This window comes from Plecotus auritus, assembly GCF_963455305.1.
Source record: "Plecotus auritus genome assembly, chromosome: 3".
Classification (NCBI taxonomy): Eukaryota; Metazoa; Chordata; class Mammalia; order Chiroptera; family Vespertilionidae; genus Plecotus; species Plecotus auritus.
Genome location: NC_137772.1, coordinates 58,972,998 through 59,045,086, shown reverse-complemented (window position 1 = coordinate 59,045,086; position 72,089 = coordinate 58,972,998). Strand labels below are relative to the sequence as shown.

Genomic DNA, 72,089 nt, shown 5'->3' with positions numbered 1-72,089 from the left:
TCCTCCACCTCTTGTTCCTCTTCTTTTTCAAGAATAGCTTTCAACATTTCATGTAATACTGGTTTGGTGGTGATGAACCCTTTTAGCTTTTGCTGGGTAGAGTAATCTTGGTTGTAAGTCCTTGCTATTCATCACTTTGAATAATTCTTGCCATTCCTTTCTGGCCTGCAAGGTTTCTGTTGAGAAATCAGCTGACAGTTACCTTATAGGTAACTAAGTGCTTTTCTCTTGTTGCTTTTAAGATTTTCTCCTTGTTTTTAACCTTTGGCATTTTAATTATGATGTGCCTTGGTGTGGGCCTCTTGCTTCTCACAGGAGGCCTCCTCAGCCAAGATATCCCCCCTAATTAAAAATATGCCACACATGGGTGTTGGACCAGCCCGTTGTGCACCTCTGACCCTCCTACGAGTCTCAATGTACTTTCTTTTTTACTTCTCTAGTTGTAGGACTTCCATTCAGCCAGATTTCAGGCAGTTCTGAATAATGGTTGTTCTGTATTTTAGTTATAACTTTGATGTGGCTGTGGGAGGCGGCGAATACCAGCATTTACTTACACCACCATCTTGGTTCTCCATACAAATGATCTTTTAAAGTATCTTCACAGATACTGCATTGCAAAGCTATGCAAACAGGGGGTGTCCTAAATCTGGTACCCATACTTAGTAAGAATCCTGAGAGATGTTTCATATGTCTTTGCCATAAATCTGTGAGACATTATGGACACCACCTTCTTTTTTATATCCACATGTCCAGTCCTGTTCATTCCACCTACTTAGCAATCTTTTGAATCTTCTCTTTATCCGGGCGTCTTCACCATAGCTGAACCATCTTTTCTCTCATGGATGTTGTAAAAACCTCCTCTTTGATTTTTCACATTACCACTGATCCCCTCCAATCGTTCATACAATAATCAAGGTAACACCTTATTATATTCTGTTTTTCTAGTTAAAATCTTTCAAATGACTCTTGACTGTTCTTTTATAAAATTTTATTGAATTTTAGAGAGAGGAAGAGAGAGAAACAGCAATGTGGGAGAAAAATATCTGTTGATCACCTCCTGCAGGTTCCTTGACCAGGGATCAAACCCACAACCTAGATATGTGCCCTGACCCAGAATGGAACCTGCCACTTTTAGGTGCACAGGATAATGCTCCAACTAACTGAATTACACCTGCCAGGGAGACTCCTTACTGTTCTTAAGATAAATCTGAAATCTTTATGTGGTCTATAAGGCCCTATCTAGTCTGATACCTACCTGCCTCAGTAGCCTCATCTTTTGTAATGCTCTCGAGGTGTGGTCTCTGTCCATTTTCCAATATTTCTCTTCTGTCTGCCTCATAACTTTCACACATAATCTTCCCTCTTTGGAAAATACTTTTCTATCTCTCCATCAATTTCTTTATCCATCTGGGTTCTAGTAATCCTTAACATTTTAACTTAAATAGCCCCTGTTCCGGAAATCTTTTACTGATACCATTTGAATAAATAAGATGACCAATTATGTACTCAGTCCAATGTACTTCATTACAAATAACCATTGACATGAATTGTTTTATACTTATTTTCTTCTTTAGACTTTGAGGTTTAAATGAGCATGGACTGTATCTTATTCTAGTTTTGCAATACTTACATCATTGTTTTCCCCATACCTAGGTTGAAGCATTGTATCCAGTAGGTGCTCGATAAATATTTATCTATCACTTTTTAAGTGCAAGCATAGCCTTTAGTTCAATTAAGTAAACATGAACAATAACTCTAATAAAATTTTTATTACACTATTATAACTTGGGAGCACATAAAACATTAAATTTTTCTCTTCTGTTTTAGTATGGACAAAACTGTTTATATGAACCATTTGTCCCTGTAAATTTATGTCTCTTTCTTTTAATTTCATATGATGCTTGCACAATACATAGGTGAACAGTTGCAGAATTCTTGATAGTCTTAAGAGGGCTTTCCACTGCCCTAATTCTTTGACTTAGCTATTTCATTTGAGTGTTCTTTTGGTTTAATATTAACCTATTAATTCTAGAAACCTGGTACAAATTTCCCAAGGAACTCATTGGAGGATACATTAAATGAAATATCACCATTTACTACTAAAAATATCCCTCTTTGCCTATGGACCATATTTAAGAATTTTACCTTCTTCCATGGGTTGAGTTCCTTCTCAAGCTGGTATGTTGTCTAGAAAAGTATTGGTGACCATTCTTTTCAATTTAAAACTACTTTTTGGCTCCCAAATACCTAGTCAGTCTCTCTGCAATGGGGACCACTAGGTCCCATGCAATTAAAATTCAGTCCAATATTGTCTTATTAGCATAATATTGATGCTATCCAAGTTAAATACAAATAAAAAAAATATATAGATCCAAAACCATGTTTACAGCTCTTTCTTATCTAGGGCTAAAGTTTTACCTATGTACTAAATGGTGATGTTTTCACAACATCTCTTTGGTTTTGAAATATATATCCTATATAATAAAAGGTAATATGCAAATTGACAGAATGGCGGGTCTGGTCGCTATGACATGCACTGACCACCAGGGGGCTGACGCTCGATGCAGGAGCTGCCCCCTGGTGGTCAGTAGTGCTGCTCAGCCAGAAGCCAGAAGCCAGAAGCCAGAAGCCAGAAGCCAGAAACCAGAAGCCAGAAGCCGGGTGAGCACAGTGGCAGGAGCTTCTCCTGCCTCTGAGGCAGCGCTAAGGAGCAGCAAGCTGAGCAGTAAGGAGCAGCAAGCAAAGTGGTGGTAAGGAGTGAGGGCTCCCGGACTGTGAGAGGGATGTCTGACTTCCGGCTTAGACCTGCTCCCCACGGGGAGCAGTAGGTGGACATCCCCTGAGGGGTCCCGGACTGCAAGAGGGTGCACACCGGGCTGAGGGACCCCCTGAGTGCATGAATATTTGTGCACTGGGCCTCTAGTATATATATATCTATATCTATATCTATATCTATATATCTATATATCTATCTATCTACATATATATATATATATATATATATATATATATATATATATTTAAACCACATTATGCAGTCTGAAAGGAGTCTATGTATGATGAAAGAAAAAAAAAACCCACAGGAATCACATGTGCTCTTGCTGCTTTAATTAAGATTTATTACTTGTATGTGATAATACTGATGGCAAGATACTCATGTTTGGACCTGCATACTAGATTGGATTTTTATAAACAGTTACTGCTAATAGAATTGCTCCTGTGTTTCTTTCTGAATTGTATCATACAAAAGAAACATAGGAATATGTCTTGGTTCTCTTTTCTTCATATGATTTTTCAGTGGTTCAAATTAACAAAGATAATGTCTTTGTATGTACAAATTCAGAATGATATAAAGATGAACACATCTTGTGATTTTTTTAAAATCATTTTCAGACTCTAAATGTATGGATGTTGAAATCTGTGCTTGGGTATAGATTCTGCACCTCTTTCTGAAAGAAAAAAAAAAAAGTGGTCTTAGGGTTAAGTCTGATAATGACTATTTCTCTGGCTTACACCTAAGAAATTTTCCATCAGTTATTTATTTATTTTTAAAATTTAATTCTTCAAGTCTTACCTAAATATGTTTGCATTGCACAAGATGTAAACAACACAGATAAAGCAAAAACCGCTCCTGGTAACTCTATCCCTCTCTCCTAATCTCATTCCCTTTCCTAACAGTGACCATAACTAGATGTTTGATATGTATTTTTGCTAAACTTTAAAATACATTTCATATACATGTTATATTTATATAAATAAATATATAATGACTTAGGTCAAACCACTCTTTTGTTTAAAACTCTCCAATGGCTTTCCATTTCACTGGGTATGCAATGCATGTCTCTCTCACTGGCCTACAAGGCCCTTCAGGTTCTGTTTCTCTAACTTATTTCCCACTTGTTCACTGTGGTTTAGGAATACTGAATCACTCCACCTCTTTAATATGTCCTGCATGTTCCTCTCTCAGAATATCATCAGAATACTATACACCCAACCTTTACATGGCTGCTACCTTCTAATCATTCAGATCTCTGCTTAAATACTATTTTCTCAGAGAGGTCTTTCCTCAGAGGCTGGTCTGATTATTTAGTCTCCCACCAGGTACTCTCTAGCTAATTATTCTGTTTGAGTATTCACAGCACTGATTGCTACTTAGAGCTACATAATCAAAAAGATCTCTCATGATTATTATATGCTTTCTCTACTAGAATGTAAGCCTCATGAGGGCAGGAGCTTTGAAGGGCTTATTCACTTGTTTATATCTCCAGTAACTAGGTAGTACTTGGCACATAATAGCTGAATGTTGAGAAACGAAGACTAGAAAGCAAAGGAAAGGAGAATCCAAGATGGCGGCATAGGTAAACACCTAAACTGCTGCCTCGCACAACAATTTCAAAACTACAACTAAAAGACAGAACATCTATCACCCAGAACCACAGGAAAGCTGGCTGAGTGGAAGTTCTACAACTAGAAGGAAAGAAAAATAGCATTGAGGGGTGCACAAGTGCTGAAAAGCTGAGGTACGGAGACGCGAAACAGGCTGGCGACGGGTGACTGGGAGCGCTGCTGTTTTCAACCTGAAGGGAGATAAGCTCCCGATTACTCTGAACTCCAGTTTCTGGGGAGACGTGGGGACCCAAACTCCTATGGGGAGAAGCTGGACTGTCTGCCGTGGGGTCGGAAAGTGAGAGAGGCTTGCTTGCAGGGCTGAGGGCAGGAATAATTGTTTTCTGTGCTGGGGCGCGGGACACGGGACACGGTCGGAGACGCAGAGCCGGCTTACTGGCAGCCATCGCTGTTTGCCACGCCCTAGCCTAGTCACGCCCTGAGACCCCACCCTGCACAATCTACAAACCCACCCAAGCTCCAAGCAGTGGCTTTAGCATATGAATGACCTGCCTTATCGCAGCTTAACCTAGCAAACTTGCAGCCCAGGTCAAACAGCTCCAAAACCTCCAAACCCCAAGCAAAGAGGAGAAAACTGTAGTTCTTGCTGTAGCGCCTGCTGGGTGGCCTCAGACAGTAGCTGACCTGCACCCCATTGGAGATCCAGAAGCCAGTGTACCTAGTGGTCAGTGTGAGACACCTGATTTCAACTCCTCACATCCATAAGTGACACATTCAAGAGGCAGACTCAGTGAGCACCAAAGCCCCACTGAAACAAGTCCTGCAACATAAGCGTGTCTCCAGCGCAGCAGTTCTTCCATTATAGACACAGCGGGTCCTCACAGCCAATTGGCCTGGAGGTCAATTCCTCCCAGTGTACCAACAGCAATCAAGGCTTAACTACACCAAGACTTTGCACTCAGCCCACAAAGGGATGTACCAAAGGCGTCCACCTCAGGTGATTGGGGAGGCTGAGCTACTGGCCCCTATAGGTCACCTACCACACAAATCCACTCCATCAACACAAGGAAGCAACAAAATGCAGAGACAAAGAAACATGTCACGAATAAGAGAAATGGAGGAAAGCAAACTACTGAACGACATAGAATTCAGAACCACATTTATAAGGTTACTCAAGAATCTTCTAAAAACCGCTGAGGAACTTAGTGAGACCTTTAAGGATCTTAATGAGAATGCCAAAAAAATGGAAAAGGACCAGTCAGAAATTAAGCATACACTGTCTGAAATAAAGAATATACAGAAACTCAACTGTAGATCAACGTACCCCAAGAATCAAGCCAAAGATCTGAAATATGAGGAAACAAAAAACACCCAACCAGAAAAACAAGAAGAAAAAAGAATCCAAAAATATGAAGATAGTGTAAGGAGCCTCTGGGACAACTTTAAGCGTACCAACGTCCGAATTTTTGGGGTGCCAGAAGAAGAGAGAGAGCAAAATATTGAAAACCTATTAGAAGAAATAATGACAGAAAACTTTCCCTACCTGGTGAAAGAAATAGATTTACAAGTTCAGGAAGCACACAGAACCCCATACAAGAGGAATCCAAAGAGGACCACACCAAGACACATCATAATTAAAATGCCAAGGGCAAAAGACAAAGAGAGAATCTTGAAAGCAGCAAGAGAAAAACGGTTAGTTACCTACAAGGGAGCACCCATACGACTGTCAGCTGATTTCTCGGCAGAAACTATGCAGGCCAGAAGGGAGTGGCAAGAAATATTCAAAGTGATGAACAGCAAGAACCTACAACCAAGATTACTCTACCCAGCAAAGCTATCATTCAGAGTTGAAGGTCAGATAAAGAGCTTCACAGACAAGAAAAAGCTAAAGGAGTTCATCACCACCAAACCAGGATTACATGAAATGCTGAAGGGTGTTCTTTAAGAACAGGAAGAAGAAGAAAAAGGTAAAGATAAAAATTATGAACAACAAAATGACATCAAATACATACCTACCAACAAGTGACTCTAAAAATCAAGTGAATAAAAAACCTGAAGAACAGAATGGACTGGTGAATATAATAGAATCAGGGACATAGAAAGGGAGTGGACTGACAATTCTCAGGGGGGAGGGGGTGTGAGGGGTGCGGGAAGAGATTGGACAAAAAGCTTACACCTATGGATGAAGACAGTGTTGGGGGGTAAGGGCATGGGGTGGGGTGGGGAATCAGGTGGAGGGGAGCTATGGGGGAAAAAAAGAGGAACATCTGTAATAATCTAACAATAAAGATTTATTAAAAAAAAAAGATGGGAAAGAGTATAAAAAAAATAAATAAATTCAGATTCTCAAAAAAAAAAAAAAAAAAAAAAAAAAAAAAAGAAAGCAAAGGAAAGCCTGTTTGCACCATGATTTATATGTACACTTTTAAAGTCAAGTGGAATTGGATGCAAGTTCTATTTAAAGGTGTGTGTAATAAGTTAACATTTTAAAGTTTTCTCATTGTTATAATAATAATAATAGAAATTGCTTCAACAAATTGTTGTTGGAATATTAACTGGAATAATGCCAGCAAAGTGATTGGCCTTGTGCCTGGTATATAGGATGTACTTATGACAGCTAAAAGGGGAATGATGATGGGATCATGGCTGATCTTAATAAGATGTTTCTCATTTGTGTCATCCTCACCAAAAAAAACACACAAAAAAAACACCGCACACAATAATTTGACATATACCCATGGAAAAAAGAGTCTTGTGGAAGCTGCGACATCTAACACCATATGCCGTGTGACTTGAGAGGAGTCTCACCCACTCATCTGTCAGGTGATAGGACTATAGACCTTAGTGTCAGCTGTGGATCTTGCTGTGGCTCATAAAGTGGCTCTAGCACCCTTTGGCCATAGTGTGGGAACCCCTGGGTGATTGCCTAAGATAATCAGAGGAGAGAGCCTTTGTGGAAGTCTGGGTTTCCAGCAGAGAAGTTACAGCACACCACGGGAGCAAAACCAACCAGCCAACCAACCAACCCACCAACCAAACACACACCAGTTTGGGTACATTGTTAAGGGTAAAAGAAGCAGTATCACCCCTCCCCCAAGACAGCATAGCTAGGGCCAAGAGAAATCTTCTTAAGTAAAATAAAAAAATAAATAAAATAAAATAAAATAAAATAAAATAAAATAAAATAAAATGAAAGAGGAGACATTACCACCTACACCATAGAAATACAAAGTATCATAAGAAACTACCAAGAACAATTGTACACTAACAAATTGGATAACCTGGAAGAAATGGATAAATCCTGAAACTATACAACCTACCAAGGTTGAATCATAAAGAAATAGAAAATCTGAACAGACAGTTTACTAGTAAGGAGGTAGAATCAGTAATAAAAAATCTCCCAACAAAGAAAAGCACAAGACCAAATGGTTTCTCTAGTGCTCATTTAAAGAAAATTTAATGTCAATTATTCTCTAATTATTCCAAAAATTGAAGAGGAAGGAATATTTCCAAACTTATTATTTGAGGCTAGCATTTCTCTAATATAAGGCCAGATAAGGACACTACAAGAAAAGAAAACTACAGATTAATATCTCTGATGTAGGTACAAAATGTAGATACAAAAATCATCAACGAAATGTTAGTGAACTGATTTCAATAACACATTAAAGGATCATACATTATGATAAAGTGAAATTCATCCCTGGGATGTGAGGATGGTTCAACATATGCAGATCAATAAAGATGATACATCACATTAATAGAATAAAAGACAAAAATCCTATGATTATCTGAATAGTTGTATAAAAAGCATTTGACAAAATAAAACATTCTTTCATGATAATAGAACAATTCTTTACAAGTAGGATATAGAAGGGATATACCTCAACATAATGAAGACCATATATGAGAGACCCATAGCTAACATCATACACAACAGTGAAAGTTTGAAAGTTTTTCCTCTAAGGTCAGGAAAAGATAAGGGTGCCCATCCAATCTCACCACTACTTTTGAATGTGGAAGTCCCAGCCAGAATGATTAGGTAAGATAAAGATATAAAAGGCAGTCTTATTTGAAAGGAAGAAGTAAAGCTGTCTTAGTTTGCAGATGGTATGATAAAATATTTAGAAAATCCTAAAGACTCCACCAAAAAACTGTTAGAACTAATCAACAAATTAAATAAAGTTTCAGGATACAAAATCAACATGCAGAATCAGTTGCATTTCTATATGCAACAACAAAATTTCTGAAAAATAAATTAAAAACCCAACCCCATTCAAAAACTATAAAACACTTAGGAGTAACTTTAACAAAGGAAGTGAAAAGATCTGTGAGCTGAAAATTATAAGACTTTGATGAAAAAAATTGAAGAAACACAAAGAAATGGAAGATATCCTGTGTCATGGGTAGGGATAATTAATATTATTAAAATGCTCATACTGTCCTAACCAGGTTGCTCAGTTAGTTAGAGCATCATCCAGCATACCAAAAGGTTGCAAATTAAATTCCCTGTCAGGGCACATACCTAGGTTGCAGGTTCAATCCCTGGCCAGGGTGTATATTGATGTTTCTCACATTGATGTATCTCTCACTCTCTAAAAAAAAAAATCAATAAAAATATATCCTTGGGTGAGAATTAAAAAATATGCTCATGTTACCCAACCCATCACCAGATTCAATATAATGCTTATCAAAGTTCCAATGACATTTTTCACAGAAATTAGAATAAACAATCTATTCACACAGAATCACAAAAGACCCTAAACAGCCAAAACAATCTTGCCAAGGAAGAACTAAGCTTGAGACATCACACTTCCCAATTTAAATCTATATTACAAAGTCATAGTAATTAAAACAGTATGGTACTAGCATAAAAATGGACACATAGACCAATGGAACAGAATAGAGGACCAAGAAGTAAAACCTTGCATATATAATCAACTAATATTTGGCAAGGGATCCAAAAATACTCAATCAGGAAATAATATACTCTTCAATAAATGGTGTTGGGAAAGTTGGATAATCATATGCAGAACAAGGAAATTGGGTCCCTATATTACACCACTCACAAAACTTAACTCAAAATGGGTTAAGGACTTAAACATAAGAAACCATAAAATCTCTAGAAGAAAGCACAGAGAAAAATCTTGTAATTGGTCTTGGCAATGATTTTTTTTTGGAAATGATACCAAAAACACAAGCAACAAATGTAAAAATAAACAAATGGGACTACATTAAGCTAAAAATTTTCTGCACAGCAGAAGATACAATTAACAAAATGAAAAGGCAACCTATTGAATGGGAGAAAATAATTGCAAGTCATATGTGATAAGGGGTTAATATCCAAAGTGTATAAAGAACTCATATAATCCAATAGCATAAACAAACAAATAAACAAGCAAAATAGGACAATCTTAAAAAATAGACCAAGGAACTAAATAGATATTTATCCAAAGAAGATATCCAACTGGCCAACAGGTACATGAAATATGCTCATCACTAATCATTAGAAAAATGTAAATTGCAACCACAATGAGGTATTACTTCACACCTGTTACAATAGCTCTATCATCTAAAATGCAAGAGGTAACAGTTGTTGGTGAGGATGTGGAACAAAGAAAGTCCTGTGTACTTCTGATGGGAATGTACTGGTAAATTGGTACAGTCACTATGGAAAACAGTATGGAGGTTTCTAAAAAAGTTAAAAATAGAACTAGTATATGATACAGCAAGCCCACTTCTGGGTATATATCCAAATGAAATGAAATCAGGACTTCAAAGAGATATCTACCCTCCCATGCGGTGAGAGGGATGTCTGACTTCTGGCTTAGACCTGCTCTATTATTTACACTGCAGTATTGTTTACAATAGCCAAGATATGGAAACAACCTCAGTATCTGTCTAGAGATGAACTGGATAAAGAAAATGTAATGTATTAATCAATGTTAACCCAATACATTTAATTTAAAAAGAAGAAAATGTGATATATACATATTAATATTATTCAACCATGAGAAAGAAGAAAATTCTGCCATTTGAATATAGATGGATCTTGAAGGCATTATACTAAGTAAAATAAGTCAAACAGAGAAAGAGAAATGCTGTATATGGTCTCACTTACTTGTGGATTCTAAAGAAGCAAACTTACAGAAACAGTAACATGGTGGAAAGTTGTTAGAGATTAAATCTTAATTATTCTCACCACACACACACACACACACACACACACACACACAAAGGTAATTATGTGAGGTGATAGAGATGTTAACCAACACTACTGTGATAATCCTATCTAATAAAAGAGTAATGTGCAAATTGACCATACCTCCCCTACACCCACAAGCCACGCCCACCAGCCAATCAGGAGTGAGTATGCAAATTAACCCAACCAAGATGGCTGTGGCCACAGAGAGAGCAGGAGGCTTGGGTTTCCCCAGTAATGGTGGAAGCCAAGCTTTCTTCCTGCCCTGGCTTGTCTTGGCCTCCACTTAAGGCTATAAAGTTTCAATTATAGAAGATAAATAAATCCCAACAAAAATGGGGGCAGCTACAGAGCTGGAGAGAGCAGGAGGCTAGGATTGCCCACGGCGATGGAGGAAGCCAAGCTTCTGCAGCCCTGGCCTGCCTTGGCCTCCACTTAAGGCTAAAAGTTTCAATTATAGAAGATAAATAAATCCCAACAAAAATGGCTGTGGCCACAGAGCAAACAGGAGGCTTGGCTCCGCTCAAGGCTACAAAGTTTCAGTTATAGAAGATAAATAAACCCCAGATACCAGGGCCTTCGCTTGGGTCGCCAGGGTCATGGCCGGCCTGCAAACCACCACAGGCCTCTTGCCCAGGCCGCCCCATGCCCCAAGGGAACCCCCACCCTGATCCGAGACACCCTTCAGGGCAAACCAGCTGGCCCCCACCCATTCACCAGGCCTCTATCCTATCTAACAAAAGAGTAATATGCAGATTGACCATCACTCCAACACACAAGATGGCTGCCCCCATGTGGTCAAAGATGACCACCCCCATGTGGACACAAGATGGCCGCCACAAGATGGCCAGCAGAGGAGGGCAGTTGGGAGGGACCAGGCCTGCAAGGGAGGGCAGTTGGGGGTGACTAGGCCTGCAGAGGAAGGCAGTTAGGGGCAATCGGGCTGGCAGTGGAGGGCAGTTAGGGGCAATCGGGCCAGCAGGGGAGCAGTTAGGTGTCAATCAGGTTGGCAGGGGAGTGGTTAGGGGGTGATCAGGCTGGCAGGCAGAAGTGGTTAGGGGCAATCAGGTAGGTAGGCAGGTGAGGGTTTGGGATCCAGCAGTCCTGGATTGTGAGAGGGATGTCCGATTGCCAGTTTAGGCCCGATTCCACCAGGATCAGGCCTAAACGGGTAGCTGGACATCCCTTGAGGGGTCCCAGATTAGAGAGGGTGCAGGCTGGGCTGAGGGACGAATTTCATGCACCGGGCTTCTAGTCCTATATAATAAAAGCCTAATATGCAAATTGTCTCCTCAACCGGGAGTTCAACCAGGGGGTGGGGTCGGCTGGCCAACTGCTGGAAGACAGGTCCTGGCCAGCAGGGACCCTACCCATGCATGAATTTCATGCACTGGGCCTCTAATATCTTTATAAATCTGGAAAGAAAATGACAGCTAAAAGGAAAAAAAAGTGAAGAAATAGAATTAGGTTTATAATTTGGTGTCAACTATCAGTAATATTTCTGAGGCCTCTCATCTTTTTTTCTAATGTTTTAGGTAGAATTTCTTATGAGTGAGGAATAAGAAGGTTTTTGTTTTGTTTTGCTATTTTTGTTTTATTTTGATTTAAGAAATATGAGATGGTAGAAAGGTAAAGATAAATTACATTGGAAATCCAACTCCCCTTGCCCTTGTTCTTTTATTTATTTTTGGAAATAATTCAGGTATGAATATAGAAGGAGTATCAGGAAACAGGACACACTAAAGTTCTCTATTTTATTTACCATATAAATGTGTACTGTTAGTGGAATTCTCTAACTCTACACAGTTTAGTCTATACTCAGTGGACAAGTAACCATATTATAAGCAGCAAACCTGAGGTGGAGACAAAAAGATAGTCAGTTTGTTGCTTTAGAAGCAATGTTTGCTTATTTCTAGTAGACAGGATTAAAATTTATCTAAAATTGTAGACAAGCTTTTCCTACCAACCAAATAATCCTCTGTTGTTTACAAACAATTGCAATTTGGAGGCCCATTTAATTTGTTCATGAAGACAAACAGGAAGGGGAAGAAGCGAAATTCTTAAGACTGTAATATAAACAACCAATGCAGGGATGCAGACCATTATAGCTAGGTTCTCCCTGGCCCTCTTACTCCTTCATCCTCTTCTTTTCCTGGAATTAAACCATAATGAAATTAATCTGGTTAGCAGGAATTTCCCTTGTTTAATGGTTTTAAAAGTAGGCTAAAAAATTATACAAAATGTTTTCTTCATGTAATAGCATAAACTGAAAATATCCAAGTCTCAGCCACCAGCTGAACTATTTGTAACAACTCTTAGTGGGGTCAGCAGTGGGGAAAGCTTTTATCTGAGAAGATATAAGGATGAGATTAGCTGGGAAAGCCTGACCTTGTAATTCAGAATAAGAAATCTACTATATAATGAACTTTAGCACTTCCAGATTCAAGAAACCATAAGCAATATGCAGTAGGTTCTCCTGTTAATTCCTATTTTTCTCTTAACTAAAAAGTCTTTAAAATCTTGAGTTTGACATATCGTCAGGAGATCTAGTTTTATCTAAGTTAGATTTCCCCTGTTGCTTTTTCTCAATTCTGCTGATTCCCTTCTCTAGTTCCTTCCCCTTTCTCTAGTACATTTCCTTCCCTTCCCTTTCATAAGAACCTTGAAATGAGTTCTTGGGTTGCGTGTGGAGAGGAGCCAGGTGTGGGGAATCTGATCCCAGCTTGGCTGCTTCCAATGTGGATCTTCACATAAATTACTTAACTTCTTGGTGCCTTGTTTTTCTCTCTCTAATGGACTTAACTGACAACTTCATGGAGTCGAAGTGAAAATTAAATTAGTTAATAAATAAAACGTGTTTAGAAAGATTGCTAGAATATAGGAAGTGTTATGTACATTTTAGCTACTATCTTTATTTCCAGTGGAAGATTTGGTTTAGGTTTACCTGCATTTGTTAAATTTACACTTTTATAAACCAGCTCTTCAAATAGTATTCTTTTTTTAATCCTCACCCAACGATATGTTTTTTACTGATTTTGAGAGAAAGAGAAAGAAAAAAAGAGAGAGAGAGAAACATCCATTGGTTGCCTCCCTTACATGCCCCAACCTGGGCTGAAACCCACAACCCAGGTATGTGCCCTGAGCGAGAATAGAACTTTAAACCGTTTGGTACATGGGATGACGCTCCAACCAACTGAGTCACCCGGCCAGGACGTAGTAGTATTCTTGAAGAGTATTATTACTAGTATTATTCTGTCAACTGCCTCTATTAATGTTTATTGCTCAAGAAACAGTTTCTGTAATAAACATTAGCATTATTATTTTATGTTCAACAACCATTCCCCCTTAATTTTTACCTAGTAAATAGCATCTGGTTTTCTTTTAGGTGAATTGTCTCATCACCTTTAGATACAACCTGTTAGTAAAGGCATTTTCTTCTCCTCAAGCCTAACTGGGCATTCTTAGAATTCTAAAGATTGGAGTAATTGACAATTGACACAAATTAAAAATGGTTGAGAGGGAAGGGTGATTTGGAACTGGGTGAAAAAGGTACAGGGATTGAGAAGTACAGGTTGATAGTTACAAAATAGTCATAAGGATGTAAAGTACAGCATAGGGCTGAAACCAGTTTGGCTCAGTGGATAGAGCATCAGCCTGTGGACTGAAAGGTCCCAGGTTTGATTCCAGTCAAGGGCATGTACCTTGGTTGCGGGCACGTCCCCAGTAGAGGGTGTGCAGGAGGCAGCTGATCGATGTTTCTCTCTCATCAATGTTTCTAACTCTCTATCCCTCTCCCTTCCTCTCTGTAAAAAATCAATAAAATATATTTTAAAGTACAGCATAGGGAATATAGTCGATAGTATTGTAATAACTATGTATGGTGCCACGTGGGCACTGGAAATACAGGAGGGAACACTTTGTAAGGTATATGATTATCTAATCACTATGCTGTATACCTGAAACTAATCTATCCTAATATATAAAGAGCCAGGTTCCGTAATGTCCAAAATGACCGAACGGATGACCAAACGCCAGGCTGCATGTGCAGCAGGCTCAGGTAGGCAGGGACTGGCAAGCAGGCTGACCTGCTGACCTCTTGGTCCCTCCTGGGTCGTGGGTGCTGCGGCAACCCAGCACTGACTGCCACCGCCAAGGCGGGTGTGATGCGATTGGTTGGGGAGCCCTGCCATTGCCCCACGATTGCCCTGCAGAGGGAGGCCCAGGCTACCTGGCCGGTGGCAGTGGGAGGGGCCTCCCTCTGCAGGGCAATCAATCGTTGGGCTCCCAGACTGCGAGAGGGTGCAGGCTGGGCTGAAGGACCCCCCCACCCCGAGTGCACGAATTTCATGCACTGGGCCTCTAGTCTTTCCTAATAATAGAGAAACATGTAAATTGATCTTACCTCTGCTACACCCACAGCCAATCAGAGTGAGTATGCAAATTAACCTAATAAAGATGGAGGTTAATTTGCATACATACCTGGGTCCCAGGAACCTCCTCAGCACCCGGGTCACTCCCAGCCACCATCCCGCGGAGGCTTTAAGCTTGGGGGACGGGGGTACCCGCTTCCCAAGCCTACAGCCTGGGGTGGAGCCTGCCATTGGAGGGGCAGGGGGTGCCCACTTCCCAAGCCTATAGCCTGGGGCGGAAGCTGTAGCTTGGGAAGGGGCCGAGCCTGCCATCAGAGGGGCAGGAGGTGCCCGCTTCCCAAGCCTACAGCCTGGGGCGGAAGCTGTAGCTTGGGAAGGGGCCGAGCCTGGAATCGGAGGGAAGGAGAAAAAAATCAATGGAAACATATCCTCAGGTGAGGATAAAAAGAAAAATAAAGAAAGAAATGGCATATCTTATGAAAGGCACATATTGAAAATGCCTAAAGAAAGTTGTCATTTTTTCATGATGAAGGGACTGGAGTCCATGTTGATGAAAATATCTTGGTGGCTGCGGTGACTGGCAGTGGCTGCAGTAATGGGGTGATGGGGCTAGCGCCTTCCCCTGATCAACCCGGTCACCTCCTGCAAAGGGAGGACAGACTGCTCCAGTGGGAAGCGGGCCTAAGCCATCAGTAGGACATCCCCTGAGGGCTCCCAGTATGTGAGAGGGGGCAGGCTGGGCTAAGAGACCCCTCCCCTGTGCACGGATTTCGTGCACCGGGCCCCTAGTATATATATAAAAGGCTAAGTGACCGGCCATCCATCAGTCCAATCCTCCGACCAACCAACCAGCCAGTACATATACACTGGCACTTTGAAAATAAACTTTGACTCATGTATCCATGATATTTGTCCCTGTCTGACACTGGCTTCCCATTTAAATTAATTCAGAGACAGTTTCCTGTGATGCCAGTATTTGCGATGACTATTAATAAATCACAAGGAGAAACTCTAGACAGAGTAGGAATATTCCTACCTGAACCCATTTTCGGACATGGTCAGCTATATGTTGCTTTCTCTCAAGTTCAAAGAGTGTGTGACGTTAAAGTTAAAGTTGTAAATACTTCATCACAAGGGAAATTAGTCAAGCACTCTGAAAGTGTTTTTACTCTTAATGTGGTATACAGGGAGATATTAGAATAAGTTTAATCAATTTATCAGTCATTGTTTTTATATCATGTCTTTGTTATATCATGTTGTTATTATTTATTTATTAATTAATATATTATTTTCATATACATTTTACTAGTTTTTTTTCATTTCTGACACTTCTATTATAGAGAAAGGGCAAATAGTGATATTAAAATATTTCTTCTAATTAATTTCCTTTCAATGTGCACGAATCTGTGCACCAGGCCACTAGTACAAAATAATATTGAATATAAATTGTAATTTAAATGTAAAAATAGATGTTGCACTTATTTATTTCAGTTGTATAGCCATTGGAGGAATTTCTCAAGTAGGTCTTTCTAATTTAGACTCTAAAAGCTACCTAGTTGCTACCTGAATTTTACTCTTAGTTCTGAGTGCTCCTCTTATATCCATCCACTCAATACCTTGTCTTTTTATATGCCCATTCTGGCCGGAGTAAGTTTCTTTTACCCAAACTGATGAATCCTATCTGGCACTAGTTCATGTGTTAGTGCTGCAACTCTGCTCTCCTCCCACGCATTCTGGGTCTACCTGACCCTGGTGTTTCGCTCTGTGTTCTGTGTATTCCGCCCAGCTTCCTCTGCATTCTTTCCCACTGTCACAATGGCAAGCATATTTCATTATATTCATATAGCATCTGGCTGAAAGAATTGTCAGTATCTGAGATGAAAATGGTTTCTCAATTAAGCAAAATTATCAAACCCGTACTAGACCTCTTACAATAATACAGCAAGCTGGTTTGGTCCTTGCTTGCTAATGCATGGGTGTGGGTGTGTTCTGGTCATGTACCTTGCAATCACACCAGCTGGCTGATGCTTACTGGACCAACGATGTGCATCTAGCTAGCCCAAGGCAGCAAGTCCATGTTTCAGCAAAGCAGAAACTTAGGACTTGCACAGCCTGGCTCAAAAAAATGTGAACAGAGCCAATCTCTGAGGAATTTAGAATTGGGCAATAGACCTGTCTAGAGCAGTTAACCTTAGGGGCATCACAATGACAAATGAAGAGTTGCTATTGTGTAGAGGGGGCTGAAGTCTTCACTTGGAGACCTGTGCAAGCTGAAGCAGAAGGGACCTTGCAAGAGAGGCAGATGAATGAAGTAGTCCAGCAGGAAAAGGCAGAAATGTAATGGATCTCCAGGGGGAGACTAGGAGACTTTGGTTGCTGATGGCTTTCTTGGTGTAGTTCCTAAGAAGCACTGCTGCTCTCAAATTTCTGGGACCTTTATATATTCTTAATATATTATATGCTACACTTTCCCCCCTGTGATCCGTGAAGTGAAATGTTTCCTGCTGAAAGCAGATATTATGACACTTCCTAATTAACACCAATAATCCTACTCTTTGGCAGTAGGTGGTTCTGATTATTTTCTTTAAATAGTATAGAGGTTTTCTTGTTATTTTTGTTGTTTTTAATTAAGTTATTGGCTTTACATATGCCACCTCTTCTTCTTACATAGCTTCTTTATCTTGTTCTCAAGCCAGTAGTGACCTGTACCGAGAACCTCTATACTATTAGGTACACCTATTATCAGTGTGCTCCACCAAGTCTGTGTGACTCATTCAGGATCACGGTGATTCAATCATATGTTTAAAGCTGTTCCTTTAAAGGAAAAGATAAATGCAAATTTTCCACGGAATTAGGACAGTTGCTTTATTTAGATGTAATATAACTACCCGTACCTTCTCTCCTTTTGTAAATGTCAATTCTCTTTGAAAAACTGTAGAAAATCTTTAAGGAGTTTCTTGGAATAACGCTCTTACAATGGTACAAGCTCTGGCTGCTGAGGTAGTACTGGGTGGTCAGCACAATGGAATCTGAAGTCGTATTTGGTTTGACCTCAGCCTTTACAACTTATGAGTTGTTGCTTTGGTTAAGTTCCTTAATTTCTCTGATATACATATTTTAAAATGGTGATAATGATAGTAATTGTGTAATAACTAGGATATAGGATACTCTACTATTATAACAAAACCTCTAACTAGAGAGGATGAAAAAATACAGGAATTTATTTTTCACTTACATAAAAGTCCAAAGGTAAAATGGCTCTATAATCCTCACACACAGTTGCAACATCTGGGGTCCATGGTGGTTACTACAATTTTCACCGTCTCCATTTAGCAAAAAGGAGAAAAAAATGAGGGGGTCTTATGACAGTTGTTTCACAGGAAATACCTGGGGATTGCTCATACATTACAACCTTACTCTTTGCTGAAAGGTCACACCTCACTTCAAGGGATATTGAGAAATATATTCTTTGGGTGAGTAACCATGGGCCTGGCCTCAAGACTAGAGAAGATAAGAAGAATGGCTAATAAGGCCATTTCATTTTCTGCCACAGTGCCTCACAAAGTTGCTGTGATGTTTACATTAGTTAATATAATTAAATTATGTGCAAATGAGTTGAGGCTCAGAAAATAGAGTAATAAATTATAGATGCACTAGAGGTCTGGTGCACAAATTTATGTACCAGTGGGGTTCCTTGGCCTGGCCTGCGGGATCAGGCTGAAACTGGCTCTCTGACATCCCCTGAGGGGTCCTGGATTGCAAGAGGGTGCAGGCCAGGCTGAAGGACCCCACCAGTGCACGATGGGGGCTAGGGAGGGACTGCAGGAGGGCTCCAAGATATGTTCAGACCGTCTAGCTCAGTCCCCATTGGCCAGACCCCAGCAGCAAGCTAACCTACCAGTCAGAGCGCCCCCTGGTGATCAGTGCACATCATAACAACTGGCTGGCTGCTGACTGTCTGCCCCCTGGTGGTCAGTGCATGTCATAGCAAGCGGTTGAGTGGCCTTAGCATATCATTAGCATATTATGCTTTGATTGGTTGAACAGCCAACCAGTCGACCAGACACTTAGCATATTAGGCTTTTATTATATGGGATTCCCAGTGCCATGTCAATTTATTTCCAAAAGCACTTGCATTGCTTCCTTGGGAAGAAAATAGAAGTTTTTCTATTATCATACATTTTCTAATCCAGGGCTACTAAATCTTGATAGTATTGATGTTTGGGGCCAGATAATACTTTGTTGTGGGAGGCTATTTTGTAACTGTAGGATGTTTAACACATTACACCTAATGGATGTCAACACCACCCTTACCCATAGTTTCTATAACCAAAAATGTCTCTAGACATTGTTAAATGTCCCATCCAATGGGATGGAGAAGGGAGAGTGGTCAAAAATGCCTTCCTTTGGTCTAATTTCATTAATTATTATCTCATTATTATTATCAATACATATGTTGATTTTAAATAGCCTTCTGAAAATATTGAGTACCTTTACCATTTATGTCATCAATTAGAAATAATACTCAAAAATGCTAATTAATGAGAATAGTTTAAAATTTTGCCATGTCAAGAGACATATTCTCACCCATGCTGGGTTATTCAGTTGGTTAACATGCCATCCTGATACCCCAATGTTGCTGGTTCTATCCCCAGTCAGGGCACATGCGAGAAGCAAACAATGAATGCATAAATAAGTGGAACAGTAATTTCATGCTTTCTCTTTCTCTCTCTCTTTCCTGTGCTCCCTCTCTCTCAAATCAATAAAAAAAAAGAGAGAGACATTTTCTCTTGGATTTTCTGGAGTTTTCCACTTGTTCATTGAGTTAAAAATAGTCCTGGTTCTCTGTTTTCAGGGGATGTAAATAATTTTGGCCCTTCCTAAATCTCTAACTGCATCTTCAACTTTTCAAGGAGCTTTCTCTATAATATATACCATAAAATGGCCACCAGAGGGTGAATTTGTGTTCTTTAGAGATCCAAATGAAAAGATGAAGGGTAAGTGACTGGAGTTCCCTACAGGGACATTTGAGAAAATATTGTCTGAAAATGCCATTGAAAATCCTTCAAAGTAGCAACATACGCTTTTCAAATTGCCAATATGGCTAAGGTACTGTGAATCCTCTCAGTGGACAGAAAAATTTGTACAGCTTTATTGATGTACTAGAGGCCCAGTGCATGAAATTCGTGCACGGGGGTGGTTCTCCTCAGCCCAGCCTGCACCCTCTCTATTGGGACATCCCTCTCACAATCCGGGACTGCTGGCTCCTAACTGCTCACCTGCCTGCCTTCCTGATCATCCCTAACTGCCCCCTCTGCCAGCCTGATCACACCCAACTGCCCCCTCTGCCAGCCTGGTTGCCCCTTACTGCCCCCCTTGACAGCCTGGTCTCCTCTTGCTGCCCCCCCTGCTGGCCTGGTCACCCCCAACTGCTCCCCTGCTGGCCTGGTCACCCCTAACTACCCCCCTGCAGGCCTGGTCACCCCACACAGCCTGCTGTTCAGTCATTTGGTCATCCCTCAATAACCCCCCTGCTGGCCTGGGTGCCCCACGCAGCCTGCTATTCAGTCGTTTGGTCTTCCCGCACTAAACCCCCTGCCAGCCTGGTCGTCCACACTGCCTGCTGTTTGGTCATCTGTCCAGTTGTTTCAGTTGTAATGGACCCTGGCTTTTTATATATTAGGATAGTTGGTTCTTTAGAAGTGTTAATCCATGCCTCCACAAGACAATGTTCTCAATTATACCATATGGGTAGAGCTGGGTTAAGACTAAGAATCCCAAGCATTTTGTCTACAAAATCCACATGCACTTATGAAAATAATATATAGTTTTGACTAGAATTATTGCAATATCATTACATGAAGCTTGAGAAACTCAGAAAAAGTCAAATATAAAAATTACTAAATGAGAAAATTTGTTTTATTTATTTATTTTTTATAGTTTATGTTTTGATGAATGTTCTAGTGTCATTCTTTCCTTTCTTCTTCCTCCTTAGAGGTGCTTCCAATTTATGTCATCATCAAGTGATGATAATTTTATCATCTTTTTAAAGCTAATTTAAAGCTAATTCTTTTAAAGCTAATTCTTTTTTCTACCTTATTTCATCATCTGGAATTTCCAAAAACTGTTAATATAGTGAATAATGTTAAACCAGTAATAATGGCAATATTTTGCTTTTGACTTTATTGGAAATATGTCATGATCAAATGTGACATTAGCTATTATTTTAAAGATAGATACTATTTTGTATCTGTTCTGTATAGATAATTTTTACTATATTAAATAACTATCTATGTATTGATAATTGATTAAAATTTTATAAGTAGATATTGAATTTAAATACATGTATTTCAATTTCTATTAACATTGTCTTATTTTTATCTTCTTATTTTTTAATTGATACTTTTTTTTTAGAGAAGGAGGAGAGGGAGAGAGAGCACAAGAGAGAGGGGGGAGAGAGAGATAGAGATAGATAGAGAGAGAGAGAGAGAGAGATAGAGAGAGAGAGAGAGGAACATTGATATGAGAGAGATACATTGATCTATTGCTTCTTGTGCACGCCTCCACAAGAGATTGAACTAGAAACCTAGGTATGTTCCCTGACTGAGAATTGAACCTGTGACCTTCTGGTGCATTGGATGATGTTCCAACCAACTGAAACACATCAGCCAGGGCTATTTTTGTCTTATTTTTTTATGTAATCTATATATTTAAAGAGGTAATATGCAAATTAGCTGGGACACCTTAAGGCGTCATGACTGGCTCAGGAGGAGCTGCGTGCACAGATGGGCAGGAGGGGACTGCGTGCCACCCCAGCCCCAGTGGACACACACCAGGGGTGGGGGCGTGCTCCAAGCAGCCATGGTGTGGCTCGGAGGATGCCCCTGGTGGGTGGCGGTGGCGGCCAGAGCGAAGAAGCCTGGGTCCCGGTGGGTGGCGGTGGTGGCTGGAGTGAAGCAGTCCCGGTCCTGGTGGGTGGCAGTGGTGGCCGGAGTGAAGCAGCCCGGGTCCTGGTTACCAGAGGGAAGCCGGGGCTGGCAGCCAGGGGAAGGAAGGCCTATTCTTGCATGAATCTTCGTGCATCAGGCCTCTAGTAGATTATATCAGCAGATTTTCTAATATTGTTCTATTACTGGAATTAACTATATTTGGCTATTGTGTGTTATTATTCCATGACCGTAGTGGATTTCATGGATTCTTTATGATTTAGTCTTTATGTATAATTTAGATAGACTTATGGTCAAGAAAATATTCCATAGTTAAAGTGGTTTAAAAATGGTCACAGATTAGTATTATCCATTATCACTTAAATACTCTAAATCCTGCAGTCAGAAACTTGTTTTGCTTAAAGTTAGCATTTCAAAATTATGTTTAATTAGAAACTCCTAATTTCCCAAGGAATCTATATATATAAAAGCCATGTGACTTCCCATGGCCCCTTCCCCCAGCTGGCCCTGCCCCTGATCATACCCGCCCCCCCCCCCCAATCAGGGGTGGATCCAGTTGGTCAACCTTCTGTGGCCCCTCCCCCAGGCTGGCCAACTTCCCGTGGTCCCTTCCCCCCACCCGCCCGGCCCAATTGGCCCCAATTGGGGCAGACTGGCCAGACCCCACTCATGCATGAATTTGTGCACTGGGCCTCTAGTATTTAGTATAATAGCAGCTAACTAGAATTCTGCAAAACACACTTTGGGGAACATTTGTTTGCAATTTTTCTTGTGGGGGATACTTTAACGATATCTGGTTCTTCAGGAAAAGAAATGTGATGGTTTAGTCTATTTTTATGTGTCTGATCAATTTAAGTAGCACTGAAATTATTGACTCATTTAACTTACTGTGAAATGAATGTGAGAAGAGCAAAGTGTTCTGTTGAAGGATTTTTGGGAAACTTTGCAGGTACTTCACTGGTTATGGCTCCATTTAATTTTTCTAAAATTTCTGAACAAATTCTGATTAATATCTTTCTCCAAAAATAAATTTTCTTTGGAAAATAATCTATTAACAGGGAGCTCTATTAATATTCTTCTATAATTAAGAAAAAACTATTGCAATTATATCCTTTTTTGTCATTTATTTTTTCTTAATCTTAGAAGTTTATATATTAGTTTTTCTTATGAACCAGCTCTTAATTTTAGTTTTCAATTCTACTGTTATTTTGCTCTATAATTTATTAATTTTATCTTTCATTATTTCAAGATATTTAATTCATACTTACCCAATTTTATTTGAATTCTGACTGTATTTTGATTATGTCTTACTTACAAGTGAAGGAATTTAAGATTATTCATTATTAGAGGCCCAGCGCATGAATTTGTGCATGGGTGGGGTCCCTTGGCCTGGCTGGCAATCAGGGCTGATTGGGGCCAATCGGGACTGGCTGGCCAGAAGGAAGGACCATGGGAGGTTGGCCAGCCAGGAGTGGCGGGGGGGAGAGGGACTGCAGGAGGTTGGCTGTGTGAGTGCACTGACCACCAGGGGGCAGCTCCTGCATTAACCATTTGCCCCCTGGTGTTCAGTGTGTCATCATTGCGACCACCCGACTGGTCATAATGGTCACTTAGGCTTTTATATATATAGATAGATAAGTACCATTTAAAAAAATCTCCCAATGAAAAAGTAACAGTTTATTACTTTTAAAGTTGTCCTAATTGCACTATTGTGGAATTTATTTTTCTTTGAATCAGAGTTATTGGGAGTTTGTTTGTTTGTTTATTTGTTTATTTATTTATTTTACTTTATGTGTGTAGCAACATTTGTGAAAAATTAAACTTTGGTCATAAAGTTCTGATTTTAATAAATTCTGTGGCCTTACATTTTATTTTTAGGAATGGTAATACAACAGTGGGGAAAGTTGTCAATGTGCCTCCTCATTTTGGCTGGATGTGATAAACATTTTGGTCATAGCATGCATACATCTACTTATTTCACCTCCAACTTATCTTTTTAGGGACTTTATTACCAGTAGTCCCATATCCTGGTGATTTCAAGTATATAAGAAAATAGATACTAAAGAAAATTGAATAGTTCACCTTAGATCATTCTAATTATTTTAGCAAGCTTCTTAAAACTTTTCTAAGGCATAATTATCTCTATAAATGTGAATCTTTTGTATCTATTCTCATTCGTTTCATAAATGCTTGGCATATTGTTTTCAAAGATAGCTACAATTCCTCCTATCCCATAAGCCCCCTTAGTAATGTGACTTTATCACTCTTTTTATCAAGAGATAAAGTTTATTTTCCCTCCCCTTGATCTGTGCTGGTCCTGTGACCTGCTATGAACAATGAAATGCAATAGATAAGACTTCTGGCCCTAAGTGTTAAGACATCTTGAGACTTCCACTTTTACTCTTGGAAAGATGCTCCAGCCTAGACCAGTGGTCGGCAAACTCATTAGTAAACAGAGCCAAATATCAATAGTACAACGATTGAAATTTCTTTTGAGAGCCAAATTTTTTAAACTTAAACTTCTTCTAACGCCACTTCTTCAAAATAGACTCGCCCAGGCCGTGGTATTTTATGGGAGAGCCACACTCAAGGGGCCAAAGAGCCGCATGTGGCTCGCGAGCCGCAGTTTGCCGACCACTGGCCTAGACTACCAAATGAAAAGAATGTACTAATACTACCAAATGCAGACACATGTTGTGTGGGGGACAACTGCAGGCATCACAGTACCAGATATGTAAGTGTGCCATCTTGAACCCTCCAGCTCCAGTCAAGTCACTCCAACCATGGCTGTATAAACAAGAGCTGAGCTGTCTCTTATGAATCTTACTTGAGTTCCTAACCCACAGAATGGTGAGCAATAAGATGATTCTTTTTAGCTGCTAAGGTTTGAAGTGGATTGTTACATAGCAATAGATGACTAGAACTGTCTTTTCTTTCTTTCTTTTTTTTTTTAGATACAGGGAATTTTATTAAATTGGCATAGTTGGGACCAAAAAAGATAAAATGGTCACTGCCAGCTTATCTGCAGCCCTTCCTTTTAACAGGCTGATGAACACAGCTTGAAACACAAGCAAGTCTTGCAGGTCTGAGAGATAGTGAAGGGATTTCCTCAGAATTTAAATGTATTAATACAACCAGTCATATAAATGTAAATATAAGCCAGTCTCCTACAGGTTCTGAGATGGCACTCGCCACCTCTGTAAAAAGTTGAACACTAGGAATCAAGTCCAACCATATTTTTAGAAAGGAGGACAGTGACAGTGTTTGCTGAACCAAACTTATCATCAAAGCTCAAAAAGCTGATCATATTCATTTAACCACAAGCCAATCTTATTTAAATCAGGACTGCCCAAAAGAAATGCTCTATTAGCCATTCATGATCTGAATTCTGATGTATGAGATCAATTTAAATATGGTACACATAAAAAAAGTCATGAGACATTTGTAATAAATAAGGCAGTGGCCAACTATTACTCATTAGTAGATTTTTTGAGATAAGCTATCAAGTCTGCCCTTTCTGCACTCTTCTTAATGCCGGCGAAGATCACTTTTTTTGTTCCAGGGATGTACTTCTTGGGATTCTCCAAATACTCCATCAGTGGCCTCACCCCAGGTGATACCTTTGTTCTTGTTGGCATCCGTGTAAGAAAATCCAGGGGCCTGACCTGTCTTTCGCCGAAAGAGACCATGAAGATTTGGCCCAATCTTGTGCTTGCCTCCCTTTTCCACAGTATGGCACTGGGCACACTTCTGAACAAAAATCTTCTTGCCCTTCTCAACATCACCCATTTTTTAAATCGCTCGTGCGCGCGACATGGAGGTCCCCACTCGCAAGCTGGACGTCCCGCTCTCTAACTGGAACTGTCTTTTCTTCCTGTTTATTTGTTTTGTTGTCATTAATCCTAATCTGAGGATACTTTTTCCATTGATTTTTAGAGAAAGTGGAAAGGGAGGGAAGAGACAGAGAAAGAGAAACATGGAAGTGAAAGAGATACATCAATTGGTTGCCTCCCACATGCACCCAGACCAGGGCTGGGATCAAGCCTTTGACCAGAATAGAACCTGCAACCCTTCAGTGGCTGATGCTCCAACCACTGAGCCAAATCAGCGAGGGCCTTTTCTTCCTCTGGATGTTACGTTGTCTTTCAGGGCTTGAACCATGTCCAATACATTTTTTTTTTTTTTTTTTGGTGTTTCATCACAGAGCAATAAATTGATTACACAATAACTGTAACTGACTAAATTAATTCAACTTCATATGCCTGGAGAAAAACAAGGTTAGTTTGATAATGTTCAGTGACTGTTTTGGGAAAGAAGTTTTGTTATAATTTGATATTTTAATTCATGACCTTGTGCAAGTCAATCGACTGCAGGAGGTCTTGGTGCTGATAATTAAAGTGCCTGAGTATCTCCACCTCCAACAAATTTTGTGAAACCACAATTCTGTGACCAGTTCCAGCTAGAACCACTAATAAAATAGAGAATAAAAACAGGTAAGTATAAAGCAATGGAGGGGGAGAAAAGAATGTAAATTGAATCATGCTAAATTTCAAGAAGGTTTAATTTATTTGTTCTGAATTGTGTTACTTTGGTCTTCTATTTTAGAGTAATATAAATAATCTCTCTCTATATATAAAACCCTAAGAGACCAGTCAACCGTTCGACTGGTCGCCCGTTTGACTGGTCGCTATGACACGCACTGACAACCAGGGGGCAGACGCTCAACACAGGAGCTTCCCCCAAGTGGTCAGTGCACTCCCATAGAGGGAGCGCTGCTCGGCTGACCTACTGGCACTAGACTCCGGGCTCACGGCTGGTGAGCACAGTTGCGGTGGTGTGAGCCTCTCCTGCCTACACAGCAGTGCTACTGAGTAGTGGCAGGGGACTGGGACAGGGGACTGGGACAGGGGACTGCCCACCAGTCCCCTGCCCCAGCCTGAGCCCCCTCCGGTGCACCCCACCTCAGCAACGCTCTGTGCCTCTTGGGCCGCCCGCCTCCTGGCCGGCAGCTTCGCCGAAGCCGCAACGCTTGCCCGGAAGCCGCCCCTTAGGTGGGCCAAGAAGGACAAAGCCCAAAGGGAGTGAAGGCACAGTGGCAGGCACAGTGGGGGCTGGGATGAGTGGGAGCAATGAGGCGCCCGTCCCAGGCTCAGGCTCCTCCCAGGCTGCCTGCTGCTTTGTGTACTACTACATCCCTTTTATGGATGTCAGATTGCTGTTTTTGGCCTGATCCTGGCCTGGCCTATGGGGATTGGGCCAAAACCGACAGTCCAACATCCCCTAAGGGGTCCCAGATTGTGAGAGGGTGCAGGCCAGGCTGAGAGACTCCACCAGTGTACGAATCTGTGCACTGGGCCTCTAGTCTTATATAATAATAGAGGAATATGCAAATTGTGTGTTACTCCATAATGTAACGACCGTTTAGCAGGTTGTGCATGCAGCAGGCTTAGGTGGGAGGGCCACAACAGCCAGGGGACATAAGCCTGTGGTGCCTCCTCTAAAGTTGAGGAGCTAATGACGAACAGGCTCTGGTCCTCCTCCAACAGCCCTCTCCAGCAGGCATGGGGCTGCTGAGATCCAGGCGGGGCCTCTGGCCACAGATCCACAGGTTCGCAGAGACTGACTCTACCAGGCTGCTTGGAGACCATGTGGCTGGGCCACAGGGTGCCCGAACCCGGTGCCCATTCAAGACATGAAACAGGAAATCCAGAGAGGAGGTATGAGAGGAAATCCAGAGACTAGGATGTGGAGGTTCAAGATTCACTCCCTTTGGGCTTTGTCCTTCTTGGCCCACCTAAGGGGCGGCTTCCGGGCAAGCGTTGCGGCTTCGGCAAAGCTGCTGGCCAGGAGGCGGGTGGCCCAATGGGCACAGAGCGTTGCTGAGGTGGGGTGCACCGGAGGGGGCTCAGGCCGGGGCAGGGGACTGGTGGGCAGGAATCTACCTCACCCACAGAGAGCGAGGTTCTGCAGTGGGTCGGCCTGGTGGGAAACAAGAGGCAATAACTGCCAGCATGGAAGGATGCTTGGGTGGAGGGGTGTGGACCTGCAGCCCTGAGGTGAAGGTTGGAGGGGCGGTACCACCTCAGTGGAGGGGCGCCGCACTGCCAGGTACCCCACTGCAGTGGTTTGATGAAGCTCCCGGTGTTAACGGGGCCTCGTCCTGGTGGCCTGCGCACTTGAGAGGCTGCGACTCCTGCTCCTGCCGCGCAGCCCAAAAGCAAGCCTGTGCCCACCCCGACCCCAGTTCCCGCCCCACCACACCCCATGGCAGCACGCGCCTGCACAGTGAGTGCGAAGCCTTCCACCTGCTCCGGAGAAGGGGGGGGCAGTAAAGAATGGGGGCGGGGGACCAGGGAGAGGAAAGAATGTGAAGCGTCCACAATGAAGAGGTGCTTGAGAATGAGGCTCGGGAGCCTGATGGGGAGGTTTGTTCTGTTTGCCCGGCGGCTGCCCCTTAGGAAGGGCAGCGAGCATGGCTCTGAGGGCTCCCTGTGCGCTGAGTCAAGTTCCACAGCCAACTGGAATTGGCCTCAGTTTCCTGGTCTGTAAAATGGATTAAGCATGTCCTTAGCTGAGCTTTGAGGGCCAATTGAAATACTGTAAAAAGAAAATGAGGGAAGAAGTGAGAAAGAAAAGGAAAGGCGAACAACACAAAAGAAAGACTGGAAGGAACCTGTAAACCCATTGTCACTTAAATAGGGAATATAGTCAATAGTGCTGTAATGATGGTATGATGCCAGGTGGGTACTGGAAATATCGGGGAACACTTTGTAAAGTATATGATTGTCTAACCACTATTCTGTAACTAATATAAAACCTGAAACTAATACAAAACAATATTGAATGTAAAGAAATGAACATAGGAGTGAAATTTTTATAAATTTCAAAGTTTAAATAAAGGCTATAAAGGAAGGAAGGGGGAGAATAAAAATAGTGTTTTTTATTTTACCACTTTATTGTCTTTTCAGTACATGAAAAAAACAGTTGTCTTTATATGGTGCTTTTTTACTTTTCTAAGTCATTATCTCATTTAATGTTTGGGGCAACTTAAAGACAATTATTCCCTCCACTATTCAAAGAAAGGAAATCTTGGTGTCTGGCCCCAATGATTCAATTGTCAAACCCTTATTGTAAAGCAGGGTTAGGGAAATTTTCTGTGAAGGGTCATATCTATACTAATAAAGTCCTTGGGGGTGATCAGGCTGGCAGGGGAGCAGTTAGGCATCAATCAGGCTGGCGGGGGAGCAGTTAGGGGGCAATTAGGCTGTCAGGCAGAAGCGGTTAGGAGTGATCAGGCAGGCAGGCAGGCGAGCGTTTAGGAGCCAGTGGTCCTGGATTGTAAGAGGGATGTCCGACTGCCGGTTTAGGCCCAATCCCTCTGGCCTTAACCGGCAGTTGGACATCCCCTGAGGGGTTCAAGTTTGGAGAGGGTACAGGCTGGGCTGAGGGACAACCCCCCGTGCACAAATTTCATGTACCAGGCCACTAGTCCTATATAATAAAAGGGTAATATGCAAATTGATCCTAACAGCAGAACAACCGGTAATGACTGGTCGCTATGACGCGCACTGACCACCAGGGGGCAGACGCTTAATTCAGGAGCTGCCCCCTGGTGGTCATTGTGCTCCCACAGGGTGAACACTGCTTAGCCAGAAGCAGGGCCCATGGCTGGCTGGTGAGTGCAGCTGCAGTGGCAAGAGCCTCTCCAGTCTCTGTGGCAGTGCTAGGGATGTCCGACTGATGGCTTAGTCCCCATCTCCAGGGGAGCGGGCCTAAGTTGGCAGGTGGACATCCCCAGAGGAGTCCTGGACTGCAAGAGGGCATAGACCAGGCTGAGGGACCCCCTCCCCCCCTGAGTGAATGAATTTTCATGCACTGGGACTCTTGTATCAAATAAAGCACAAGTAGGTAGTATAGAAGTGACATTGTGATTCCTATATAACTCCCTACTTTCTGTAACTAAGAAAAATACCGCAAATTGAGGAAATAAGTATTAAATTATAGCTATAGTAAATGTGACATCAGTATATTAAACAAAATCTGTGGTCTTTTATCATGAGGGATAAAGGCTAACCTCTGAGTAAGGTCTAATATTTCAAAGCGGATATGTGCATTCTTAAAGGTCTTACTATTTTCCTTCCTTCCTTCCTTCCTTCCTTCCTTCCTTCCTTCCTTCCTTCCTTCCTTCCTTCCTCTTTCCTTTTTCCCTCCCTCCTTTCTTCCTTTCTTCTAGTGGATGGGCTAATTATATATAAAATAATAAAAAAAATCCAAAGTGCCAAAATGAGTTTTCAGTTATGTTCCTTTAAGTAAATTCAATGTTTGATTGGTTGGAAATGACCTCTCACAGCTAGCTACACATGGGAAGTTGTGTCTTTATTTATCTATTTTTATTTCTTCCATTAGTGTCTAAATAACAGCCACTTGTACTGAATTACTGCAGGGATTGTCTCTCCTTCTTTCAAAAGAAAGTCATTCATCAGGGTGCCTTACCTTTACTGAGAGACATGTTCTCAGCTTCATGATGGCTAGCAGCCAGAGAAGCAATTTCCTTTTCTTTAAAAGGAGTTGGAAAGCATCTGATTATATCAGGAAGAGGCATTTCAGTTTTCAAGGTGAAAGAACACTTGCTTCTTTTATAGATAATGGAAGAAATAAGATACATTAGTGAAAAGCAGAGGGCATACCAATTAAAAATATCCAGGGGATATAGTCTGGGATGTAGTCTGTCTGCATGTTATCTCAATGTAAATTAACAGAGCAGGGTAACAATGCCAGTTTTCTCTCTGCGACTTAAATAATTTAGCTTTTAAAACAGGTTTTCTTGAACATACAGGGTGTACCCCCAAAAATCACCTGTCCAGAAATTTTGTAGGTATTATTCCATTCCTCACAATGTTTTTCTCTCTAATATTTATTTAATTTATCACAATTTTTAACTTTGACTATATATTTGCGGGGATATACACACTTTGAATAATTATTAATTCCAATGGGTTAAATCTGAAAAGAAAGAAACATCAACTGAGCTATCAGCTTTTAAATGTGTTTACGTTTCTTTGGGACACCTTGTAATTTCTATACTAGAACAACTGATAATACAAATATTCATTACTTAGAAGATCTTAAATTCTGTGTTTCTGTGATAGAATAATATTAAATGCTCAGAACAGAAATTACAATGCTGGGGGGGAAAAAAACCCCAAGTTTATTTCTTACTTACTTTACTTTGGCCTTTAGAATTTTGCTTAAGAGAAAACAAAATAAAACATGGAGGTTCCTGGAGTTACAAGATGTAAGAATATTCGTTATTGAAATTATCTTTAATTGTTGTGACTTTCAGATAAAAGAAAAAATGCCCAGCTCACACAGGGTATTCAAATTAATATTTATGGTCTAATCTTTCCTACATATCCTCTATGCCAAGACTGTCCAATAGAAATGTAATGTGAACCACAAATACAAGCTACCTACGTAATTTTAAATTTTTAGTGGGCACATTAAAAAATGCAAAAGAAATCTGCTATATTAGTTATAATATGTTTTATTTAGCATGATATATTCAAATACTATAATTTTAATATATAATTAATATATGTTATTAATGAGATATTTTATATTATTTTTTATACTGAGTCTTCAAAATCTGTAATGTACAGATTTTAATATAGCATACTTCAATTTAGACTAGTCACCTTTAAAGTGCTCAATAACTATATATGTCTTGTGGCTACCATACCAGATGACACATCTTTATGTTTTCTCTACTCAATTTCTATGTTTATTTTTTACTTATGTTTATTTCTAAGACCAGGTCTTTAACTTCCAGTTTTTCTGGTAAAATTTTTCATGTCTACTTTGAAAGAGATACATGAGGCCCTCTCTTCCTGCCTGTGGAAGTTTTTGTGTGCTATTTTTATAAATCTCCTGAGCTCTTTATTACCATTTTATGAGAAGCTATCCAGCATTAACTTAGGAATTTAGCAAGCTCTATGTGCAGATAATTCAAACTTTTCTCTGTTTATTTCTAATGTCCATCCCAATCTATTTTTCTGAGGAAGCTATTTGACATTTTGCAAATCAAAATCTCCGAGGCTTGGTTTTGAAATATGTAAATGAGTATTAATAGATAATCTCACAGGTCTTCTGTACCTTTACATGTCTAGAACTCTAAGGTTATTCACATTAGTAACTTGGACTCAACATTGTGTAGGTGGCTCCTCACTCAATGTCCAGTTTCTTAATTATAATAGATTATTTATATACTAGGGGCCCAGTACACAAAGATTTGTGCATGGGGGGTGGGTCCCTCAGCCTGACCTTCACCCTCTCCAATCTGGGAGCCCTCAGGGGAGCCCTCTCCAATCCAGGAGTTTCTGTCTGTTTTTGCAATCATATGAGCGAATTGTCTGAGACCCCAACCCAGTTTGGTTTGGTGCTCACAGAATAATAGAGGTCTTTTTTTTTCTTTGCTCCATTGGTGGAGATTTCCTAGAAGTTGCAGGATATCTTCCCTTTAATTTTTCCTTGACACTGTGACTTTACTTATGTCTCTCACCTTTGTTTTCCCTCCATCCTCCACCTGCAACAGTAACTTGCTCCAGGCTCACTTTGCTCTACAGGGGTGGGCAAACTTTTTGACTCAAGGGCCACAATGGGTTCTTAAACTGGACCGGAGGGCCGGAACAAAAGCATGGATGGAGTGTTTGTGTGAACTAATATAAATTCAAAGTAAAGGAGCGGAGGGGAGAGCAAGAGAACCGGATAGAACAGCCGGATCCGGCCCATGGGCCGTAGTTTGCCCACGGCTGGCTAGGAGATCCCGCAATGCATCTGCCACCAGAACTACAATTCCCAGCATTCCTGGTGCTCCCTGCACTCTTGGTTTTTGTTTCTGGTCCAGGGACTGCACAAACCAAATGGACTGTGAACTCCAGCTGCCCCCAGGTCAGGCTGACAGGACCAGACACTCCAGTGGAATCCCCGGGACACTGGCTGCTCAGTGCTGGTGTGCGCTGGCCACAGGCTTGAAGTGGGCTGGGTCCAGGGGACATGGAGGGTGGGTGGGCATCCCACCCCACCCCTGGCCGCTCGGCGCCTGCGTGCATAGGCCCTGAGTGGCTGGGGGGTGGGAACACCTGCCCTGGCCGCTCGTCGCCTGCGGACGTGCACGCTGCCCACAGGCCCACCATCTTTGTCAGGTTAATTTGCATACTCACTCCTGATTGTCTATGGGTGTCACGGAGGTATGGTCAATTTACATATTTGTCTATTATTAGTATAGATGCACTGAATATCCTTAAGCAAAAACTTTCTTTGATAATATAATGTATCCCATCAATTCTTCCTTTATCATGTATTACCTGTATCTAGACTCTAATCATCTCTCCAGAAGTTTTATAGATGCTATTTCATTACTCACGATGTTCCCCTCTCTAGTATTTGCTTAAGTTTGTTTAATTTATAATATTTTAAACTTTGAATATACATTTATGGTGATACACAAACAGGAGGGAGGCCTTAAGTTTGTATATGTAAGGGAATATGAAGTAGACATTGGGAATTAAGGTCCCAAGTTCAAGGCTGAAATTTAATCATCTGATGCTAAGCAGTAAATGTTTGCCTGATCTAGAAGACCTCAAAGAAGCTAGAATGCAGAAATATGTTAGTTAAGAATTTAATGCATCTTATTTTTGCCATTGAATAGATTCTCTACTGTTAAGGTGCAAATTGTGAAACTTTCTGGTAATGAAGTAGTTAAATGCTATGAAGTTTGAATTTTATAATCTATGATTTAAGTCCAGTCTATGAAATTTATATAGTGATTTTGAACCATGATCCAAAGAGAACCCAGAAGGACAAAGAGAATTAGAAATATTCTGTGTATAATTCTTGTCATCTCAAGAGCTCTAATCAGGAGGTATGGTAATTGTTTGGATACCTACTTTAGCTGAAATTATGGAGGAGAATGTCAAAGACTGTCTACAAAGAGGAAGAGAAGACCAATGACTAAGTTGTAAGAATCTTTATACTGTGGAATATATAAACACTCAAAACAAACAAATAAAACAAAACAAAACAAAATATAAACAAATTCATAGAGACAGAGACCAAAGGGATAAGTATTAGAAGGGAGGGGGTGGGTGGATGGGTGAAAAAGGTGAAAGGTAATAGAGTCAATAATTGGCTAAAGGTGAAAGGTAATAGAGTCAATAGAGTCAATATTGTGATAAGTTTGCACAGTGACAGATAATTACTAGAATTATTGGGGAGGTCACATTTTAATGTATGAAAATATCAAATCACTATTGTACACATGAAACAAATATAACCAATACTAGGAGCCCAGTGCACGAATTTGTGCACCTTGAAAGGAACTGTGGGCTGTGAGGCTGTGGTGGGCACAGGGGCAGGTCTCAGCCCATTCTCCATGCTTCCACCTGGCTCCTCCTACTGTGGCCCCCGGTCCCCTGTCTGCCTGTAGCCCCACTCCTGCTGCTGCCGGGCGTGGGCAGTAGGTGCGAGTGGGGCCGGTGCCGGCAGCAGGTGCAAGTGCCCGGTGGGACTGCGGTGTGTGGGAGCAAAGAATTTTCAGTAACCACCAGATGCTTGCCCCGATGACAGCGACCGGCACCCTGCCTTGGTCTGACACCCCTGCTCATCTGCTCCACCATCCTGCTACAGCCGATGCCCTCCATGTTCTGTGCTCTGCTGCCTGCTGTTGACACCCACCATGTACTGCATGTGACCCCTCATAGTCAGTGCACATCATAGCGACCGGTTGTTCGGTTGTTCCACCGTTTGGTCTATTTGCCTATTAGCCTTTTATTGTATAGGACTAGAGGCCTGTTGCACAAAATTCGTGCACAGAGGGGGGGGGTTCCTTAGCCCGGCCTGCACCCTTTCCAATCTGGGACCCCTAGAGGGATGTCCAACTGCCAGTGTAGACCCGATCCCTCTCACAATCCAGGACGACTGGCTCCTAACCCCTCTGCCTGCCTGCCTGATCACCACTACTTTGCCCCCCATGCCAGCCTGATCGCCCCTACCTTGCCCCCCTGCCTGCCTAATCGCCCCTACCTTGCCCCCTGCCTGCCTAATCGCCCCTACCTTGCCCCCCTGCCTGCCTGATCACCCCTAACTGCCTCTGCCTGCCTGCCTGATTGCCCCTAAATGCCCTCCCCTGCAAGCCTGATCTCGCCACCAACTTCCCTCCACTGCAGGCCTGATCTTGCCCCCAACTGCCCTCCCCTGCTGTCCTGATCACCCCTAACTGCCTCTGCCTTGGCCCCCACCACCATGGCTTTGTCTGGAAGGAAGTCGGACTTCTGGAAGACAGCATATCACCCTTTTATTAGTATAGATAGATTATATAGGAAAGGATTGCTTAAACGGGGGGGGGGGGGGCTTTTCAGCAGGAGGAGATGCTCTTGGCAGACAAAAACATATAATCCCTATATCTGGACTGATAGCCACCCATATGCACTATACTGCCAAACTGGTCATTCAAAAATTGAATCACTTTCTTACACCTTACACCAAACAGCTGTTGCCCTTAAAACCCCTCCTCAGTCCCCACCTTAGGTTCTGCCTTTGCAATTCACCCAGAGTAGGTTTTGATTGGTCGGTTTCAATGCCAGTCAGCGTCAAAAGCTCTGCCTCCTAGGCTGCCATTGGCTCCTCACAATTCACCCAGATTTGATTCTAATTGATCAGTTTCCATGCCAGTCAGCATCTCCAGGCCTATCTCCAGGCTTATCTCTAGAGGTGGGGTTGATCAGCAGCTGTCCCAGGTTGCTTGCGAGCGGGCTGAACTACTGACCACTTTTAGAGAGAGAGAGGCTTGGCTGCTGGCGAGGCCCGGAGAGAGAAGCAGGGTCATCAGACTGCTGCTGCTGATCAGCCCCACCTCTCTCTCTTTCTGAGAGGTCAGCAGTTCAGTCCACTAACCTGCTGCATGCACAGCCTGGTGTTCAGTCGAGCCTTCAGTCGTTTTGCATGTTATGACCTTGGTTCTTTATATACACTGAGTGGCTAGATTATTATGATCTCTGAACGTATAATAATCTGGCAACTCAGTGTATATCCTATCTAATAAAAGAGTAATATGCAAATTGACTGTACCTCCGCTACACCCACCAGCCACGCCCACCAGCCAATCAGGAGGGAATATGCAAATAAACCCGACCAAGATGGCTGCGGCCACAGAGCAGGAGGGAGGCTCAAGTTTCCCTGGCAATGGAGGAAGCCAAGCTTTCCACCTGCCCTTGCCTGCCCAGGCCTCCACTTAAGGATACAAAGTTTCAATTATAGAAGATAAATAAAGCCCAACAGAAATGGCGGCAGCCATGGAACTGGAGAGAGCAGGAGGCTAGGGTTGCCAGCGGCGGTGGAGGAAGCCAAGCTTCTGCAGCCCTGGCCTGCTTGGGCCTCTGCTTAAGGCTACAAAGTTTCAATTATAGGAGATACATAAATCCCAACAGAAATGGCTGCCGCCACGGAGCGAGCAGAAGGCTTGGCTCCACTCCAGGCTACAAAGTTTCAATTGTAGAAGATAAATAAATCCCAGATTCCAGGGCCTCTGCTTGGGTGGCTGGGGGGCATGGCCAGCCTGCAAACCACCACAGGCCCCTCACCCAGGCTGCCCCACACCCCAAGGGAACCCCCACCCTGATCTGGGACACTCTTCAGGGCAAAACAGCTGGCCCCCACCCATGCACCAGGCCTCTTTCCTATCTAATAAAAGAGTAATATTCAGATAGACCATCACTCCAACACACAAGATGGCTGCACCCATGTGGTCAAAGATCCTGCCCCCATGTGGACACAAGATGGCCACCACAAGATGGCCGGCAGGGGAGGGCAGTTGGGAGGGACCAGGCCTGCAAGGGAGGGCAGTTGTGGGCGATCAGGCCAGCAGGGGAGAGCAGTTGGGAGGGACCAGGCCTGCAAGGGAGGGCAGTTGGGGGCGATCAAGCTTGCTGGGGAGGGCAGTTAGAGGTGACCTGGCTGGCAGAGGAGGGAAGTTGGGGGTGACTGGGTCTGCAGGGAAGGGCAGTTGGGGGGGACCCAGGCCTGCAGGGGAGGGTAGTTAGGGGTGACCAGGCCTGCAGAGGAGGGCAGTTAGGGGCAAACAGGCTGGCAGGGGAGCAGTTAGGCATCAATCAGGCTGGCAGGGGAGTGGTTAGGGGGTGATCAGGCTGGCAGGCAGAAGCGGTTAGGGGCAATCAGGAAGGCAAGCAGGTGAGCAGTTGGGAGCCAGCAGTCCTGGATTGTGAGAGGGCAGTCTGATATCCCTCGAGGGGTCCTAGATTGGAGAGGGCGCAGGCTCGGCTGAGGGACACCCCCCCCCCCCCATGAACGAATTTCATGCACCGGGCCTCTAGTCCTATATAATAAAAGGCTAATATGCAAATTGTCCCCTTGACCAGGAGTTTGACCAGCAGGCAAGGCCGGCCAACTGCCCATGTACCCTCCCCCTGGCCAGGCTACCTGGACCCCACCCATGCATTAATTCATGCACCGGGCCTCTAATATATACATATATACACTGAGTGGCCAGATTATTATGCGTTCAGAGTCATAATAATCTGGCCACTCAGTGTATATAGACTAGAGGCCCAGTGCACGAAAATTCGTGCACTCAGGTGGGTCCCTCAGCCTGGCCTGCACCCTCTCACAATTGGGGACCCCTTGGGTAGGGTCCCTACGCCTGTCCTGAGATCAGGGCCTATTGGGGTTTTCCTTACCCGGGCTGCAGGCAACTGGCCCCACCCCCACCGCTGCCACTGCTTGCCATCTGTGTAGTGCTGCCCCGCTCCCCTGCCACCAGTGGCCTCCCTCTGCAGGCAACAGGCTGGGGTGCAATGGCTTGGCTGGCCTGGGACTCCCTCTTTCTTTGCTGGGGGGGTGGGGCCAGCCCTGTGAGGGGCCGTCTGCCTACCTGACCACCCCTAACCACTGACCTGCCTACCTGATCTCCCCTAACCACTGGTCTGCCTACCTGATTACCCCTAACCCCTCTGCCTGCCTTCCTGATTGCCCCTAACTGCTTGCTTTGGGGCGGGGACAGCACTGACTTCCTGTTGGTCAGCCTCCAGTTGTTACTGGTCATTACGACCCAGCAGTTAGGGGAGATCAGGTAGGCAGACAGCTCCCTCACTAGGCTGGCCCCAGCCTAGTGAGGGGGCTGTCTGCCTACCTGATCTCCCCTAACCGCTTGCCTGCCTACCTGGTCACTCCTAACTGCTGGTCTGCCTACCTAATCACCCTAACTGTTGGTCTGCCTACCTGATCACCCCTAACCACTCTGCCTGCCTGCTTGATTGCTCCTATCCGCTTGCTTGGAGGCTGGGCAAGCCCAGCAAGAGGCTGTCTGCCTACCTGATCTCCCCTAACCACTTGCCTGCCTACCTGGTAACCCCTAACCACTGGTCTGCCTACCTGATCTCTCCTAACCCCTCTGCCTGCCTGCCTGATTGCCCCTTACTGCTTGCTTTGGGGTGGGGCCAGCACTGACTTCCGGTTGGTCAGCCTCCAGTTGTTACTGGTCATTACGACCCAGGGTTTTTATGTATTAGGATAATATTGTATACCAATAAACTTAAAAAAGACAAAGTTGTAGGGAATTCACGCTTTAAGATATGGACACATGCAATACCTTAATCAATAAAAAAAAGAAGTGAATAAGCACAAGAAACTGAGGAATATTTGGAGAGGTAGGTGGAGAACTATGAGGCCGTAGCAAACAAGTTAACAATGAAAAGGAGTGCACATAGGTCAAATGAAATAAGGACTGAAAGAACCCATTAGAAAATAGTGGTATTTACTGGAACATTTATAGGGCAATGGGAAGGACAGAGAAGTTTTTTAAGTCTTTTTGCTGAACCTCATTAAGGTAGCAATTTTTGAGAACATCACATGAGATATGTGCAAAAGTGCTCAACATGTGATGTGATTAATGCTGATTTATCTATTTGCTCCAAACCTTATAATTTTCTCTTTCAATACTTATATCTTGTAATATCCTCCCCCCCCCCCCCAAATTTTTGGCATCAGAAAATTGCCTCTGAAAAAACTATTAGTATAGATTCTGGTTTGCATTACTACCATGGCCCATTACTTCATTAGCTTCAACATTCAACAGTTACAGACCTGGTTAATTTTAAGAGGGAGCTTCTTTCTCTAAGCCCAGAACTTGTTCCAAGCTTGTTACAAAATGGCATGTCAGTTCTTAAAAGAAACCTCAATGCTTAAAATCCAGTAAAGTTATTTCCTACAATTGCTTTAAAATAAATAGCTATAGCAATAGTAGTAAAGTAAAATAAATAAATAAATATTTATTGATTATTTTTTATAAAAATTTACATTCTAATATTTCTACAAGTTTTTTAAAATAATAGAAAAAGTCTATTATTCTCTAATTTTTCTACCTCTCCCAATCAATTGCAAATCTTTTATGTATTTCTTGGGTATTTACCTGCATGTTTCTGGAAAGTAGTCTTGTACTACTTTACTAATATAGCTATACTTTTCCAGTTTTAGACATTATGTATTCACTTATTACAGTAAAATATGAACATTTAATTCTTTTCACTCTTTTCTCCCATTTTCAGTATGCTCATTTTAGTTGTTTGACCAATAACCAATTTTTATATTATTGTGTATAAATATTTTCACAGCTAACCCATATAAGTTATTATGTTTATATTTAGTTTCTTGGATACTTTTTTAGGGTTTTTGCCTTTGAGTTAAAAGTGAGTGTGTGAGTGTGTGTGTGCATGTGTATGTGTCTGATTCATTTCCAAACTCTGCAAAGTGTAAATGTCTTCTCAATATTTTAAACATATAGGTATTTCTATGAATTCTGTAGTCTTGGAGATATCCTTCTTTTCTCCTTTTGATCTCCTCTGGAATTATTGCTTTATTGGTCTTTTGCATAACTATTATTTTTTGGGATTTCCCTTCACAACGATCCTAGAAATTCCTTTTGTCTTATACCTGTATTGGATCTCTTCTGTGTAGGTTTATGTTTGTCTTCTTCTTGGCTTACACTCTCATTTTGGTGACACGTTTTCTATTCATTTCATGAGAAAGAGCTCATGGTAGACCAAGTGTGTGGTATGTTGTAAATATGAAATGTCTCTATTCCACTCTCATACTGTATTGCATTTGGTGGCTGTAAATAAGTAGGATAGCAATAACATTCATTCATAATTTTGAAGTCATTGTTTTTCTTATTGGTTTGTTTGTTTGTCTAGTGTTGCTGCTTACAACTTTGATGCCATTCTGATTTTTTCTCTGTGAAAGTTTTGTCTCTGTGTTCAACACTTTAAACTGGTATGCATTGACATGGGGCTTTTATTTTTCCCTACTGAGTGAGACATTCCATAGACTTTTCACTCTGAACTTCAGTTTTAGAACATTTTGTTAAATTATTTCCTTGATAATCTTCTTACCATAACCACAGTACTTTTGTTCTCTCTTTTTTTTGTTATTCACATAATGCATCTGTAAGATGGGTACTCTCCTTATTTCTTCCTACTTAACTTTATTCTAACTTTTGTAACATTTTCTTAAGTTAAAATTCAAGATTTTATCATTGATTTTTTTCTCCATTTCTGCTATCATATTTCTAATTTACACAAATTTTCTTTACTTGTCTGGACATTTATTTCTTTATTATTTATTATTACTTTTCCATTGCATTCACAACTTTGCACAGGGGCCTAGTTTTTGGCATAGCTTTGCTTTTGACATGCCTTCCTTTCTGAGCTTAGTCATTTCTAGCTTTAAAAAATTCATTAAATTTTTTTAAATATTTATTTTTAAGGTGGTGTTATTTTCATGCAAGCATAATTTTCTTTCTCTGGGAGGTAATGTTAAACACAGACACACACAGAGTTTACTTCTACTTCCAGCACTCTATTTTCTCCTTCTGCTTATTTGGTCTCTGTCTTTCATGTTAGAGGCTTTCTTCAAATATTTGGGGATCCTTGGCTGCCCATAAATATTTAAGAATAAGTTACTAAATATCTGATTAGAAACTTATGGGCTTGTCAACTAGTGTGTCTCCACCAGTTGACAGCTAAATCCACTTCATTATTTTAGTAGGATGTCATGAGGAAACAGAAGTAAGCATGTGTTGGCTTTGCTGTCCAATTTAGACAATTTGGAATATATACTTTTATGACACAACTGCTTAAGATATGGCATTATTTAAAAACACTTATCTAAGCATGTAAGTTACAATGTCTAATGTTTTGTAAACTGAATAAAACCCACATAAGTTTCTAAAGGTGATAAAATTGAATCATGAATCTCTTTTGTAACAAATAATCTACATCTATTTTAATGTGCTTCACACATTTTTAATAACCATGAAGGGAATACAGTATTCTCAATAGATCAATTCCATGCTTCATCTTATTAATCATTCTAACTTTTATAATGCTGGAAGTGCCAAAATATCTCCTCACTGCAGCTGCATATTCACGGTCCAAAACATTCTTTCCAATATGACTTGATTATCCTCATCAACTTTGTAATAACCTTCATATGTGAGGTGAGAGAGTGAACAAGAATTAATCTTGCCACCAGTATGAGTGGATTTGGAGTTCTAATGTGAATTCAGATTAGAAACAGTGCACTAGTTTTGAGGAGAATTAGTTGGAGTGAGTTGCCATAGAAGAAACACTAACAAAAAATAAAAAATAAAAATAGAGTAAAAACCTGACTGCCCCTCATTTTCAAGAACTTGATTAAACATTTAATAATTTTAAAGAATAAATATATGTTTTGTCAAAAAGGAGGCATAATATAAACGTTAAAATCAAAGCAAAAGGGATGAAAAATATTTGTATATGGTGATGTCAGTATGACTTCAAACCTGCATGCTAGAGAAAAGAATGAACTACCTGTAATTTAGGATGAAAAACTGCCTCCATTCTTGTGCGATGCAATTCTGAAGTTTGAGTAATTTCTATGTGAGTTAAAATAGTCCACGTCAGTGAGTGGTTTTTATAGGAGACCTCTATATGGCAAAAGAAATCGAAGAAGGTAACAGAGTTCCCCTGAGGGCTAACCACCCTTATTCAAGTTAATGAGATATGCGCCTGAATAAGGCCTCAGTCAACATTAATTTTTTTTTAAATACGAGGTTAGAAAAAATAACCTTTCTCCTAATGAGCACTTTAGATTACATTAATTTTTTCAAAATAATTTATGTGAATTCTTTTTTCCTAAAAAAGCTTATGTATATTTATGCCACTTGTTGTTCTGTAATGAAAAACATTTTTATTCTTCCGATTGCATAGAACAAAAGCAGAAGCATGGCAAAAAAATAGGTGGCAGGAAAGGAAGGGTGGTGAGATGTTCTGAAATTAAGGAAGTCAAAATAAAAGTGGAGAATATTCATGTTTCCCCCCCGTGGTTCTGTTTCCAAATATGCACTCTTAAATTAGCATAGAAAGATTATTTAGTGCTTAATGGTATGTAATTCCCTTGCATAAATTATAAAAAATGAAAGATATTTGCAGTTATATCTAACTCTGAATTTTAAAGCCAACAGAGAAAGCAAACAAATTAAAAGAGAAAACTAAGGAAAAAAATTACGCCAATTAAAAATCAGTGGGACTGTTTTACTGTGTGGATTCATAAACTCAACTTCAAAAGATACCTAATGCACTTTAATAATTTGTAAGAAGTGGCCCAATTCTTCAATTTTACTTAAATTAAGATAAAAATTCATAATGTTGACCAGAGTTGAAACACAGATTTTATTCCCTCAGACAGTTATATATCTATCATTCATTCATTGCTTTGTTCACTTACCTTATGAACAGTTACTTAGTGTTTACTGACAGCTGGGTATAAGGACACTAAGAGGCAAAACACATAGTTTTCACTCTTCAGGAGCTCCAGCAGTTGGAGAAGGCAGGTACAATAGAGCTTAGTGCTATGTGATGTTTCTCCCCTCCTCACAAAGATTCTGATTATAGTTTTATACATACAATTCTATGGTACGTATTGCATTGTGTGCCCACCACCCAAAATCAAAGATCTTCCGTTACCATATATTTGACATCCTTTACCCTTTACTACCCCTTCCCTCTGGTAACTACTATACCGTTATCTGTGTCTATAAGTTTTTGTTTGTTTGATTTTCTTATTTGTTTCTTTCAGTTTTATATACTACATATGAGTGAAATCATATGGTTCTTGATTATTTCCACCTGACATTCCTCTTAGCATGTTATTCTCAAGATCCATCCATGTTTTTTGCAAATGGCACTATTTCATCTTTTCTTATGGCTGAGTAGTATTCTACTGTATACATGTACCACATCTTCTTTATCTAACCATCTATTGAAGGACACTTCTGTTGTTTCTGTGCATTGGCCACCATAAATAATGCTGCAATGAACATAGGGGTACATATATCATATAGAAATGGATGTTAAGTTAAGTGTTGTGGTGGGGAGAGTAAAGGAAGATTTCAGAAGTCATACTGGATTTCAGTCTAAGTATGACTAAGTTCTCAATAAATCAGTGGATGAATTATTCCAGGAAGAAGAAAATGTGCAAAGGCCAGGGCATGGATTGTTTTGAAATTGCAGCATAAGCTTTGCAGAGTTGCAGAAAGCGGTAGGAGATGAGATAAAGAAAGGTGTTTGAAAGGTGTTACGCATGGTACAAAAAGGAATTTGTACCTTAGTGTTTAGGTATTGGGGAGTCACTTAAAGATCTTTAGAGGGAGACAGACATGATTGGTTTTGCCTTTGGAAATATCTCTGATAGAATCTTCAAAGGTGAACTGGAAAAAACTGAGCATTTAGGAGAGAGAAGAAGTGAGTAGCAATTGTAATAAAAGAGAAAATAATAGTTTTGAGAAATATTTAACAGAGCTATCAGGTCCTCATCACTAATTAGATTTGAAGGGAAGGGAGAGAAAAACCAGGAATGATTATCTGGTTTCTAGTTTGGCCAAATGGAAAATGATGTTTCTATTACTCAGATAAGCAGAGGAAAAGCAGAGCGAAGATAATAAATTTGTTTTGAGAAAATTGGATACTTTTGTAATAAAGTGTAAAATAATTTATTTGAATACAAATACCAGCAGAGATTTTTTTGGAAAAAAATAGTTTATTCCTCTAAAATAAATACGTCTTTTGTTGTTTTTTTTTTTTTTTTAAAATCCTGGAAAAATATTACTAATAGCAATTGATCTCCACATATCTGCACATCTACCTTTCCCATTCCTGGAATCGGTTATTACTTAAACCTACTTTCTCTGGATCACTGACTTGGCAAATAGCCTGAAGAAGTATGTAGACTTAAGAAAGTCTTTGCAGATGGAAATTCTGCTTTGCTCATTGTATTACCATTAATGTCCTTCCCTTTTCTTGACCATGAAGAGGAAGAATTCAATTAGAGGACACCTTTAGGTTTGAGCTTTGGCTTATAATAACTGGATATATTTCGTTATCATAGGACTAACAGATGTGCCTAAAAAACCACCTGATATTTCCTTTATATTGTTTCAGGGACAAGACAAATGGAGACCAGATGGTCCAGTCCAGAAAAGCCTAATTGCCAACTCTGATTTAAGCTGGAAAAATTCCTCAAATGAAAATGGGAATTTAGCTTCGAGATAGTAGTTTCCATGTGTGAGTTTTAAATTCTCCAAAAGGGTTGGCTGGGGAGCAATAACAGGAAAAAAAATCATTTGCAGGATTAAGATGATAAGTTTATTTTTTTTGAGAATGTAAAACATCTATTTCTTGCTTGTGTATATTTGTACAAGTAGAAATAATTAACCTCTTTTTTCAGACCTTAGTGTTTCTCATCAATGCTCTAGAAGGAGTTAACTGAACTGACAGATTTGATTACTCAAAGTGGTCAGTCTCATTTTTTATTTCACTTTGACATAAGACTTGGCACAGGTGTGTTACAAGTTAGGCTCATTTATTGCTGCACTTCTAAGTTATAAATCTGGTTTACATCTATGGAAAATGTAGTGTAGAATTGAAGACATGTCCAATTATCTGGGCAATTTGTTTTATGAACTTATACCAAATTAAATAGAAAGCTTCACCAGTATTTGTTCTTCCTCTGTGGGCTGCAAATCAGTTAGGAAAAACTTCTTGAACAGGGCATGGAAAGTTCTGGCTTTTCAGACTGTTTCCTGAATGTGTTCTGATTAAAACAGGATCTGAAAGTCTGATTGATAGTCTCTGTTTCCTTTCTTAATGTCACAAATACATTCAGAATGTTGACTCCTATGAAAGGTAGAATTGCTAAGCTGGATTGCATTGCCTTCAGCCGTTCTTCATATTAGAGGAAATGATTTGACTAAGCACTTAAATCATGGATATGCAAGGCTGGGTTTCTCAGGAAGTAATTATTGAAAGAGATTTTGTGAGTCTCTCATCTATAAAAATGAAACAAAATTCAACCTAGGATGGGCAGTCAACACATAGTATTATGTGTATATGCTTTTGGACTTTAAAAAATAGAGTGCCTTATCTGACCAGCATCATATGTAACAGTGAATTGTTAAGGATTTATATATAACCACCTTTTCTCTCAAATACAGCAAAAAATATATCAACAGGGATAAATATTTTAAAGTTGAAAACTAATGAACACTTTACTTCTTCCTTAAAAAAATTAGCCAGTAGAAAATACTCTGTTAAAAAATAGCAAAAACTGTGCTTAACACTGTTAAGTGCCACTCCCAAATGCAAAAGAAATAAATGTTATTAGAAGATTAAAATAAACCAAAACTCTGTTAGGTTCAAATCTGCAATCATATATGGCAAATAAATTAGCACAAATAGAGGGACATAGAAAATAATCTTTTGTGGTAAAGGCAAGATTTAATTGCCTGGTAAAATTAATTGATCTTTGTGGGTGAGAATTTGTTCCCTAGAAGTTGGTCAACACCCATTAAAGAAAGTCATTTATACAAATTTAAAACTATTTCTCAAGAGAACTGTTATAGAAACCTTAAAAGAAATCTCCTTATTCCCAATACATTTTCTGATCAGTTTTTCTTTCTGCTATTAAAATTAAGTGGATGATGTGTTGAAACTTATCCTCATTGCTTTTTATTCTTCCCAGAATTATTCATACCATAGTCTATTTTCTTTATTTACTATACCAATTTTCTTTTAATTTGACAGTTTTCCTTGTATTTCAATGTATTGTTTTGACAATTACTCATCAAGATTTCACTTGAAAAAAGAAAATCATAATTCATGTTCACATTTTAAACTTAACTCATTTTAGTCTTTCTTCTTATTTCATAGTCCTATGTGCATTACAATGACACAGACTATAACTGACAAGATAATGGATTAAACTTAATAAGTTTATCTACTTAAAGAGGGTTTGCTGGATACTGAAAACTAAACTAAACTTTCCCACAAGAGATGGACAATATAATGATTTTAAAAAGCCAATACTTTTTATTCTTAACCAATAAGCTAAATTATACGTAATTTACTCTTGTTCTTTCCTCATGGCATTTATGACCTGGACTAGTCTACCATGCACTGGCTTGTGAGTAATATTACTTTGCCTTAATCTGCACACTGCCTTCTACCTTATTTTCATATTCTCCTTGATGAATGAACTTTGTTTTCACCTTTCTTCCCTACACTTTGTCTGCCTTTCCTATTTTTTGTTACTATCTATCTATCTATCTATCTATCTATCTATCTATCTATCTATCTATCATCTATCTATCATCTATCTATTTATCTATCTATCACCTATCTATCTGTATCATCGCCATCTGTCTATGTATCTACATCATTATCATAATCTTTTTTATCTCAGTATTTCAATAATACACTCTGACATGGTTTTGATGATGGCAGGGAGGTTTTCTTTTGCACATCTCTGCCTCCTTTTCCTTATAAAGTTTGATAAGGAAGTTTTTGGAAAGATCCTTTTGATTGCCAGTGTTTTCAATTCTATTAGGCAAAGGTGTCTGCAGAGCATGTAGTGGGCAGCTTGAATGGAGGTCTTTAATCAGTGTATTATGTTTCCTGAATGTGTTCTGGTTAGGAATCATCAATCAACAGCCCTTGAACTGGACTCTGTCTAAAAGGTAGTGAAAAAAAGACCTATGCAGAAAACTCCTGCCTCATTCTGAATCCCCTTTTTTTTCTTCCTAGGTAGATCACCTTGGGATGGAGTCTGAAAGGAGAAAGGAGTTTTCTTCTGATATAGAATCAAAGGATTTCATGACTTTTTTTTTTTTTTTTCAAAAAGTCCACTTAGGAGCCCATGGAGTTGAACCAAATAGCTTTCTCTTCCTCATTCATGATAATGAAGGAAAATTATTGAAAGCAGTATAATTTTTGAGTGTGAGCTTTATGAACACAATAGAATATATTACTTTTAATTCAATATTTTATTTGTTTATAACTCTTGTTTTTATATGATGCTTTATTTAATTTTTGAATATTTTGGGATTATAATGATTATACAAAAAATCATGTTAATATGGTAGATAAATATAATATTCTTTTGAATGGATTTTTATAACTTCTTATTCCTATATAATTATTTTATTTATATTCTAACGAAATGATTAGTACAAATTCTACAGAATTTGGATGAAAGTTTAACTTGACTGTGCTTCAAAAATTATTCTTAAATGAGGCCATTATCATATTAAGTACATAGCTCCTATATTACTACTCCTTTGAAGCACTGCTCTAAACAATAAATAGATAAAAATCATTCTCATTCATGAAGCTCAATATGAATTTAGTGTAAACATCCTATTTACTTTAAAGAAAACAGCTACTTATTAAATTTTTTTTGACAAAAGTTACTTCACATAAAGAAGTTAAATACCACTGTTTAATGAACATTAAATAAATAACAATGGAAATGAAGCAGGACAAAAGGGCCGTTAAGCAGCCTGGACTTGATTCACACAAGAGACTGTTGAAATTTATGCTCAAGTCACTGAATACCAATGTATGTAACATCTGAACATGTGGGTGCCACATTTAATTCTTAAAAAACTCTGTTTTTTTTAAAAAAACATTAATTGGACAAATATCTGATAAATACTTTCTTTCTGAAACATATAACTTTTCTCTACCCAGTAGCCCTGGCTTTTCAGCTGGAAACAGTACATTACCCCACTTCATTGTCCTAGAGATGCCATTTACTGCATAACAGTTGATTAATTTTAAACTGGAAAAATTATGATACCTCATTTCCTTGGCCTCTGGTTGGTCTAGTTATAGGTATATGGTTAGAGTTGGCCAGTGCATTCTTTATGTAGTATTTTCTTGTTACCATGTGCATTTATTGTGGCAAAAGTTTTAACATATAAAGAGATAAACAGTAGTATATAGACACTTTCCATGCCTTATTGGCTAGAAGGTGAGTTGTCTGGGGCGTGGGTCAGGAAAGGAGCAGTAGAATAAAAAAAGAGAGAGAAAAACAAGAGAAGAATGAAATGGAGGGAGAGGGGAGAGAGACAGGGAGAGCTATTAAGTTGACCCACAGGGTCAACTTAGAAGAGAAATGGATAGTCCTGATGGCATTCAAATTATTTGAATTCTTGGTTCTCTACTTTACTTATAGCTTGGTTGTTCTGCAAGATATCCCAATATCTATAATAATAAAAGCCTAAGTGAACATCGCAGCTGAACAGATGACTGAACAGGCTGCGAGGGGCGACTGGGCTGGCAGGGGGGTTAGTGAGGGGCGACCAAATGACTGAGCAGCAGGCTGCGTGGGGCGACCAGGCCTGCAGGGGGTTAATGAGGGGCAACCAAATGACTAAACAGCAGGCTGTGTGGGGCGACCAGGCCTGCAGGGGCGGGGGGCAGTTGGAGGTGACCAGGCAGGCAGGCAGGTGAGCAGTTGGAGCTAGTAGTCCTGGCAGTCAGACATCCCCTGAGGGTTCCCAGATTGGAGAGGGTGCAGGCTGGGTTGATGGGACCCCCTCCCCCACCCCGTGCAAGAATTTTGTGCACAGGGCCTCTAGTCTTTCCAATAAAAAGGCTCCCTTAAAAGTTGTTCTTATCGAGTATTTTTCACTGCCACCAAAAGATTTCTAATAAATGCAAACTTTGACTTATATTACAGGTCTCATTTGGAGAGATATAAACTTGAATTAAAGGCAAACTTGCAAATCTGATCCATGTCCAAATCCAGAGGCCTTCATAAAGCCATTTAATATCAAATATGGTTAACTTTTAAGAAAAGCAAATAGCCAAAGTAAAAGTGTTGTATCTATTGAGCTACTTAGAAATCTTTTAGGCTTTGAAATGTAGGCTTCCTTTAATGAGTTAGAAAGGCAGTTGATAAAATAAGTTTACATGTGAGTCTTTATTACTCAGTTTATCTCATTAGACCTAAAAAATCCCAGCAATTTTGATTCTTTTCATAGTATTACCAAGTTGTCAAATGAATTTTTCTTATTTCTCTACATAAGTTCTGTTCATTATTATCTGTAAAATAGTGCTAATATTCCAACTTCAAATTTCCTGTCATTTTAATACCCTTTCTAAGGACCTTCATTGTAAAAAGAAGTGTTCTCAGCTCTGTGTTGATATGAATACAAAGTCTCTGACATAGTACAACTTATATTTAATGGAGGAGGAAAATATAATAATGAATGACTTACCAAAGGTGCAGATGCTTATTATAAAGGTTTAAGGATACTTAGAGCTCCAAGGACCCGTGTTTGTCTTCTTGCTTTAGCCAACAACCAGAAAACTGGAAAATATAACCTATTAGGTAGCCCAGTAACCTCTGTTTATGATTCTACAGTCAAGACTATTTTTTTCAGTATAATGGCTGTGCAGAATATTTTGTGAGGAGTGTGATTCTGAGCAGCACTCTGTCCCTTGCAGATAGATTGAGGAACATGCATAGTGGGCAGATTACCAGTCTCCCAAAGGAAGGCGTTAGCACCTACTGAGCACTGATGATGTCACTCTGGCCCCTCATAATAATTTTCCTGTTTTCTGAACTTATTTCTTTGTCAGATGCAATAGTTCTAAGTCTCTGATTCCCCCCAGACAGCTGCTTTGCTGCTTTCCTGCTTTGCTTACTGATTTTTACTCTGACTCAGCTTTCCTGCATTTGGCCCACTCCAATCTCCCTATTTTCTGACATTGTTTCACAAATAGCTTTGACATCCCTGCTCTTCTGTTTTCAAAGCTTAAGTCCCAAAGGAACTTCAATTCACTTGCACCTTAGTTTTTTAAAATAAAATTTAAATTCATTGTTGAACTTAAATCCCTTTCTGAACTCTATTGCTAATTTACAGATTATAAGGGATGATTGAAGATTTTTGCCTAGATTGGAGAAGGTCATGATGAGAAGACTGTGGCGATGTCAAGGATAAAATTGAAGGCTAGTGAGAGGTTAAGAAAGAAATACCACTTAAAGTTATTATGTGATTCCACATTTGCTTGTCTGTTTCACCCAGTATTGATACTTTTGAAAAATTATTCAGTAAGCATAATGTCTGACAAGTAATTGATGGCAAACAGATATTGTTTCAAAAAATAGATAAAAAATAGCAGTGAGAGTTAAACCAAGGCCTCTGGGGCATGAAGAAGTTATAATCCATAGTACCTGACCTCTATTTGGAAAATGAAGGAAAGAAGTCCAGATTCTCTCAGATTTCAAGTTAGTGTTTTTCTGAGTGGTTGGTGGTATTATCGACAGAGCAGGAGAAATAGAGGAGTTAGCAGGCTCTAAAGGTACAGACTATGACTTTGCTTTTTGTTATACTTGATTTTTGGGTATCTATGGGACATGCCAAAGGTGCCGTCCAGTAAGGAGTTGTATATTTGTACCCAGAACTCAGAGGAGATATAGAGACTGGAGATCTGGCCTACAAAATGGAATTCTTAGAGTGGGGAACCTCAGTTTTTAAAAAGTGAACTGCAAGAATATGCTAGAGAGGAGGTTGAATAAATTGACCTAAGAACTAGAAAGGGAAACAAAAGAATATTGCCATGGAAATGTAGAGATGAGAAAATATTGAATGTGATGATATGGAATAAGTATACTTCCCGTGGTAGTCCTATGGTTTGACCTAGCCAAATGGGAGGTGCAGAAGAACAAGATGACCTATGCAGGCATTGGTGAGAATCCTAACACCATGGCATGGCCCTTTCATCCAAATCTGCCTTTGCAAGGTTGGCTGCAGAACCTACTGAAGGCTGCACATTTCTCCTTCTCTAACTGGAGAGAGCTGCTTGTACACGTGAGAGTACTATCTTTGCTTTAAAGGTGAAGAACTGCCCTAGCTGGTTTGGCTCAGTGGATAGAGCGTCGGCCCGTGGACTGAAGGGGCCCGGTTTGATTCCAGTCACCTTGAACGGGTTGCAGGCTTGATCCCCAGTGGGGGGCATGCAGAAGGCAGTCAATCAATGATTCTCTCTCATCATTGATGTTTCTACCGTGTTTCCCCAAAAATAAGACAGTGCCTTATATTAATTTTTGCCCCCAAAGACACGCTAGGTCTTATTTTCAGGGGATGTCTTATTTTTCCATGAAGAAGAATACGGTACACATTTATTGTTAAATGAAAATAAAGGAAATTTATTACCTGTATACGGTACGGTAGTACGGTAGTTGTCAACACAAACCAGACAAACTGTGAATCCTACAGTATCAAGAATTTACTCATTTATTCAATGACAATCATGTCATCATCTTCTGGAACATCATCATAACAATCCAATTCCTGAATTTCCTGGTGAATTTCTTGTGACTCCATTTCTTTCAGAATCAGTGGACCAAATCTCTCATGTTTAGCAATAGCACTGTCTTTAAATGAGTACTTCTTGTCAAGGTAGCCTGCTTGCAGTGCATTTGCAATGCAACTCTCAGTGATTTTCTCCCATGAATTCTTCACCCAAGTCACAACTTCTTGCAGTTTAGGTTTCACAAAGTTTCCACGCTGATTTCTCTCCATTCTATTTTCAATGTAGTCATTAATTTCCATGCACAAATTGTCTTTGAATGGCTTGTTTATTGCAATATCAAGAGTCTGGAGATAGGCCGTCATTCCTGCAGGAATCATTATCTGATCTATTTTTCTTTCGTGAAGAAATGTCTTCATGTCTTTAGTGCGGTGAGTGCTGGCTGCATCCCAGACTAGCAGACCTCTTTGGCTCCCTCGCATAACAAGTGGCAGCATTAAATCGACCCACTTCCTTATAACTGCTTATGTGGCCCAGGCTTTTTCAGTTTCAAGAATAAAAACGCCCAAAACACATTTAATCTTTTCCTTCTTGCCCTTAGAAATGATTAAAGGTGGGATTTTAGTGCCATCCAGATGAATTGCCAAAATACAGGAAACACGTGCACTTTCGTAAGCAGTGGAGGGAATGTACGCTAAGGAGGCACCCTGCTGTTTAATTGTTGTTTGAGATGATTGGCCCATAAACACTGCAGTTTCATCCATAGCAATCATGTTGGAAAGACTGTATTTAGAGAAGTCAGCATCATCAATAAAGGACTTGAATGCAAGTGCTCACTTAATAACTTGAGTATCTTCCAACCTAAACAATGTTGTAGATCTTCTTAAAGACAATTCACTTTGCTGAAGGAAATTATCCAGCCAGTGTTGTGATGCTTTTAAGTCTTCGGGGGCTATGTCAAACTGTGGTGCCATTGCAAGGGCAAATTCTTGAATCTGAGCCCTATTCACAACCAAAGCCTTTGCTCTCCTGTCAACAACCCATTCACAGATCAGGTCTTCCAGCTCGGAAAATAATGGTTGCCGACCTGATCCACACTTGCGCTTTTTAGCATTTCCCTTGTCTGCTTGTTCAATGAGGTTACCATACTCTGCTCGCCATTTTCAGACCAATCGGATACTCAACATCTTCTCTTTGCAGAAAGCAGTAAGATTTTGGCCCCAAGAGTCTTCCACGATTCCTTTCTTGTACTCCATGGAGTAGCTTTTTCTTTTTGCGCTCATTTCTACCATAGGGGTAAAAAAAAAGGAATTGGGGTATCAAGGTGGGGGAGGGGGATCACTCAAAATGACACAGGGGGGATCAGAGGGGGGAATCAAAATGGCACAGGAGAATCAGAGGGGGGATTACCATTTTAGTAACCCCTTTTGATCCTCCTGTGTTATTTTGATTGCCCCCTCTGATCCTCCTGTGTCATTTTAAGTGATCCCCCTCCCCCAACCCCTGTGCCACTGAACACCTTCACCAGACATACCCCCTACCCCTTTATCAGACATTTACCCCCTGGGGCCTGCCTGGGGACTGTCACTGGGCTTGCTGGGGCCTGGATCTGGGCTGGAGCAGGGTCTGCCACTAACTGAGAACCTTCAGTCATCATGAAGGCGGCCGCAAGCATCAGGTAGTGTCACCAGAGACAGACCAGCACTCACCACCTTCGCCACGTCCCGTCCGCTCTAATCCTCCTGTTCTTCTACACGCATCTGCGAAAGTCTCTTCCTCTCTCCCACCCCGCGCTCACCGCTCACTCCGACCTCCGTTCCGCCTCCACACACCAGTGACGTCAGGACTCCGTGTAACGTCACTGGTTGCTAGACGCCAGTCAGGGCGGCCCTAGCGACCAGTTTACAGTAAATTAATTTTCATTCCGAGACAGAGCCTGGGACCCTATTTTCGGAGGATGCCTTATATTTTACTCAGAAGGAAACCTGTAAGTAGGTCTTATTTTTGGAGGATGTTTTATTTTCGGGGAAACACGGTATCTCTTTCTCCCTCTCCCTTCCTCTCTGAAATCAATAAAAAATATTAAAATAATAAAAAAATAAAGGTGAAGAAGTTAACTTCTGAATCCTCAAAATAATGTCTGGGCAAACTTTTCCACTTAAACCTGTTATTTCCTAACTAGTGTTTGTACATAGTTGGTAGTACAGTGCTTTGTACATAGCTTGTGTCCACTCAGAAAATGTCAAGTGAATGAATGATGTTGCTACTGACTCCTACATTTTTTAATCTCTTCACATGGCACACATGAGGCTGATGCAATGACTCTTTTCACAATATGTAATGGGCACAATCTCTAGTCAATCTAACACATTAAAACATTTTTTTTTGATACTTTTAAAGTGGAGTCAATCTGTGAGGAAGTGACAAATGATGAGTTAGGTCCGTGGTCGGCAGTGGCTTGTGAGCCACATGTGGCTCTTTGGCCCCTTGAGTGTGGCTCTTCCACAAAATACCACGGCCTGGGTGAGTCTATTTTGAAGAAGTGGCGTTAGAAGAAGTTTAAGTTTAAAAAGTTTGGCTCTCAAAAGAAATTTCAATCGTTGTACTGTTGATATTTGGCTCTGTTGACTAATGAGTTTGCCAACCACTGAGTTAGGTGAATAAACCATTCAATTCATACATTTCTTACTCTTGATAATTTTCTTTTTTCAGTGTAAAATGTTTACATTTAGAATTAGGTAGCTGGACTCAGTTTAGATGATTCCAATTTTGTTGGCAACATCCAAAGCATCATAGTCAGGAGCCAGTTGAACATATGCCTTCTTCTCGCCATCAGGCCTGATCAGGGTGTTGACTTTGGCCACATCAATGTCACAGAGCTTCTTCACCACCTGTTTGATCTGGTGCTTGTTGGCCTTGACATGCACAGTGAACACAAGTGTATTATCATCTTCTATATTCTTCATGGCTGACTCTGTAGTCAGGGGAAATTGATGATGGCATAGTGGTCAAGCTTGCTTCTCCTGGGTGCGCTCTTCCGAGAACATTTAGGCTGCCTCCGGAGCCTTAGTGTCTTTGGCCATGGGAAGGTGGGTGACGAGCGGATCTTTTTTGTGTGGCTGTGGACACATTTCAAGACTGTTTTCGTTGCTTTCAAAGCCTTTGCTTTGGCTTCGGCTTTGGGAAGGGCAGGGGCTTCCTTCTCAGCTTTCGGCGCCATCTTCGTAAAAAGGACTCTTGATAATTTTTATGAGAGTTTTCTTACCATTTCCATGCTTTAGTTTCTGATTCTGGAAAGTTGAATCTTCTTGGACTTGGGCCACTGGCCTATTTTTGTGTTTCCAGCTCTTGCAAATTGGAACATATCTGAAATCTATTAATTTTAGAGTACATAAGCCAAAAGTGTATTAAAAAATCCCTATTTGCTCTTTTGTAACGTAAAAGTGAAGTGACCTCTAGTAGAAAGCGACCCCCCTCTTCTATAGGCTTGCCTGAAGAATAGGGGACAATTTACATGTGAGCTTGGAATCATTGTGCCAAAAAAAGCGGTGTGGTTTGATGCATCCTATCAATCATTCTGTTCTTTTAAGAGTTTTACTTTGTGTTTCACAGAATAGAAATCTGGCTTATTGCCTTTAAATATTCATACAGAGTCAACATTATCTTTAAATTTTGATGGTTTTTTTGGCATAATTCTTAGATTAGAATTAAGAGTTTTTGTGATTTATGAGCCAATCAATTGAGTTTATGAATATAAAATGAAACCAGTCAAGCTACCAGAATGAAGATGCATAAGTCAGGTTGCTCTATAGATGAATATTAGTTACTAATAGTTGAGAACTACATGCTGCTACTACAACAAAACAGATTACCTCTATGAGAGCTATAGGGTAATCTAGTTAAATAATCAAGCAATTTGTTTTTGCTGTTGTTTCTACTCTGTTGAGAGGACCCCAAATCTGGAATGCTATGGACTGAACATTTATGTCCCACCAAAATTCATGTGTTGAAGCCCCAAACCCCCAATGTGATGGTATTTGGAGATGGGCCTTTAGAAGGTAATTAGGGTTAAACCAAATCATGAGGGTAGGGTTCTTGTATTAGAATTAGTGGTCTTATAAGAAAAGGAAGTGAAGATACAGCCAGAAAGCAGCAAGTCAGGCTCTGAAGGTACAGACTATGACCTTGTTTTTTGTTATATGTGATTTTTGGGTATCTATGGGACATTGTCACAAAAAAAATTTATCTGCACTTTGATTTTGCACTTCCCAGTCTCACGAACTCTGAGTAAAGAAATTTCTATTTTTTAAGTCACCCAGTTTATAGTATTTTGTTATGGAAACCCAGATGAATTAATAAACAAAATGTTCAGAGATTGTGAGGTATTATATAGGCTATAAACAGGATGATGTGATAGGGAAGCAGAAGAGTGACTAGGGAAGATCTCTTATTGGAGATGTTATTGCTGTCAAGAATATGATTGTTTAGTGCTATAAAGAGTAAAGGGAGAGAGTGTTTCAGGACAAGGGAACAGCCTTCTCATTTGTCCTATGTGTACCCTGGAGCCACTCTGTGTAATCTAAATATTAAATAAAAAGAGTTGGAAAAAAGTGGACAAAGATGAAATGTAGTTTGGATTTGGATGGGGATGGAGAAGGACTTTGAAAATATAGAATTTTTTCTGGGCATGTATGCAAATCATTTAAAATAAAATAATGAGAAATTATTTAAAATAGCAAGAATTGTTGAAAAGGTAGCTTCTTGGTAAAATCTATATTGTTAGTTAACATTCTCACTCTTACTCTTCCTTTTACTTTTGTGTTACAAAACAATTTGTTGTGTCTGATTTCTGTAGGATCTACATTCACAATTGTGAATACCTCTCTACAAATGGACATTGGAAACTATGAATGGATTGGGAAGTCAGTATAGATTTGCTGGAGTGCAGTGTTTTATTTCTGCTGTGTAAGTTAAGGTCTAACCTCTGGATCCAGATTTCTGCACCGATTTCCTGTCTGAGGCTCTGCAAATGTGGTTGGCACCATACTAGGGTGGCTCAGGTAGCCAGAAACTGAGATTATGTTTACCATTTTCATAAACCCTCATGGAATAAATATAGGCTCCAGTCACTCTCTATTCTACCCTGCACTATAGCCGTGAGCAGGAAGGAAGTATCATTTTCATCTCCTGGTACAATGAAAGCTCTGAGAATCTAGTTACAATTTCTCTTAGCAAATGGAATCCCAGAAGTGTCTGCACATAGCTAAAACGCACATGCATTCTCCTGTTAGAGGTTTTTTTTCAGACCATGGTTGAAAAATATCTGCTCTTTAAATTATTCCACTGCTTTACAGAGGAAGTATTAATTACATGACTGCAAGCATAGATCAGGCTGGGATGTAATTACAGGGCTTGCTTTGTCTCTGTTGTCCAACAGAATTAGGCAGGAAGTGCTCATGATGCCAGCAGTTTAAGGTGTGTTGGAGCCCATTATGTTTCTGGTTCTCTCAAGAACTTAAGCATGGATCAAATGACATCTCTGTTGCCCAATTTTCTGGAAAAAATGACAACGCAAGTATTAGCAGAGATACAGTTTTACAAATTTTATGTTTATACATTGATAGAAAATGTTGTAGGAAGACTTAAAAAGGGCGTCTTCTAGAGCGTCACTTTTGCTCTCTGGTGTTCTCCCTTTTGTCACACTGTGAGTCCATTACTGGCTCTACATTTGGTTTTGCATTAAGCAATGATGTAGCTGAGAGGGTGAAAATGTGTTTGCATTATGCAGTTTATTTCTTTCTAACAATACATCTATATAAAATTGTTTCTCTTAAATGTCTACTTTCAAATTAGAGTGTCGGAATAAAAATAAAATTTCTAAAACTACTCTTCTATTTCATTCGCTTTTTGAGTTATTCTTTTCTATATTTCTATTTTTCATCATTCTCATAAAAATTAAGTCTATGTAAGTTTTTATCTGTTAAAGTAGACAGATAGGATAGAGGTGGACTCTTAGATGCAGAGAGCAGACATGGCTGCCAGAAGGGCAGAAGATGCGGGGGAACTGGGTTGAAAGGATAAAGGGAATGAGAAGTTCAAACTGGTAGTTGCAAAATAGTCACAGGGATGGAAAGTACAGCATAGGAAATATAGTCAATAATATTGTAATAACTATGTATGGTGCCTAAACTTATCAAGGGGATTACTTTGTAAAGTATATGATTGGCTAACCAGTATGCTGTACACCTGAAATTAATACAGAACTCTAATTGAAAAATAAAATTAAGCAAGTTTTTAATTGTTAGTTCTATTGCAAGTTTCCTTGCAATAATCATCTTTATGCTCAGCTTTTAAACTCTCCCCTCAGGCAGTTAAAGTAGCTAAATTTTGCTACTGTTTTCTGTCATTTGGGATTCTACATCTTCTGAAAATTCTTTGCATAGTTATAGATTCCCCTCCATCTCTTCTCCCATACCAAATATTATGTTTTTGATATTTTTCTTATAACTACTGGGCAATCCATACTACATCCATAGTCTTTCTTCAAGACTTCCACATTATTAGAATGTTTGCTTTCCTCAAAATCCACCCCAAATTACACTTCCAGTGCACATGTGCATATAATCACTTCTAGGCCAAGTTTAAAAACCTGACATTCTTACTGTTTTTGCAATCATTGAATATATTTCCTATTCAGTTTCTTTTTTTATATTTTAATTCTCTTCTTTTTAAGATAAAATGACAATTTAGTACAGTGGGAGAAATGAACCTCCAGGGTCGTACATGCATCCTCGCCCCTTTCCTTTTATTTTGGATCATTTCAAGAAAAATCATCACTGGAAAAACAAAGACTTGAATTTTTTTTTAATTTAATGAATCTTTATTGTTCAGATTATTACAATTGTTCCTCTTTTTTCCCCCATAGTTCCCCTCCACCCGGTTCCCACTCCACCCTCTGCCCTTCCCCCCCACCCCCACTGTTCTCATCCATAGGTGTACAATTTTTGTCCAATCTCTTCCTGCACCCCCCACACCCCTTTCCCCCTGAGAATTGTCAGTGCACACCCTTTCTATGCCCCTGATTCTATTATATTCACCAGTTTATTCTGTTCATCAGATTTTTTATTCACTTGATTTTTCGATTCACTTGTTGATAGATATGTATTTGTTGTTCATAATTTTTATCTTTACCTTTTTATTCTTTTTCCTCTTCTTAAAGAATACCTTTTAGCATTTCATATAATCCTGGTTTGATGGTGATGAACTCCTTTAGCTTTTTCTTATCTGTGAAGCTCTTTATCTGACCTTTAATTCTGAATGATAGCTTTGCTGGGTAGAGTAATCTTGGTTGTAGGTTCTTGCTATTCATCACTTTGAATATTTCTTGCCACTCCCGTCTGGCCTGCATAGTTTCTATTGAGAAATCAGCTGACAATAATATGGGTGCTCCCTTGTAGGTAACTACCTGTTTTTCTCTTGCTGCTTTTAATATTCTCTCTTTGTCTTTTGATCTTGGCATTTTAATTATGATGTGTCTTGGTGTGGTCCTCTTTGAATTCCTTTTGTTTGGGGTTCTCTGCACTTCCTGGACTTGTAAGTCTATTTCTTTCACCAGGTGGGGGAAGTTTTCGGTCATTATTTCTTCAAATAGGTTTTCAGTATCTTGCTCTCTCTCTTCTTCTGGCACCCCCATAATTCTGATGTTGGTATGTTTGAAGTTGTCCCAGAGGCTCCTTACACTATCTTCATATTTTTGGATTCTTTTTTCTTTTTGCTTTTTTGGTTGGGTGTTTTTTTGCTTCTTTGTATTTCAAATCTTTGACTTGATTCTTGGGATCCTCTAGTCTACTGTTGAATCTCTGTATATTATTTTTTATTTCAGTCAGTGTATGCTTAATTTCTGATTGGTACTTTTTCATATCCTTGAGGGTCTCACTAAATTTCTCAGAGGTTTCTAGAAGATTCTTGAGTAACCTTATAACTGTGGTTTTGAAATCTATATCCAGTATTTTGCTTTCCTCCATTTCTTTAATTTGTGATCTGTTTCTTTGTCTCTGCATTTTGGTTGCTTCCCTGAGTTGATAGAGTGGCTTTGTTTGCTAGGTGTCCTATAGGGCCCAGTGGCTCAGCCTCTCCAGTTACCTGAGGTGGACACTCTTGGTGCACCCCTTTGTGAGCTGTGTGCACAGTCTTGTTGTAGTTAAGCCTTGATTGTTGTTGGAGGTCAATTCCTCCACTGGGAGGAATTGGCCAATTGGCTGTGAGGATCAGCTGTGTCTATGTTGGGAGAATTTCTGTGCTGGAGACAACCTTATGAGACAAGATTTGCAAAAGCCTCTGTGTTCAGCTTGGATGGAGTCTGGGTCCCCTGAGTCTCTCCTGGAACTGGAGTTCAGTGCAATCAGAAGCTTTTGTCTCCCTCCCACTTGAGAAAGCCAGCGCGTACTCAGCTGCCCACCCTCTCCCTGTGCATGCACCTCGGTACCTCTGCCTTCTGCAGTTCCTCTGAGTCTCAGTGTGCTTTTCTCCCTCCTGACAGTCCAGTTTCACCCCGTATGCATCTGGGTCCCGAGCGTCTCACCCGGGACTGGAGTTTAGCACAGTTGGGAGCTTTTGTCTCCCTCGCGCTTGAGAAAGCCAGCCGCGCACTCAGCCACCAGTCCTCTCTGCGTGTGTGTCTCAGTACCTCTGCCTCCTGCATCTCCTCTGAGTCTCAGTGTGCTTTTCTCTTTCCTTCTAGTTGTAGAATTTCCACTCAGCCAGCCTTCCTGTGGTTCTGGATAATGTCTGTTTTGTCTTTTAGTTGTAGTTTTGAAATTGTTGTGCGAGGCAGCAGTTTAGGTGTTTACCTATGCCGCCATCTTGGTTTCTCTCCTAACTTGTTTATCAAAGACTTGGATTTAGAGTAGCATCTTCATTCTTTGTTAGGAAAGCAACACCAATTAAATTGGTTGATTGTTTCAGAAGGAAATGTAAAATAATATTTAATATATTGCAAGAGTTGAAATCTTGATAAATGTGGGTACTACGAAACAAAATAAAAATATTCAAGATGAAGTCTATATTCTAAAACACCCACTGATGCAACAGAAAGAGTAATGATATAAAGTCAAAACCCTAGGTCTGTGTCTTGGCTTTGCCTCTTACTTGCTGTGTGATTTTGCTGGACCTATCTCTCAACTTTGTTGTCTCAATTGTCTCATGTAAAAGAGAAAATATTTATCCATCTCCAAGAGCTGTCATGTTAAAATTCAAATAGGATTATAATGTGGAAGTGGCTAATAACCACTTATCATCTTCTGGGTTATAGCTTTATGCTAGTCTGTATTCATTTTCTTTTCTTTTGAATGAGAACAATTTAATATTTTTTCTCAAAGAGAAGTATATCAAATATACTTGAAAAGTTTCTAGTGTTTTAAAACTAAAAAAATCACTTTTGAAGAAACTTTATTTACTTATATAACATCCTGTCAGTCATTAGGCCCAAATGATTTTACTATAAATTACATTACCGAGTTCCTTAGACTCATAATAAGTTATTTCTCATGCCAGTTTTCAACAAACACTCTCACATGATATTCTAGAATTTAGTCTTTATCATCAAATAAATATTGCATGTCTGGTTATAGGAGACATTATTCCAAGCAGCAAAAAATAAAAAATAAAAAACATAGAGCGTTTTTTTTTAAAAATATATTTTTATTGATTTCAGAGAGGAAGGCAGAGGGTAAGAGAGATAGAAACATCAATGATAAGAGAGAATCATTGATTGGCTGCCTCCTGCAACCCCCACTACTGGGGATCAACGCTAAAACCCGGGTATATGCCCTTGACAAGAATCAAACCCGGGACCCTTCAGTCCACAGGCCGATTTTCTATCCACTGAGTCAAACCAGTTAGGGCTAGAACTTTGTTTTTAAACCTTATCTTGGAGTAGGAGAGTGATGTACCTTTGGTGAAGATCACACAGCATCATGGTTGAGAGCACAGAATCTAGCCCAGCAGTTTGGTACTTATATCTCAGCTCTCTTGCTTCCCTTTGGTGTGTTCTGGGGCAAGATACCTGACTTCTCATATCAAAGTTCCTTCTTCGGTAAATTGGGAATCTATATATATAAACCAGAGGCCCAGTGCATGAAATTCGTGCATGGGGGGTGTCTTTCAGCCCAGCCTGCACCCTCTCCAATCTGGGACCCCTTTGAGGGATGTCCGACTGCCCATTTAGGCCCGATCCCGGTGGGACATCGGGCAGTCGGACATCTCTCTCACAATCCAGGACTGCTGGCTCCCAACCGGTCACCTGCCTCTGCCTGATTGCCCCAAACTGCTTCTGCCTGCCAGCCTGATCACCCCCTAACCACTCCACTGCCAGCCTGATCGACACCTAACTGCTCCCCGGCCAGCCCAATTGCCCCTAACTGCCCTCACTTGCTGTTCTGGTCTTCCCCAACTGCCCACAACTGCCCTCCCCTGCCAGCCATCTTGTGGTGGCCATCTTGTGTCCATGTGGGGCAGCCATCTTTGGCCACATGGGGATGGCCATCTTGTGTCTTGGAGTGACAGTCAATTTGCATATTACTCTTTTATTAGATAGGAAGCCTAAGCGACCATTACTACTGAATGAGTGGAATGACCGGAACGACTGGACCATTGGCTGGTAACTGATCTGCACTGACCCAGACCTTGCTGCTGGGGCCCTGACAGCCCCAAATCTGGTTCACCTGCATCCCAGACCCAGACGGGAGGGAGGAGGGAGCCTGATTCCTTGGGGAATCAGCCTCTGGTTAGATTGCTGCTGAGGCCAACCTCCCATGGTTCCTCCCCCCAGCTGGCCCCTCTGATCAGCCCTGATTGCTGGCCAGGCCCAGGGACCCTATCAGTGCACGAATTCATGCACCGGGCCTCTAGTAATAATAATAATAATGTGAGTCAGCATCTAAAGCATTTTGCATGCAGCTGGCATACAGTTCATAAGTATTCAATCAATGTTAGTGATCACTCAAACCACCACCACCCAACTGCTACAAGTCAGTAGTTCCCTTAATAAGCATCCTAATCTCAGGAAGATAATGTTGCAGTTGTTTGTTTGTTTTTTCCCCCTTAAAATTTTTACAGCATAGCCGAAACCGGTTTGGCTCAGTGGATAGAGCGTCGGCCTGCGGACTGAAGGGTCCCGGGTTCGATTCCGGTCGAGGGCATGTGCCTTGGTTGTGGGCACATCCCCAGTGGGAGGTGTGCAGGAGGCAGCTGATCAATGTTTCTCTCTCATCGATGTTTCTAACTCTCTATCCCTCTCCCTTCCTCTCTGTGAAATATCAATAAAATATATTTAAAAAAAAAAATTTTTTACAGCATAATATGCTAGCATCATTTATGTCTGCAGCATAATTCCACTTTACGGAATAAAGTTAGTACATTTTTCTGAATTAGTTCACAATATAAATGCTGGGTTTTATTTAAAGGAATGAAAATATTTATATATATTGTATTTACTTTTCTCTTTTAACAGACCACATGTGGATATTTGTAATGAATATTTCATTTTAATACAATGATTGTTGCTAAATCAATAAATTAAAATTAATAATTCAGTTAACTGGAAAAAGCAGTGAACTTTATAACAGAATACCTGATTTTGTATACCATTTATTCTAGCTCCTGGCAGTGTGATGTGACTATATACTTTTATGACTCTCATTTTAATCTTACAAATTTCTATAATCTCAGCCTCCTTGGGTCAGAGAAAATAGATGCAGCTTTATGCAGAAAAAAATGGCAAAATGAAATTTATTTTATTTTTTATATATATACTAGTGGTCTGGTACACAAAATTCGTGCACGGGGTGGGGTGTCCCTCAGCCCAGCCTGCACCCTCTCCAATCTGGGATCCCTTGGGGGATGTCCAACTGCTGTTTTAGGCCCTAAACCGGCAGTCAGACATCCCTCTTGCCATCCAGGACCGCTGGCTCCTAACTGCTCATCTGCCTGCCTGCCTGATTGCCCCTAACCACTCTGCCTGCCAGCCTGCTTGCCCCTAACTGCCCCCCCACCTGCCTTCTCACCCACAACTGCCCCCCCTTGCTGGCCCGCTTGCCCCAAACTGCCCTCCCTTGCTGGCCTGATCACCCCAGCTGCCCTCCCCTGCTGGCCTGATTGCCCACAACTGCCCTCCCCTGCTGGCCTGATTGCCCAAAACTGCCCTCCCCTGCCAGCCATCTTATGGCAGCCATCTTGTGGTGGCCATCTTGTGATGACATGAGGATGGCTATCTTGTGGTGACCATCTTGTGATGACGTGAGGGAATCGCGCGAGAGCGTGAGGACCACCTAGGCTTTTATTAGTATAGATGATATTTACGCAGTTCTCTTTTTAGCCCAATTTTTTATTCCTATAACATCAAGATCAAAAATTTTATTTCTTCTGTGTAAATATTTTTCTAGTATCCTACCCTTAAGATATATCACATTTTGTTTTATCCCCCCCCACACACACACCAAAAAAGCCTCTTTAGGTTTGCATAGTGATTTTATATCAGTTCCTTTACCATAATCTTTATTTGGAAAGTCACATTAATTTGGTTTTGCTAAATATATCTAGAACCTGGAAAGGTGAAAGAAAGGAATATGTTAAAGAATCCTAATTGTGCCTCCTATCCCTCTAGTCAGGGCAGATATCACTAATGGATTACATCATTCCCTTTGAGAGACACTTCAGCCTCAGCGTCAATCACATGTTTGTCAATATCACTAACCCACATATCCTACTGTACTCCCACTGAATTTTTTTATAATTCAAACTACACCTCAATTTTTGATGAATTCAATAGTAAACCTTTACTTCATCTATCTCTGGGCTAGAGAATACTTCTGCAAAAATGGGCATACTAAGCAGATTAACACTATTGCCATTGTCTCAAACTTTATTTGGATCCATAACAGTGTCTGGTAATGGTTAGATGTCTCCCTAGTAAGATCTATTGCTAATCCTCCAAAAAAAATTATTAATTACAACCTTTTGTTGCAAGTCTCTGAAAACTGACTTGAACTAGTTTAAGCAATGGGGGGATTTATTAAAATCTTTCTGTAATTTCTCACAGAATCAAAGAACTAGGAGTAGGACTGGTTCTCTGTTATAAATGAGCAAGGGAATTAAATTTATTTTATCTCCCTCCATATCTTTTATTATCTTTTTGTGAATTTATTACATTTATGTTTTTGTTCAGATTGCACCTGCTCTGTCTTTTATATATTGGGAAACATGGGAAATACAATCAAAGGACAACAGGATGTGTTATTCAGGCTTCTATCTTAAAATCCAGATTACTAGAAAGACTGTGACTTTTTCAAGTTAGTTTCAGAAATTTTAGGTGAACACTCCGATTGGTTACACTTGAGTCTGGGCTAATCATCTGTGGTCAAGGAGGCACATTTGTGATAGAATAACTGGGCAGTTCCAGTGGGAACAATATGGATGAAATAAAGTGGACAGGACAGTTACTGTCCTGTGAGGTTGATGGATAAATACTACTATAGGTACTGATTCATTAACCTTTCTACTTTATTTTTTTAATCCTTACCCAAAGATATTTTTATTGGATATTTTTATTGATTTTAGAGAGCAAAGAAGGGAGAGACAGAAAGAGAGGGAGGGAGAAAGAGAGAGAGAAACATTGATTGGTTGCCTACCTTACTGGGCCCAACCAGGGACAAACCCACAACCTAGGTATGTGTCCTGACTGGTAGTTGAACCCTGTAAGCTTTTTAGTGTACCAGATGATGCTCAACCAACTGAGCCACAGGGCCAGGATCTACTTTTCTTAAATTGTAACCTCACCATGCTATTCTTCTAAAAAAAAAATTACATCAGTTTCTGTTTCATGAAAATAATATGAACATAAAACTTCATTTGTTCTTTCTCCTACCACACCTTTCTATAATAAAATAGTTGCACCTCACACTTATGGTGAATTTCTAGGTCCTCATTATTTATGGGCTACCATATTGTCTCTGAACTGGTCCCTAAACTCTTGCTTTTACACTGCCTGGTTCAACCCACACAAGTGCCAAATAAACTTTCTGCATCAACAGCTGTCTCTATAATTTTTCTCTTAAGAAGACACCTTCTTGGGATCCTACTTCCAATAAAATAAACTATTTAGTTTCGCATGGGTTCTCTACTCCACAATATGTTATAACCTACTTCCCCAGTTTTATCTCTTATCACTCCTCTATATGTATATGTTATACCTTAGATGCTTTCATTGATTTCTTTAACAGACTATGAGTTTTCCCATTTAGTAACTTTCTCCTTTCATTGCCAATATCTGTAATTCTATATTTACATTTGAAATCTCTTTACCTTTCAAGATTTATATGATTAACCAATTTGTCTGAAAGGCTTTTCTTCATCTCTCTACCAAAATAATTTCATCTTTATACAAACTCCATTGTACTCTCTTATATTGTGGTAACTGGGGTACTTGTGCTAGTACATTCACTAACTTAATTTTCTTTTTTTTTAAATATATTTTATTGATATTTTACAGAGAGGAAGGGAGAGAGATAGAGAGCTAGAAACATCGATGAGAGAGAAACATCGATCAGCTGCCTCCTGCACACCTCCCACTGGGGATGTGACCGCAACCAAGGTACATGCCCTTGACCGGAATCGAACCCGGGACCCTTGAGTCCGCAGGCCGACGCTCTATCCACTGAGCCAAACCGGTTTTGGCCACTAACTTAATTTTCTAATCCAGACATTACATAGAACCCTCTTTGCTTTAAAAAAAAAATAGGTTTATGTGGATTAGACCTTCATAGACCTTCTGTGAACCAATAGAAAATAAATACCTTTTCAGATTTTCTCTAGTAGACTCCACTTGCACACAATATTTGCCACAGATGTAGACTTTACTGAAGTTTGCATATGGGCTTTAGTTGATGGGTTTACATTAAAATGTACACATAGGTAGTATGTTTTTACCACAGCACCCTTTCTTCATCTTGTAAATTCTGCACTTTAACATCCATTTCTCTTCTGCTCCTTTAGTCTTTATTTTTGTTTTTATAACTTTCACTTTATTTCATAAAAATATGTCATTAATTATTCTATTCACCTGTGACTTTACTTTTTTTTTCTTTTTTAAAAAATTATTTAAATTCTTTATTGTTTAAAGTATTACATATGTCTCCTTTTTTCCCCATTGACCTTTTCCCGGCAGCTCCCAACCCCCAGCACATGCCCTTACCCAGCTACTGTCTGTGTCCATTGGTTATGCTTATGTGCATGTTTACAAGTCCTTTGGTTGATCTTTTACCACTCACTTCCCACCCTCCGCTGCCTCCCCTCTGAGGTTTCATGGTCTATTCAATGATCCTATGTCTCTGGATCTATTTTTGTTCATCAGTTTATGTTGTTCATTATATTCCACAAATGAGTGAGATCATGTGATATTTATCTTTCTCTAGCTGGCTTATTTCGCTTAGCATAATGCTCTCCAGGTTCATTCATGCTGTTGTGAATGGTAAGAGTTCTTTCTTTTATACAGTATTCCATTGTGTAAATGTACCACAGGTTTTTTTAATCCACTCATCTGCTGATGGGCACTTAGGCTGTTTCCAAATCTTAGCTATTATAAATTGTGCTGCTATGAACATAGGGGTGCAGATGTTCTTTCTGATTGGTGTTTCTGATTCCTTTAGTCTTTTAGGGGAGTAAAATATCAACATCCTCCACCATTCTCTCTTTCTTCCTTAGAGTAAGTTCTCTCCCTGAAGCTTTGGCGCAGGCCACATCCCTCTTATATATTTTACTGAATTTATCCTCCATTTATCTTCTTCAGCATCAGTGACCATGTCTTATGCACACTTGAATTGCTAAGTGGCATTGAGTAACTAGGATGTTAAGAGTCCCATACCTTACGCATATCCTATATAATAAAAGAGAAACATGTAAATTGACCTACCTCCTATGCTTACCAGCCAATCAGGAGGAGTATGCAAATTAACCGCCATACACAGGCCGGAGTGGCCTGTAGGCCCGCACATAGGCCCTGAGCAGCCAGGGTCCCAGAAAGCCCCCGGCTCTCGGCTGGGGGTGGGGCAGAACACCTGAGTTGGTTGCCAAGCGAGGAAGGCAGGTATCCCGTCCAGCCCCTGCTGCTCTGGGCAGGTGGGAAGAGTGTGGAGGTGCAGGCCTGCCCACCCGCCCACCCAGAGTGCACTGCCCAAGGCAACGAAGCCAGGCGCCCATCTCCCGGCCTGTGGGCAGCGTGCACAGACATGGACAGGCCGGTGGGCAGGGTGGGGCGAGTTGCCTGCCTTCCTCGCCTTGGGCAGCGCTCTCCCGGCATGGGCAGCGCGTGGCTGGTGGGCAGCACACTTTGGGCCAGTGGGCAGCGCGCACAGGCATCCCGCCCCGCCCAGGCTGCTACGGGCCTGTGGGCAGCAGGCGCAGAGCCTCTAGGAGGGGAGGCAGGCTGGCAGGTGGCAGCCGTGAGCATGCCAAGTGGAGCCTGCGGGCTGAGCTGACAGCGCCTGCAGATCAGCAGTGCCAAGGAATGGCTGCGCAAGTCCCGCCTCCTGGCCCGGAAGGTGTGTGATCGCAGGGACAGCCACCATGGCAGGCCAGATTGACGTCCTCCTAGCCGCGCCACAGGGTTTGCACGATTCCTCTCCTCCCCACCCTGGTGTGTGAACGTCCCCCAGCACGCCATCACCCCCACACACCTGCAACAGTCCTAGACCATGGTGTGCGCAAGTTCCCCCCCTCCCCCCCACCTCCCGCCCTCGTTCCTCCTCAGCACTTCCATCAACCCCAGCATGCCTACATCCTCCACAGGATGTACGCACGTCCCCACTGCCATGTTCACGTCCTTTGGAGAGTGTCTGGGTGCTCTGGGTGCTGAGGATGGGCACCTGTGAGATGACAGTGAGAGGGCCGAGTGGTGATGCCCTGTTCCCGCGGAGGCCAGTGCGGCGACGAGATTGCCTCCGTGGGGCTAATGCAGGTGCTGAGGCGGGAGCAGGTGCGGACAGACACACCTGGTGGGCGTGGGCGGCCCTCGCTGAGGTGCCTTCCGTCAGGTTCAAGATGGGGAACCCAGAGGAGGCGAGGCGTTCTGTCCTCCCAGTGAAACGGTGGGATAGTCGGGGCGACTGCAGAAGAGGAATGTGCACTTTGGGTGCCCGCACCCATGAGCGAAAGCTGCCCTAACTGAGCCTCGCTCGCTTGGGGCCTGGCGCACTTCTGCTGGGCAGCGGGTGACAGGACGTGCTTTTCTGAGTTAATGAGAGAAAACATTGATTCTCCTGCTGCCCGCAAAGGTGGAAAGTGGAGTGGGGAGACATGTGGGGAGTGAGTGAGGTTCCCTGTCTGGGGGTTCCAAATCCGCCCTTGGTTCCTTTCACAGCTGACTAGAGATATACAATGTGTTCCCCCAAAATGTATACACACTTTGAATACCTACTAATTTCAATGGTTTAAGCATGAAAAGAAAGAAACAACAATGGAGCTGTCATCTGTTAAAAGTCTGGGCACAAACCAGCAGTCAGACATTCCCCTAGGGGGTCTCGGATTGAAGAGGGTGCAGGTCGAACTGAAAGATCCCCCTTAACCCCCCCTCCGTGCACAAATTTCATGCACTGGGCCTCTAGTAGGTAATATAAGGACAGAAACAAAACTGGAGAATTATGGAACACATATCAAACTTTCAGCTCTGCTTTTTAAATTACAGGGTTCTAGTAATTATGGACATGCCCCCTCTAGGAATTTATCCCAGCACATTACTTTCTCTGTTGGATAAGAAAAAGTAGAAGAGAACTAAGTATGTGATATAAATTAGATTAATAGCCTGTATGGAGAAACATATTAGGGGAGAACGTTCATATTCTCTAAATAGTTTTATTAGCTCAATTCCTGTTTTCACTTATCTATAGTTAGTGTATTCACTACAAAATATTTTCCATGTCTTAAAAAGAGTTCTTTTATTTTCCCAAGTGTAAGGAGAATTATGTCTTCATGATGCCAAAATTGGGAAATTTTTTCAATGGTTGCGATTACAAAATTTATTCATGTCCTAATTAAGAATAGTGTTCTCTAATGACTGCATTAATTTCTGTATGAATGTGGCTTTCAGAATGGTCTATGGGAGGTAATCTTGTCTCCTTTAAGTTTATATTATTACATCCCATGGATAACTGTTTAAAAATAAAATTATTTTAAAGGGTAGACCCTTCAAAATATCGAACTAAAATTACAAATGTGGAATTTTTCTCTTTTACCCTCCAAATTTTAGTGAGTTATGTGAATTAGGCTGTTGAAGCATATTTTACTAGGTATTATCCCCTGTGTATAAGAGATATACATATTTTATTAGTCAAGTCCTGATTAGAGAAACAGCACCAGTGGGAGTGATAAAGTCTAGGGATTTATTGTAGGGATTTGGCCTTAGACATTTGGAGAGGCTGATTAAACAGTTTATATAAGCCTGCTTTTCTACATTGAATGCTGGGCCTGAAGTTGGTAGGGCAGGCCATTGGGAAGGAGGGATGGTGATGTTGGTGAGGGACAGAATATATTTGTGCCCCTATAGAACTGGAACTCATGTAGGTCTCCTGACATGGCCGTGCCTCAACATCAGCACTGTGACTTGCATGTGAGGTTGGTGCCCTTCACTAAGGAGCTAAGCACACAGCTGGCCCAAGAGTCAGAGAAACTAAAACCTGATGGGAGTTCCAAGGCCCAAAGGAACCTGGAACTATGCAGAAAGAGGAATTCTGAGAATCAGAGTTCCAGCATGGATGAGCGGACACATGTGCATCCCCTTGCATATATTAAAAATGAACAAAAGCGAGAAAAATCCAAACATTCCCATTTTTCCCCTGGAATAAACATGAATATATTTTGGTCCATGTTATGTTTTCATCAGGATTCTTCTCATTACAGATTCTGTGCCTGCATCAGATAACGTCTTAGGAAGTCTCATCCAGGTTACCTTTCCTCCAGACACACTGGATATGATCTTAATTACCAAGGATATTAAGAGAAGATAATAAGATAATAAGGGAAGAAACAGCCATATGATGTGGTAATTATCAGTCTGGGACCTGGAAGCTTTAAGAAAAATATTGGGTAATAAGGACTTGGAGACTTGCATGTTTAATGTATTCATTCATAGTGACTTGATGGGTGTGTTTATTACCATGGTAAAGATCTTATGTTCAAATTCAAACCCCACCTGAGAGGACTGGAAGACTATTTAAATTGTCAGGGCAGCCTGATAAAGGAGCCAGGGCTGCATACAAACCATTAGTGCAAAGGGCAAGGATACATGTAACACACAGGGCAATAAACAAAGAGAACCTTGTGTAGAGTGTAAAAGAAGCATAATGCCTACAAACTGCCTGAGGCTTTCAAAGCAATTTACTGAGAAAGCTTTTACAGTGGCCCACTTTGGAGCCATTGATAATTAACCAAACAAATAATTCAAAGTATGTCCAACCAGTTTCAGCAAATTTCTTTAGGGAGTTGCAATACTTTGAATTCCATATTATGATATGGTTGGATCAGTGTCTTCAGCTGCAGCATGTAAACACACAGTACTTGATTCATGATTGAGTGGGTAATAACTTAAGATCAGTATTTCAAATGATGTAATCGAAAAACAGCACGGAAGCTCTCACCAGTAATAAAGAGCAATTGAGTCTTAGTTGTGGGCATATGGAGTCATTATGAATTCTGCCAAATCTATAGATTTATGCTTACACAAATTACTGAGTGATAAAAGAGATAACATTTTCTTATAACTTATTAAACACTATAGATTTATTCATGTATGACACCCAGAAACCAAAAGTACTATTCTCTCCACTGATTCTTTTGGGACCTGAATTTAGAGCTGATATTTCTGCTCTGCGGGGCGCTCAGCATTTTTCTCCGTTGTGCTATGAGATGTAAAGCTTGTGTTACTCATACTCTATGGCATTAGGGAAGAAGCTTGGGCCTTAGAGCCATCTGCTTCAGGGATCTGCTTAGTGATGATTTCTGCTTCTGTGTAACCGGGGCGGGGCATCATTATTCTTCTCTCACAGGGTCACCTTGAGAGTCACCCAACATAGTAGAAGGCAAAGGGAGTTCTAAACAGTAAAGCACTAATGAAAATGACAGCTCATTTCTGATTTGCATCTCAGGTTTCTAGTACCTCAGGGGCTAGTGACCAAGGACAACTGCTCATGTAAAAGGACCTAAATTGAGATGTCTCTTTGATTTGTGAACTCCCTACTTTCTACTTTCGACATATTCCTGATGCACGCTGAAATAGACATAATCTGATCTTTCTCTTGGGCCTGACATTCTTTTCCTTTTCAGTAAAAGTGTGGGAAGCAGCATCACATTCTTTCTTCATCCCTTTCATTATTTTACTATTCATGGTCAGCAGAATTTCTCATTGTGGGTCACAAGTTATCCATTTCCAGAATTGATTGGAATTAACTGTGTTTGGATATGGATGGCATTGCCCTTT

General features: G+C 40.7%; 2 pseudogenes across 2 annotated transcripts; both read right to left on the bottom strand.

Annotated features, from left to right (window-relative positions):
• Nucleotides 1-25,336: 25,336 nt before the first annotated feature.
• Nucleotides 25,337-25,655, bottom strand: LOC308244822 (cytochrome c-like; annotated as a pseudogene). The gene has a single exon. The product of its transcript is annotated as a cytochrome c-like (transcript).
• A 28,666-nt stretch (nt 25,656-54,321) lies between these two features.
• LOC308245620 (large ribosomal subunit protein uL23-like) lies at nt 54,322-54,788 on the bottom strand (annotated as a pseudogene). Its single transcript has one exon. The product of its transcript is annotated as a large ribosomal subunit protein uL23-like (transcript).
• Between the last annotated feature and the right edge of the window lie 17,301 nt (nt 54,789-72,089).